This window comes from Lycium barbarum, chromosome 9 (genome assembly GCF_019175385.1).
Source record: "Lycium barbarum isolate Lr01 chromosome 9, ASM1917538v2, whole genome shotgun sequence".
NCBI classification, from domain to species: Eukaryota; Viridiplantae; Streptophyta; class Magnoliopsida; order Solanales; family Solanaceae; genus Lycium; species Lycium barbarum.
The window spans coordinates 103,800,261-103,872,349 of NC_083345.1; the positions used below are offsets into that span (position 1 = coordinate 103,800,261).

At 37.4% G+C, this 72,089-nt stretch overlaps 4 protein-coding genes across 4 annotated transcripts in view; 3 read left to right on the top strand and 1 right to left on the bottom strand.

Annotated features, from left to right (window-relative positions):
- Window positions 1–3,594: 3,594 nt before the first annotated feature.
- Window positions 3,595–4,773, bottom strand: LOC132611332 (uncharacterized). The gene is made up of 2 exons (XM_060325765.1): window positions 4,567–4,773; window positions 3,595–4,148 (listed from the first exon to the last, which is right to left on the bottom strand). Exons 1-2 carry the CDS (start codon window positions 4,676–4,678, stop codon window positions 3,838–3,840), a joined length of 423 nt encoding a protein of 140 aa, XP_060181748.1. The 5' UTR covers window positions 4,679–4,773; the 3' UTR covers window positions 3,595–3,837.
- A 43,638-nt stretch (window positions 4,774–48,411) lies between these two features.
- Window positions 48,412–49,176, top strand: LOC132612098 (uncharacterized). Its single transcript, XM_060326439.1, has one exon. The coding sequence runs from the start codon at window positions 48,412–48,414 to the stop codon at window positions 49,174–49,176; it is 765 nt and encodes a 254-aa protein (XP_060182422.1).
- A 9,662-nt stretch (window positions 49,177–58,838) lies between these two features.
- Window positions 58,839–59,533, top strand: LOC132612099 (uncharacterized). The gene is made up of 3 exons (XM_060326440.1): window positions 58,839–58,847; window positions 59,033–59,369; window positions 59,412–59,533. Exons 1-3 carry the CDS (start codon window positions 58,839–58,841, stop codon window positions 59,531–59,533), a joined length of 468 nt encoding a protein of 155 aa, XP_060182423.1.
- Window positions 59,534–70,529: 10,996 nt separating this feature from the next.
- Window positions 70,530–72,089, top strand: part of LOC132609222 (proteasome subunit alpha type-5-like) — an 11,776-nt gene continuing 10,216 nt past the window's right edge. Inside the window, exons 1-3 of the mRNA XM_060323098.1 lie at window positions 70,530–70,727; window positions 70,826–70,907; window positions 71,236–71,316. Coding sequence (XP_060179081.1) covers window positions 70,714–70,727; window positions 70,826–70,907; window positions 71,236–71,316 — 177 coding nt within the window. The 5' untranslated portion in view covers window positions 70,530–70,713. The remainder of the gene's footprint in view (window positions 70,728–70,825; window positions 70,908–71,235; window positions 71,317–72,089) is intronic.

The following is a 72,089-nucleotide window of genomic DNA, read 5'->3' on the forward strand; positions in this document are numbered from 1 at the left end:
ATATCACGGCTCTTCCGCTTAATTATGTATCCCGAAACATCTTTCATTGAGAATTAATAAAAGTTGGTGATCGCCGTGGTTTTCTTCCCCTTTAGGGTTTCCACGTAATATTGTGTGTTCTTCTTTTTCGTTATTATAGATTTAATCCTTGTTGTCTCATAACACCGAATTCAGTAATTTTTATTCAAATAATGTATTTGTGTTAAGAAATTCATTAAATATGTATAAATATTATATTTAGAACCTCATTATTTATCACTTAAAGTCGTCATTTTGAAATTCAGAAGTCATAAAGCTGAAATTTTGGCTCCGCCTCTACAAATGGAGCTGACGTGCATGACAATTGGTCAGAAAATGGTAAATTTGGTGGATGGTGTTCATCCCCGTTGAGGTATTCATATGTACAATATATTAAGGCACAGGATATCATTACAACTTTCATTTGTTATTTCCAGAGGCAGACCCAGGATTTGAGCGCAACGGGGGCACCATTATCTTTAGTACGCCAATTACTAGCGACAATGTTAGGCGTGCAACTCTTAAAAAACTTATTGATTGCAATAGCAAAGAACAAAAAAAAATTGGGGGGAAAGAATTTAATGAAAAAGTAAAATGGGAGGGGACTAAAAAATAAAAAGATTAAAAAAAAAACCTGCATTAAAACTGCACAAATTTAAAAATAAAAATTTGTGTTGGAGTCGAGATTCAATCTTGGGTGGCGACTAGTGAGTACTTAGGGGCACTCCTACCAACTAAACTACTTTTACAATTATGTTTGAGGGGTTCTTTTAAAATATATCATAAATTTTCAAGGTTACGGGGGGCACGTGTCCCCCAACCTTCACGTTGGGTCCGCCCCTGGTTATTTCAGTACATCACCTCATCAAGTAACATAAGTGAGATTTTCTCAGTGCTTGTTCATTTTGCTAGAAATGCTCATGTTGAACCAACACTTCTGGCGTAAAGTTGATATGCAACTGCTATTAAGGTGAATTCAGAATTTAAACACTATGGTTCAATCTTAAATTTTTAGCATTGATCCCGTTATGTTTTTTAAGTTGTAAAATTTGCTTGGCATAACTTACATTATTACCTATTTATGGAACATAACTAAACTTTACAATAATTATATTTAGTAGCTAAAATATAACATATTTACATCCTATAGCTATCACTTTTTTACCACTCATCTAGTAACTTCCCACACCCCTAAATTTAAGCCAAAAAAAAAGGTCCCTCTCTCCTATCCCCCTAAATACACGTCATTATGCCCAATATCCCTTAATTTCCTCCAATTTCAAATCAGTTTATAATAGCTCAACTTCCTTGTTTATCTCTAATTAACTACTCATTAATTTCACTCATAATTCAAATCTAATTCCCAAAAAAGGTAAGATTCTATACTGATTTTTACGTTTCACCGTGTATTTAACCTATATTTTCAATTTTTTTTCGTTACTTCCTGAATTTTCTATTCCTAATGTTTTGGATTGATATTTTAATAGTTGTTTTTCATATATATTTTTTGGCTATATTTTAATTGTATTTTGATTATTATGTTCAATATTACTTATTCTGGTTTCTGTTGACTATATTTCAGATATATTTTTCATATATTTAGAAAAATTTCAGAAAAATCAAAAAAATAAAAAAGTTGCAGTGAAAACGTTGCTACCTCAATTATGAACTCAATTATGACTATATTTTGGCTATATTTTAATTGTATTTTGATTATTATGTTCAATATTACTTATTCTGGTTTCTGTTGACTATATTTCAGATATATTTTTCATATATTTTGACTATATTTTTCAAAATTTCAGAAAAATAAAAAAAATAAAAAAGTTGCAGTGAAAACGTTGTTACCTCAATTATGAACTCAACTTTAATTCGATATTTCAATAGATGAATTCAAATATATATTCGTCGTTGAAAACGAGCTCTGTTCACTGGTTTGATATTGTTATTTTTCAATGTTTTTTGATGAACTAGTTTTTGAACTTTTTTTTTTTTGGTTAAAAATATGAATGTACTTTTTGAATTTTTTTTTTTTAATTTGTTAGCTGTTTGAATGAGATATGAGATCAGATATGGAATGGGAGGATATTTGCGTGAATCAGGGAACATTAAAAACTGATTTTAATTTAAATTGGAATAGATTTTGTTTCCATAAATATAACACTTTCAGTTTTCTCAGCGTGTGTATTTCTGTTATATTTATCCTATATTTAAGTCGATGCGTCTACTAGCTAAATATAGGTCCTCTAACTACGAATTGTAAATGTAGAACATATAGTTATAGGTTGTTAGAAGGAGCTAAAAGGTAGCTGTTTGTGAAAATTTTACTTTTAAATTATGGGTTCATATTTACTATTTATTATAATTTTAATAACTTTTTACACATAAATTTATATTTCGCATCGAATTGAACTCCTACCTATAATACCGGATACGCCTCAAGACTGCTATATACAAGTAATAATGAAACTTACTCTTTTTTATTTTATTTTATGAAGCATAATCTCTTTGCCCCTGTTATGGGCTCCAAAACCATAATTAAGACTACACATGTAAGCAAATCTAAATGCTCATTGCTTGGCAAAAGAGCCTAAAAATTATGCTAGTCCTTTCTATTTGAAGCATGCTCCTAATTTTATTGTAAGCTTATGGGATTGGTTGCTGATTCAGTTTAATGAAACCTTCTATTTGAGAGTTCAGAAAAGAAAAAAGAAAAAGAAAAAAAAGGGGGGACCACATGTAAAATAGACTAGTTAGGCATGGAAAGGGGTGTCAATGGTATGATTTGATTGTATCAATTTTTTAGCTATTCTATTTGTAAAACCTTTAGCTACTATATGTAAAACATGGCGACTTCAAAATCAAGTATTTGTGCACTTCGCCCTGTATTTTTCTTCACTATCTTTTTGTTTCCCAATTGTTTGTCTCTGACTCCACATTTCTTGTGGTTAAACAAATTTTTCCTATCGAGGATTTGCTCAGACACAAAAATATTAAGGTGTTGTTCGATTGACAAGAATATCAAATATTGAGTTTGCAAAAAAAGAAATTTTAACTTTTGCAGACTCAGTTTTTTTTAGACCTTTTTTGCCAAACCATTTGTAAGATTTTCCGTAATTCCAAAAAATAAAAAAGAACAAACTTTTTCGAATTTTCTAGTGTCAAAACCAGCTTGTATGTACTCTGGGCTTTCGCAACGTGTAGTAAACTCATGCGACCACAGATGTCAAATAATGTTAAAACACTATTTGCATCCAATGTTTATATTAAACCAGTATAATTTAACATGATTAAGTGATTTATTTAATAAGGAAAATATACATGTCAATTAATCATAATTAAGTAACTCTTTATATTCAAAATGGCAGGCATATATTGGTTTGATACAGTCATATGGCATATAGTGCGAGTTAATTTTTTCCATTGAGTAAGTTGGTCTCACTTGTCGCTCATAAGTTTATTTTTCACAAACCTTGTGCAAGTATCCAGACAAAATCGTTGCAATCACTGGACACACTACTGTTGTGAAAAAACAAAACAACCCTTCTCTATGAAACCAAAAAAAGAGTTAACACAAAGGCAAAAAGAGAGTTTTTTTCCCATACTTTTCTGGAATAAAACTAGTACATGAATTTTGCACAACTTCTTCCACCAAAAGAGGAGATAAAATAGCTTCACTTTCACATTTCTTTTCCGTTACAGAAGTTTAAAAAGAAAAGGACATTATTAAACAAAACAAAACAACAACAAAAACGTATTTAAATTATTAATACTCCCCCAAGATACCACAACCAATAGTTTCCCTTTCACTACTTCTTCTCACTCCTCAAACGCAGACACCGGGAAAGCCTTAGAAATTCCAGTAGATGTAGCAAAAGTAATTTTCTGAAATTCGGGGTCCTGAATAGAAATATCAGAAATAGTAATCCAGATCAAAAGCTCTTTACTTTTTACCCCAGTAAGTTTCTTCATCTTTCTATCTTCAAGAAACGCCGTGACTTCATTATCATACCATACAAGCTTTCCTATTTTCTTGAACCGGTGTTCTTTTGCCTTCTTTTGTTTAAGCCAAACAAACCCCGTTTGTTTATTGTGGCCCACTTCGATGAGATCATCCAATGGGAGAAGACCTGTTGGTGAAAATACCACAAATTACGGTCAGAAAAATTAAATGAAACAATAAACAAACAAATAAATACTTCGGTAAGTGAGGTAGAACGTGAGAATGTGGTTACAAGATTTAAGTCTTAGTAGGGTAATTAGTAAGATGAGTTACACAACCACTTTCTTGTCAATATTTGACTTTAACCCAATCATCGCTGAAAAATTATAACGTGTAGACATATCCATTATTACATATCACAAATATATATAACATATTGAACATCCTTAATATATATATATATATATATATAATATATTACTTCTTCAAAATTTGAAGACTCTTGAAAACAATTCTGACTCTGCAACTCCATTAACATAACAAGACATAATGCATTGTTAATACTGTAATTTTAATATTTGAAATGCAATAAACACCAACAAGACCTTTTGGCATGTTGATTTGCTCGAGAAGTTGAAGAGATTTTTGCTTGCAGATTGTTGGGTCAGTGAAAACCTCTGCGTTTTCACGGTGATCTTGGGTTACTTGAGATGACATTTTCGTGAAAATGGGAAAGGGAATTGGATTGCTTTGGTTATGTGTGGAAGAGTGGAAATGAGTATAACGAAGGGAGTTGTTTTAGTGAGAGGATTATGGGGATTGATGCGTTTTTACAGGAGAAGTGAGGTGATCTTACGAAAATGCCCTTTTGAAAATAAGGTGTCTAGTGTAAGTTTAGCTAAATTATGAATGTTCATGATTTAGTTAAAAATCGAATAAAACTAATTATAAATCGATATATTTTTGGGGTTGAGTTAGATTAAATTTGATTTTAAATTTTTTAAAAATTAAAAATATTTGATTTTATTAAGAAAAAGTTGAAGAAATTAAATTAAACCGATAAATTCTATACACATTTTTAGAATTATGTGTGTGTGTATGTGTGTGTGTGGATTACTATAAATAAATTTTAAAATATGTCATATATATTTTCATCAAAAAATAATTATAAATTAGAATTCAACAATATTTAAGTGTAAAAATAACAAAAAGACTTATTTGCACTAATAGTTATTCTAATTTTCTTGAACCAATGCAAGTTTCATTTGCAAGTTTATTATGGGCTCTCACTTATCTATAGGTCTTAAAGTAGATTGAAATTTCTATGAAATGAACGAAGTTTAATTACTCCTATCTTTTTCTTTCTTAAGAATTGGCCATTTTTTTTGTGCCATAAGAAAGACAAAGATTCAGAATCTTTAACTTTAAAGATTCTAGTCTACGCTGAATATATCATAATTCGGAGTATTCACATTGAAAGCCTCCAATTCTAATTGAGCCACTGCATAGTTACAGGTATTTAACTTCCTCTGAGTGTATCTTAACGAAATGATATTATATTTACCTAATAAAAAATTTGTCACTTTACCTGTTTGTTTAGCGTCAAAATAATAGTAGATAAAGAAAGAAAGAGTATATATTTAACGTATGTCAACAACCGAACATTCAAATCAAACCGAACAAAAATCGATAATAACCAAACGGATAAATGTGCATTATATTTGATTTGATTTGGTTCAATAATGAAAAAATTAATTATATTGATTTGACTTTGGTTTTAACCAAAAATCAATCCAAATCAAATCGTGAACACCCCTAAATTTACGAGGACTTCTATCTGACGTACGGTATTCGTATTGAGGCGCTATTAACTTCGAATCCGCGCTGGAAAGTCCAACATTGAGGGTAAAGCCAGCCAGTGGATGAATCAGAAATTTTGTCAAGAATGTTCGGATTTTGAAGAAGTAATATATATTATATATATGTTAAGGTTGTTCAATATCTACGTAATACGTAATTAATTGATATGTCTACAAGGTATAATTTTTCGACGAAGGGTGTTCAATAGAACACCCTTGTTGGGTTGTGGCTCCGCCACTGGATAAATCACTTCCTGATAAAGGCGACTCCAGTATAAACTTTAGTCAATTACTCCAAAACCAATTTCAAAAACCAATTAAGTGATTCAACAATTAAACATTCACGACTTTGTTTTGGTTCTTAAAGTTCCTTTGAGGTATGTGTATATATATATATATATATATATATATATATATATATAAGAGAGGAAAGATATAGACATTCCCAACCTAGTTGTCATCTTTATAATCTAATTATTTACTAAGTGGTTTTATTGGGTACACCTTATGCATGGTCATTGATCAAATTTTAACCAAGTTATAAATAACAATGACGACGACATTTTTTAATTAGGTTTATGAACTTTGAGAAGTAACTTCCATTAAACTTCTCAATCAATATCAACAAAACATCTTGAATGCGCTCGCCCAAAGTATTTAAAGAAAATAAAGCTATTGATCAAAGTCGGCACTCCTTCGGGTTTGACCTTTTGTTCCATGAACATCTCCTTTAATAAATGATTCACGTTTATATTAAGTTCTTACATTGTACATTTATTGTACAGTAACTTATTTATATCTCAGTCGGGGTCTATTACCCGTTTTTGACCCGACTAAGCTAGATTAGCACTGGAAAGTCTCATTTTAGGGGTAAATCTTTTCCTACTAAAGTGACTAGTATATGGGGTGAAAAGTGCACCCGAGGTTAGTTCGCAAGACGGGATACTCAATGGGCCCAGAGGGTCTGTCCAGCTGGTCGGCCTCCACTCCCACCAACTCGCGTTACATCCACAGGACTGGGCAGAGTGCCACAGCATGTGTGCACGTTGGGCTTGTAATAACGTCACATCACCTTTACTATAGGGTTTGAAAAGTTGGGGATTGGCTTATATAAACTTAGCTTACGGTAGAAGGAAAGCATCTTTTTCTTCTTGAAGCTCTTGTAAACACCATTTTCTCTCTCTATAGGCTATACACACGAGATTACATGAGATTATTACTTTCTTATTTTTAGCTTCTTGAAGGACTTTTCATTATCTTTGTTTCTTACTAAGCTTTATCGAAGATCAATACCACTCCGGATGGGCTCATAAAAGAGTTCTCAGGATTGGATAAGTCCCACTTACCTTCAAACCCTATAAAAACAAATCTCTAATTGGTTTTCTAATTAAATCCGTTTTCACCAGAAAATAGTTTGGCGCCGTCTTTGGGGATAGACAGTTGTGGTGTGTCGTCCTGATCCATAGAAGAAGATCTTAAAAGACTCGCTTGGGTCTGGAATTTTTCTGATAAAAAACACATTATCATGCCTGAAACAACTAGCAGCACAACAGGGACCAGTTCCAGTAGGAGTAAGAGACCTGCAAGGCTCGCGGTCGAGGAACCAACTGACCTCTAACAGGGAAATTAACCCAGAGTTATATGAACAGGTAGAGAGGGAGGAGATAGCACCACCTCATGAGGAGGTCCACGACAAGATCCTGACTGAGGAAGACCATCCTGACCATTTGGCAGAAAGTAGGGAAAGCCTTCCCCGATGACGATATTTTGGAAAAAGGAAAAAGCGCCCTCATTCTAAGGTGGAGGGAATGTACAAAGCGGAAAACCCCTCATTGGAAGTAACTCTAGCAGCGGACCTGGTGTCGAATAGCGCAATGATGCGCATGGAGAAGCTCATAAATTCCATGGTTGGGGAACACTGGTCAGTCTCCCTATGAATAACCCGGACGTTATTAAGGCACCTGGGTTTCCCGGGATGATTGTAGAGCACAGACTTAGCAAGGATCACCAATCTAGAAAAGGAGCTCCATGACCGAATGAGTCAAATAACCGGGTCTCCCCTATTTTGTTGGGGGCAAGAGAAACGAAGTACGGAAAGATTTCATACAAGCTAAGCACAACTCTCGCACCCATCCCAAAGAAGTTCAAGATGCCGGATATACCCAAATATGATGGAACCACGGACCCGGAGGAACACATAACGACCTTTGAAGTGGCTATCACTACGCACGACCTCAAGCAACATAAGATCGAATCAGTCATGCTGAAAAAATTCTCTTTTACCTGAAAATTCTATTGACACTTTTGTTGATCTTGCAAATATGTCTGTGAAAGCTCATCCCGGAGTTCAAAGATTCGAGACGCACAAGAAGGATGTCTTTACTATAAAACAGAGGAACGACAACTCGCTCCGCAGCTACGTGGAAAGGATCCAATGGGAGAGGATGTTGTTACCTGCCATACCTGAAGACTGGGCCGCTGTGGCATTTACGGATGGTTTGAACACCAATGGTTCGGAGGCATCAAGAATATTGAAGGAAAACTTAAGAGAGCTCCCGGCCAAGTCCTGGAACGAGGTGAATAATAGGTACACGACTAAGATGAGCATAGAGGATGATCTCAGAACTAATGCCCGGATTGAACTAAGATATATGTCACATGGGAGGCCTACAAATGTCCTCCTCGCTAGGCAAAGAAATCAGAGGGTAGCGCAGGAATCCAAAGACCGCAATATGATCAAGGCCAACCCAGGAAAGTTAAGGAGATACCACCTAGAAAGTCATCAAACAATTCAGGCCGCCCGAGTGTGGCGTCATATAATTTCAATATGGAAGCTGGGGAACTGGTTATGGCAATGAAAAGGATGAAGGAAGCAAGGTTTTCGGTAGCAACGCGGTTTAACCCCAATAGGCGCGACGTATAGTTGTGGTGCTAGTTTCACACCCTCCCAGGACACTCAATCGAGGACTGTAAGCACCTGTGCTACGAAGTAGAAGACTTATTATGGAAGGGACACTTGAAGGAATTCTTAAGCAACCGATCTAAGTTCACTCGAGAGAAAGGGGTCGGGATTTTGCACGAACAGCAGATACCCTCGGGCATGATCAACATGGTCTTCGGGCAATAGCCCAAGAGCCCCACGATAGGAAATCTTCCCCTTCCAAAAAAGGGGAAGGGGCCACCCAAAGGACCGTGTTACATTTGATGTTGTGGAGGATAAAAACATCAGTGGTCAACACTCCGACTCACAAGTAATATCCCTCTAAATTTCTAATTTTAATGTTAAGTGTGTACATGTCGATCCAGGTAGCACTGTGAATGTAGTGCAACTCCGAGTTCTCAAGGAGATGCAGCTAATAGAGCAAGTGATCCCGATGGTCAAGATCCTGACCGAATTTAACTTGTCGAAAGAAACCACACGAGGGCAGATCGAGCTGGTTACGCATATGAAGGGGGTTTCCTAAGGCCTTATTCGACGTCCTAGAGGGAGAGATGCCTTTCAATCTGGTGATAGGGAGACCATGGTTGAACACTATAAGGGCAGTCCCCTCTACTTTCCACTAAGTCATGAAGTTCCCAACCCCTTAGGGGACAGCTGAAGTTTGGGGAGACCTAGAGCCAAGCCAAAGAAATACTGCCCTAATGACTGCTAAAGATGACCAAGGGGATAACGACTGTTAGCAATTATAGAACGCCGACCTCGGAGCTTAGGCCGTTGCTGGACATAAAGAATAATGGGTAAAAGACTCACCGATGAGGGTATGCAGGAGAGGATACCAAGAGGATTTCTTGCACCGAAAGAAGCAGACGCGGGAAGTATCACAACAGAAGATCTTGAACTCACCTCTTGCTGTCCAGGCCTACCAAAAGAAAAGGTTTTGATGTTACAAGCGTCCCTCCGAAATTGGCCACCTATAAGCTGAGTGTGAATTCGTATTATCAACCGATTAAGTAGAAAAGGCATCCGGTTTCAGCAAAGCGCAGTTAATTCGTTAAGGAGGAAGTAGCTCGGCTCATCAAGTAGAGAGCGGTTAGATAGGTGAAATACCCCGATTCGCTGGCTAACGTAGTGGTACTCGCTAAAAAATCTGACGGTTTTCGAATGTATTTAGATTTGAAATATTTAAATAATGCATTCTTGAAGAACTTGTACGCTATGCCCCACCTAGATAAGGTGGTTGATTCGCTGGCCGGGCACGAGTTGCTCAGCTTCCTGGACATGTTCTCAGGGTTCAAACAAATTCGGTTCGACCCTGCGGACCAGGAAAAGACTTCGTTTATCACAGAGCACGGGACCTATTACAATAATGTTATGCCCTTTGGTTAGAAAAATACAAGGACCACCTTCCATCAACTGACCCATCAGATGTTTCAACATCAGATAGATCGGAGTGTGGGAATTTATTTGGATGATATAACTGTTAAATCCTTGTAAACAGAGAGGAACATATAAGACATTTGTAGGAAGCATTCGATATTCTTCACTCCCATAACCTAAAGTTGAATCCAGAAAATGCGTCTTCGGGGTGGCCTCCGGCAAATTCTTGGGGTTCATCGTGTCCAACAGAGGCATCGAGACCAACCCGGATCACATCCGGGCCATCGAACAAATATTAAACATTCGACAGTGCCAAAAAAAAAAGTGAAGCAGTTAATTGGGAAACTCCATAAAATTTTTGCAAAATTCTTTTAGAGTATCACTGTAGGGGTGAAGGGTAAACACTGGGTAGCCTGGGAGAAAATATGCTATCCAAAAAAATGAGGGAGGGATTGGCTTTAGATCTTTGTTTGATATATCTAAAGCTCTTTTTCCTAAACTATTGGAACCCGAGAACCCCACCTTCTTTGTGGGGTTCTTATATGATCAACAAGTATTGTAAGAAGCTTCATCCAGTAATAGCTCAAGCAAAAGGGGCATCAAATATATGGAAGAAAATGGTTAAGGTTAGACAAAAGGTAGAACACAATATTTGGTAGCAGATTAGAGCAGGAAATTCTTGTTTCTGGTTTGACAATTGGGCAAAACAAGGGGCTTTGTATTTTATTATCCAAGATACTAATGAGGAAGAAATAGAAGTCAAGAATTTTATTGTTAATGGTCAGTGAGATATCCAAAAACTTAGAAACATGGTTCCTGATGAAATGGTAGAGCATATCAAGGAAAATATCAAACCAACCATACTACAAGTTGATACAGATAAGGCATGGTGGATGGGCCATTAAACAGGAAAATTCACAGTGAAGAGTGCATGGGAGGAGTTGAGACAGAAGCAGCAAAGATTAATACAGTATGATTTTATTTGGACAAAGGGTCTTCCAATAAAGATTAGTTTTTTTCTCTGGAGACTATAGAAGTGCAGGATGTCCACTGATGATAATATTAAGAAATTGCACATCCCCATTGTTTCCAGATGTTGGTGTTGCACTGAGTATAAGGAGGAAACCATGAGTCATCTTTTTCTAACTTCTCTAACAGCTTTCAAGCTTTGGAGAATGTTTGCTTCTTGTGCAGGTTGGAGAATAGAAGGCATGCAATTACAGCAGGTGAATACATCATGGTGGGTAGCTGAAGTACCTCCTAAACTGAAGGCAATATATACAGCCATTCCAGCTATCATATTGTGGGAAATTTGGAAGAGAAGGAACTCAATCAAGCATGGAGGCAATACTACTTATAATAGAATTCTATATCAGGTGCAATTGACAATGTATCAGTTAATCAAGGTGAAATATCCTTGGTTAACAAACATACCACCTGATTGGGCTTCTGTTATACAGTATTTGAGCTCTTACAAGGCTACTTTGCATTATTTTTTGGTGAAAGGGAGTTTTCCACAAGCAGGAACTGTCAATTGCAACACAGATGGGGCAAGTCAAGGTAATCCAGATGCAAGCTCCTATGGTTTTTGTGTCAGGAATGAAAGGAGAGATATGGTTTTTGCCAAGGCTGAACCACTGGGGATAACTATAAATATGTTTGCTGAAACAAGAGCAGTACAGGAAGGAGTGAAGTGGTGTCACCAAAATCAGGTTCAAAATGCAATCATTGAGACAGATTCACTGGTCTTTAAAAAGATCTTACAAGATGTTTGGAAGATACCGTGGGAGATTGCTGATATAGTTGAAGAACTGAAGTAGTTAATACAATAACTACACATTAATGTTGTACATATCTATAGAGAGGGTAATAAGATAGCTGATTTCTTGGCAAATCTGGCAATCACATAAGATCAAACACTGGTTTACTATCACTTTCAAGACCTTCCTCCTGATGGGAGGAGGATTTTGAACATGGACAAGTTGCAGGTTCCAGAATTAAGGATCAAGACAAGAAGAATTCATCAATAAGACAGCAACAGTACAGTGCAGCTAGATCATCAAATACAAAAGCTAGGAAATAAAATTTTTTCTTAAGTTCAGTAGTCTTTTGCCAAATTGTAAAGTTGTGAATGTGACTTTCATCTCAATCACAACTATGGCAACACATAGAGTAGCTAGTCTTTTCTTTAACAACATTTTTTCCTTTTCTTGTTTGACTTTGTTTTGGCTTTCTTTCTTTTCCACTTGTCAATTAAAGCCCAAATTTTGTTTTTAAAATAGTGGCCTCACTAGGAAGGTTTATATCAAGGTCGTCCGAACGCTGCCAGAAGTTCTTTAGTGTGTTAAAAAGGACTTCGAATGGACCCCGCAATGTCAGCAGGCTTTGAGAGATTTGAAAAAATACTTGTCAAATCTGCGCCTGCTCACAAGACCAGAGGTAGGAGATCCCCTGCTGATCTATTTAGCTATATCAGAAATCGTCGTAAGTGTTGTACTCATCCGAGAGGAAAAAGGTATGCAATCCCCTATCTGTTATACCGGTAAGGCCTTATCCGAAGCTAAGCTACGTTACCCGCACCTTAAATAACTAGCCCTATCCCTAGTGGTCGTGGCCCAAAACCTGAGGTCATGCTTCAAGTATCACCCAATTTGTGTGGTAACAACAATCCCTTTAAGAAACAGATTGCACAAACCCAAACTTTTGGGCAGGTTAGCAAGTTGGTCAATTAAAGCATGCGCGTATGATATCACTTATCCCAGACAACTATCAAGTCACAAGCTTTAGCGGATTTTGTTGCTAACTACAGTCGGGGCATGATGCCCTATGCCTAAGAGGAAGCAATCTGGGAATCAAAGACCGCTTCTGGAGAATAGGTCCTATATACAGATGGGGCCGCTAACACGAAGGGCACGGGGTTGGGAATTGTCTTGACCGCTCCTTTAGAGGCTACAGTTAGGAAAACCATTAAATATTTACCTTTAACTAACAATTAGGCCGAGTATGAGGTCACGATTGCAGGATTGGAGTTAGCTCGAGGGCTAGGGGCTAAAAATGTGGAACTAAAAAGTGATTCTCAGCTGATCATAAACCAGATCCTCAGCAAATACGAGGCCAAAGATGAGAAGATGCGGGAGTATTTAAACAAAGTCTTGATACTGCTATCCCGCTTTCAATAATGGAAAGCAACTCAAATCCCTCGAGAAATGAACGGGCAAGCTAATTCCTTGGAAAACTTGGGGTCTTCGACTGAGAAAGCGGAGGCAGGGTCGGATTCCATAGTCCATCTACTGCACTCCGCCTGGACCTAGGTCTGCACGAGGTGAACACCACCAGCCTGACATGAGACTGGTGGAATGACATCGTGAACTTCCTGCAGAGTGGGACTCTCCCTGAAGATACCAATCGTACGACCATAAGAGTCAAAGCTGCATGATATTGCATGAATAAAGAGGATTTATACCGAAGGTCGTACTTCGACCTACTGGCTAAGTGGCTGGGACCGACGGAAGCAGAGTATGTGATAAGGGAAATACGCGGAGGTAGCCGTGGGAATCATTCAGGGTATGAGTCACTAGTTCAGAAGATAGTAAGGGTTGGATACTATTGGTCACGGATGGACGAAGACGCTAAAGTTTTGTTAAAAAATGCGACAAATGTCAGCGACACTCTCCAATGATCCACAGGCCTACAGAATTGCTCCACTCAGTAACAACTCTGTGGCCCTTCTTGAAATAGGGAATGGATATCGTAGGACCAATGCCGGGGGCTAAGGGTAACATCAGGTTCCTGCTGGTAATGACATATTATTTTTCAAAATGGGTGGAGGCGAAGCCGTATAAAAAGATCCGAGAAAAGGAGGTAATAGACTTCATTTGGGATCAGACCATATGTAGGTTCGGGGTGCCAAAGGAAATCACATGCGATAATGGCCCTTAGTTCATGGGGGCAACGAAACCAAGTTCCTGGAAGGGTTGAAGATCAAGCGAATAGCCTCCTCCCGTACCACCCATGCACGAGTGGTTAGGCAGAGACCACTAACAAAATCTTGGTTTAAAATATTAAAAAGAAATTAGAAGATTCCAAAGGGAGATGGCCGGAGGAATTGCTCGAAGTACTATGGGCATACATGACCACTGCTAAAACCAGCACCAGGAAAACTCCATTTTCCCTGGTGTACGGGGCAGAAGCCCAGATACCCGTAGAAATCGAAAAACCCAACATTAGATACACCCAGACCATATAGGAATCCAACGGAGAAGCACTGACGGTTGTTGGCATCCAATTTTGTCCCACCTTTCCTCCGAAATATCTATTTACGCTTCTAATATTTTTGGCAACTTAAGAAATAATTATTTATATTTTACTATAATTATTAACTTTTATTAATACCGGCGTTTCATTATCCTGTTGTAGTCACTACTGTTATTATCTTTTATTTTTATTATTGTTACTACTACTACTACTACTACTATTATCATTATTATTATTATTATTATTATTATTATTATTATTATTATTATTATTATTATTATCATTATTACCAGTATTGTTATAATTTGCATTATAATCATTCCAGCATTTTTTCCATCCTATGCACAGGCATCGCATCTATTTTCACGCAATTAAATAATAGCGTTTATTTACTGTTGATTTTCAAAATATTATTGCACGGCTATTACGACGTCATATAATTTTATCTGAGCACTAATAATTACATATTTTTATATTAGGTAATATTTTAGCACATGTTAATATATAATTAATTAAAATAGGTCTTTTATTTAAATTTAGAAGCCAAACTATTTCTTTCATTTAGCCCATATTTTAATTCATCAACCCAATCCCATAAAACCAACCCACAAATCTTTTATCCGACCAGCCCAATCCGTATGAGGCCATTTTAATACCCAGCCCAACATTTGAAATCGACCCACCATTCATTAAATTTGCCTACCCGACCAGCCCACTTTTTATTCCCCAACCCAGCCCATTACCCGGTGACCCGACCCCAGTCTTGCAACAAATGAACCACTAGGGTTACGCTCCCTCACTTCACTCAGCGCCACACCCTCCCCCTTCTCTCTCTTCCTCCTCCCTCTCTCTCTCTCTCTCTTTTTCAAACCCTGGCAAACCCTAGATTCTCCCCCTATAAATAATCGTTTCTAGGTTCGTTTAGGAATAAGTCTTTTAGCCGCAAAAATTCCCCAAAAATTAAACACGTTTTTCAGCCGCAAAATCCCCCTAAACAAGGCATAAGTTTGAGCCGCCTGAAAATTCCCTAAAAAAAAATATAAAAGTTCTTTTAGCCGTCCCAAAATTCCCCTACAGAATACGAGTTCTTTAGTCACCTAAATTCCCTAAAAATATTAGTTTATTTTAGCAGTCGTAGTATTGTTTGATATCGAGTCAAAAATCTAAATCATTTTTTTTTCTATTTTTGCCCTTGGTCTCTGTTTGGATTCGAGTGTATACAAATTCGGGGTTCGTGGTGTTCGAAGTAGATAGAAGATTCGAGGCCTCACTTCGCTGCACCCGAAGAAGGTAATTTCTTTCCCTTTTAATTTCTGTAGCTTTTTTATTATTTAAGGGTTAATTATATGCTTAGTTTGAGTAATCGGCATGTTTTTAAACTTTAGCTAAATATGTGGTTAGTTGTATACCAGTTTTGGCGTCATGGGTTTTAGCTAATATTGCTAGTTTTAGAACTTTGTTGCTGGTCCTTGTATGGTTAGCGTGCACCTAGTTTATATTCCTGCTTTAAATATATGATTTGTAATCCTGCTAATTAGTCATCTTTTTAGATCTTAGCCATGTAACTGATTGGTATAATGAGGCAGCTATTAATATAATCAAATGTGTTCATGTTAAAGGTTAGTCCTGTTTGGGTCAAATATGCTTATTGATGAGTTCAAACATGTTTAAGGAGCCCTCAGTCCCTTTTTTTATATTGTCAATTAAAACTCTTTGATTTAAAGTAATTGATCACATGTTTTGGAGTAAGTTTGCTCATTGACTTAGTTTCATTTGCGGTTAGTTGGGATTAAATCAGATCTGTGGCGACCCAGTGTGGTTCCAATATGTGCTCATATTTAATCTACATGTCATTAATGCGTAGTTATGTTTGCTTAAGGTTCATGATGTTGTTAGGTCATACTGTACGCGTCGCATCATTTGCTTACACTATTTTTAAGAATTTGAACATATCATAATGCATGACCATTTACCTCTAACCGTTGTTGTCTAAACTGTTGACCTTGACTGTTGTATGCATCTCCTACTGCGCTGCTTCTTTGATTCTGGTGTGATTTTTATTATACCTGATTATCTAGTGTATAACATGCCTACTATGAACCCTCTAGGACAGTTGGTTGACTGTTTTGCTGAGTATGATAACCTTCTTGTAGATTACTTTCTTGTACATCTGGGAATTATATCTTAAATAGGTTAAACAAGTTAAAATCCATGCACTGTTGAGTCTAAATATTTTGTTAAGTTCAGTCTGCTGAAAATAACTCTGTATATCGGTCCAGTCTTGATCATTCCTTAAGTGTCTTAGATAATGAAGTTACTAGTTAATGATTCATTTTAGTGTAATCACACTTCTTTAGTTTAGTGACCTATTCTCATTCTTGTTGAGTGTTTCTTCTTGTTCATGGCTTTATTTAGGGGCCTTTAGGTCATTTTTGTGCTCCAAATTGTGTGTTTGAATTCTGGAAAATACACGAGTATGAGTTTTAAGTTTACCCTATTCCTTTGAGCCCTTCTTGTCTTTTTTTTTTTTTGTTGTTGTCTCTATCGCCCTGCAAACCACCATAGTGCTATTTTTTGAGTCGACTGCTACTGCTGTGCTGCTTATCTGCTTGGCTGTTATATTTGTTGTTTGGAACCATGGTTATGATGAGAGTGTTGTTAAGCCTAACTGCTACTGTTTCGATGTATCTACAATTGAGTTGCTGTGTTTAGCATAGTTGATTGGTTGGAATACTTTCAATACACTTATAAGTGTTTTAATTTTGTTAAGGCAGTGAGGTTGTATACCTATGTATCTTTGAAGTATGTTCATGAAAATACATTAATAGGGAGGTTAGATTGGTCATTATGGATCAAGCTCGAACCCTCCCCGGTGTTAGCCATGCCTGGGATTCATGAAATCCCTTGGAACTTGTGCAACATCGGGAAGACAGGGGCAAAAGCTTTCCTATATTAACCTTCTATACATCCTTATGAGTGTGTATACATGAGGTATACTTAAAATATACACAGAATGTATACAATCTACTGATCTGTTTTGAATTTATATGTTACATGTTTAACTTTATTCATTGATTAGATACTAATTCCTTTTCCTTTCATTTTATGCATGACCATCGCATACGAGTCCGAGGGACTCGTTCTGCTTCCGCATTCGGTGTTGGGCTAAAAGCCCAACGCAATCTTCTCGGGTCATCCCCATCAGTTCTGTCCGCAGCATATATACAAAAGAAAGAAACAAAATTTTGGGCCAAAGCCCAATAGAATGAACAGTTCGCAGCAGTTGGGCCCTAAAAAATGGGCCAGATCCATTTAATTTTTTTCCCCTCTATCTTATTTTTATTGTTGTGTATTTTTTATTTGCTTTGTATGACTAACATCTTATCTTATTTTATTTTCTTAACTTAGATGAATTCTAGTAAATTAGTGGGTTAGCTTTAGCATAACGGGTAGTTTAATTTAAGAGAGAAACTCACGATTAGCCCCATAGATTTCATTCCCTTTTTATGTTATAATTATTTATGGCATCTATAATATTTTTTATATATTAGAATAATTGATTTTCAAAATAGTATGACTACATATTTTTAGCTAAAAGAATCATAATTTATTCTCACTATCTTAAAGAATTCAAACGTAATGGATAGGCCAATATGAACTCAAGTATATGTTTGTAAACAATTATTTTTAAGATTTATCCAAATCGTGCGTATTTTTTAGTTAAGCATAGTTAATAAGAAATAATAAAAAGGATAAAGAAAACTCAAATTAGCTATTTTCGTATTTTGTTTATACTCCTAAAAATGCAAAATCAATTAATACCTCGCCAGTTGAGTTGTCTCAAAATATTTATTAAAACGCTGTACAAACCCACATCTTCTTCTACTTATATATTTTATGCAAATCTTATTTTAAATAGCATTTTTATTTAAAGCCTTAGCAACATTTATAAGTTTATGGCATTCGAAGTTTCCTTTTATGCAAATTATCATATTTTCTACAAGTTTCATTCTAAATAGCATTTTAGCCTTAGCAACATTTATAAGTTTTATTTTAAATTGAAGTCTCCTTTTATGAAAATTATTATATTTTCTATAAGTCTTATTCTAAATAGCATTTTTCATTTAAAGCCTTAGCAATATTTATAAGTATTATTTTAAATAGCATTATTACATTTTCCTTTAAAACCTTAGCAATATTTACAAGTCATTTTCTTAAATTTTAAATATTATATTTGCGTCTTTAGCCCTAATTAATTAACCTAAGTTTGACCGGATAACCGTAGTTAACGGATTCTAAAGGATGCCTAACCCCTTCCCTTAAGGATAATCTAGAACTCTTACCTAGAATCACGCTGATTAAGCAGACCATTAATAGAGGTTTAGTTTGACTTTGCCTTAGTTAATGTTTAGGTGTCCTAATTCACTAATAAACTAATTAGGTGGCGACTCCTTAAAATAAAACAAATAGGAATCACCAATATGTTGTACTCGTACTTTAACCCGTTTAAATGGGGCATAACAGCTTGGCGACTCTGCTGGGGACTTTAGGTTCTTAACCACAACAACTTAGGTTAATAATTAATTAATTGGACGTTTTGGGTGTTTTCATTATTTTGCCCTTATTTTTTGCTTTTATTGTTTTCTTATGTGCTTTAAGTGGCTATTTTATTATGTGAAATTTCTATGTTACTGCTTTCCTTAAACTGGCATTCCGTTCATATTTCCTCTATTTTTGGAAAACTCACACTATCACACGTACACGCGAGGTGTGTTTTGCGCACCCGCAATTTTTTTTCAAAAATCCAAAATTTTAGGAAAGATGGCATATGCGCGGGGTGTCCGAATTCCGGTGACCGCATAACCTTCTCACTCGAGTAGTCCACTTGGGAACCTTGTGTCTAGTAATGCCAAATCTTAGCAAACTTAAGATAGAGCTTTTCCACCAATTTTATTAAGTCATGCATGCATAAACCTTAGGTGGGTCGGTCCTAGGTATCGACTCCACAATTAGGAAACCTACCAAATCGTCGACGGGTTTTTTCATGACCCAACGACCGGCAAGCATATTATGTGTAACGTGATAGTGATAGAAGGATCCAAGCCTAATCTTGACATGTCGAGTTTGGAAAATCACTTCTTTTCTTTTTGTGTAGGATGGTTTCGTCCCCCAAATTCCCGAGATGTGGGCTCAAATGGCAAATATAAGGGAATGCGGGAGCAGGGCCTAGGCATTATCTTCAGTTCAGCCGCTAGCATGATAAAAAAAATAAAAAATTAGGCCAAGTTTTAGGATTGTCTTTACATTATACCATCTTTGATGTATTTTGGTTTATTGTCTCATTAATGCACTCGTTTTTATTTATTTCAATGAAATTTTGCCTTTTTATTTCCAAACTCAAGTGTCTCAAATTAAATGGCTTGGATCACTCTATCATAATCTCGAATATTTGGCGTCAGGCTTACCTCTGGCACAAGAGAGGTCCTGTGCATAATAGGTCGCGCTATGTTTGCTATGTTTCTCTTTTACTATGTGATTTCTTTGCTATGCAATATGTGCTTCTTTCAACGTTATTTTCCCAATGTTCACATTATTTTATTTTAAGCAGCAAGCATTCGCACTATACTGACGCAGTTTTCTTCATTTTTGAAGGTTTTATTTTATTTTGATTATCCCCCCAAAGGTTGATTCGTGTTGACTGCGAACTGGCAGACCACCCGTACTTCACAAGATCAAAAGCACGAGCATCCAACGATATGAATGATTCAGGGGCATCCAAACAGACTGCGAAATCTCACCAACCTATCCCTTACCCTCAACACTCCTCACCACGAACAAAGAACAAATGTGACAATTCCACCATCCTTTTCACCTGTCGACTCGCCCGCTCCTCAGCCCTCTCCCTCAAACCCTCCGCTTTACACTACCAATTCACCCCCCGTCCCACAACAAACTAGCCAGCAACAAACCATCTCACAACAAACCATTCCACCACCGATCCACCCGCAACAAACCACCCCGCAACAAACCAACATACAACAAACCATCCCGCAATAAAATGACCCGCAACAAGCCAACCCCCAGCAAATTAACTTCCAACAAGCCAACCCGCCACCTTTCCCCACTCCCTATATTCCTCAGCCTCCAGTTATCCAAACTACCCCACTTACCCAAAACTACCAAGCAACTCAACACATACCATTGGCACACACCACTAACCATAACATGTAGTATGTGCCACCGGCATATGTCGCAGAAGCTCAGCCTTTCACTACCCAGTTGCAGGCCGTGCAGCATCCAAAGGTTGACCCTTATAAACAAATGGAAAGGGAAGTCGGGGCGAGAGCAGACTAGAATGTAGCAAAAGAGCTTCGCTGTCTGAGAGAAGCAGTTAGAAACATCCAAACTAACAAAGGATGTGAAGGACTAGAGTACGAGGATCTGTGTATTCATCCTGACACCGAGTTGCCAGCTGGATATAAGGTACCCAAATTTGATATGTTTGATGGAAAAGGAAATCCTTGGGCTCACTTAAGATCGTACTACGATAAGCTTGTCGGAGTGGAAAAAGATGAGGCCATTTGAATGAAACTGTTTATAAGGAGTCTGACAGGAGAGGCGCTCGATTGGTACACATGCCAAGATCCGCAGAAATGGCACAGTTGGGGAGAAATGGCCCAAGAGTTCATGGATAGATTCGGTTCAACATTGAGACTGTCCCAAACCAATTCTACTTGATGAAATTAGAAAGGAAGCCGACAGAAACTTTCCAAGAGTACGCTATACGCTGGAGAGCAGAAGCCGCGAAAGTCCAGCCCCCAATGGCGGAGAGTGAGATGACGATGCTCTTTGTACAATCTTTAAAAGATGCCACATACTATGAAAGACTGTTAAGCGTCATCGGATAAAAGTTTTCTGAAGTCATCAGAATGGGAGACTTCATAGAAGAAGGAATCAAGACAGGAAGAGTTACAAATCTTGCAGCCTTGCAAGCAACAAGTAAGGCGATTCAATCATATTCAGCCAAGAAAAAGAGAGACGGAGTGTCCGCAGTCATAACCATCCAGGAACGAAGACCGAACCAAATGCTAACCTACCAATACCCTTCATCCCAGCCTTCATACTACAGCCAAGCCCCTCAGCCTTATTACCAACCACCACCCACTCCCCATCCTGTTTACCATACCCAACCAGCATATCACTCACCTCGAGCACCCGTCCATCAAAGCCCATCATAATACCAGCCAACCTACTCATCTCAACCCCAACACCAATCACCAAACCGTCCACAAAATACAGCCCGACCTCGCCCAAACTTAGAAAGAAAGCCAAACAAAACCTACACACCGTTAGCCGAACCCTTAGCCCAGTTGTATGAAAGATTAAGAACCGCAGAGATACTCCAACCAATTCAGTGAAGAGTTCTTAATCCCCTTCCTGGATGGTATGACGGGACTAAACGTTACGCGTATCACTCAGGAGTTACTGGACATGATACCGAAAATTTCTTTACTCTCAAGGACAAAATCGAAGCATTGATCAAAGAAGGGGCCATCCAGCTCAAAGGAGCTCCCCCGAATATAAACAACAATCCGCTGCCTAATCATGGCGATGCGAATGTTCACATGATTACCATTTGACGAGGATTGTAATTTGGAAGGGACTATCGTGCCGGTTATGAAAGAGGAGAAGGTTGAATCATCAGCTTGTGTTGCTCCAGTGATCACGGTCCAAATGAGGGCCCCATTTGAAGTGGAAGTGCTCACTCCAAGGCCTAGAATCTCGGCCTTAGTTTCTCAAGCACCTTCTTGCAACACCAAAGCAGTTCCCTGGAATTATCAGTCCGACGAAAGGGATAAAGCAAAGGGAAGATTGGTTGTGGAAACTGTTGCGGCCGGAATAACTAGATCTGGGCGGTGTTATGCCCCCGAGGAGGCAGCACGAGGATCACCAAGCAAAGAAAATGTCCAAAAGAAAGTTGTGACTGAGGCTGAGGTTCAAGAATTTTGGAGAAAAATGTCAACCAAAGAATATTCTGTTGTAGAACAACTAAAGAAAACACCTGCCCAGATTTCTTTATTGGCATTATTGATGAGTTCTGAAGCTCATAGGAACGCTTTAGGAAAGGTGCTGAGTGAAGCTTATGTTCCGGCTGAGACTTCCAGCGAGAAGTTTTCAGCCATGGTTGGAGAAGTCGTTGAAGCCCACAGAGTTTCGTTTCATAACAAGGCATTGAACATCATCGTCAAATGCAGAGACAAGTTTATATCTAAAGTATTGATTGATGGAGGTTCAGCTATGAACATATGACCTGTCACTACCCTCCGAGCCTTAGGCATTGATATCAGGAAACTTCGCGACAGCCAAGTGAAAGTCAAAGGTTTTGATGGAGCCCAAAGAGGTGTCGTGGGAGAGATTGACTTAGCCTTGGAGATCGGGCCCGTGGAGTTTACGGTGGAATTCCAAGTAATAGATATATCCGCTAGCTACAATCTGCTGATAGGAAGGCCATGGATTCACATGGCTGGTGCAGTCCCCTCTGCCCTGCATCAAAGTTTGAAATTTGTCTGGAACCAGCAAGAAGTTGTAATCCATGGAGAAGGCAGCAATTCAATCTATCCCGAAAGCTCAATTCCGGTTATCGAAAGTGTAGAAAGGCTGGATGGATCTGTCTTCCATATCAAAGAAACTATGTGTGCTGCTCAAACGGAAAGAATAAAATTGCCACAGATGCTTATGATGGTGGCGTGGGAAATGTTGAAAAATGGTTTCCAACCTGGTCGAGGTCTCGGGTTGAACTTGGATGGCATCGTGGAACCGATTCAGTTACCCGGGCAGAAGGATACTTTCGGTCTTGGATACGAGCCCACTCCTGAAGAGATTGCACTGGCTGGTCTCAAAAGAAGAAGTGACATTCCCTTGCCAAAGCCTGTTCCTCTCCTGAATCAGTCATTTCTCAAAGCATCCGCCACACAAGCATTAGAAGAAGAACCTGAAGACAGCCTTATGGAAGGTTTTAAAAATTTATTCATTGCCGAGGATGAAGCTAAATGCAACGTGGTTTTGGATGAATGCTCTGAAGGCCCGACTATCTGGGATGCTGAGCCTGGATACATTTTAAACAATTGGACTTGTACCCCGCCCCCGGTTCTCCGGGAGTCTTGGTAGACATTTTGTACTAAGTATTTGATGAAACAACACGGTTCAAAACTGAGGCCTGAATCGTGTTTATGATTTTGCTGTTTTGCCTCCAAACTTTTGAAAGCTCAAATGCCGAATTCAAGATATGCTTTTATTTATTATTCCATCTTTATTTAATTAATTTTTCTTTTATTTTTCAGCAATCAATTTAATAAATCTGCCGATACTGTGAATGTGACACGTAATGAAACAAGCGAACCCATAGTAAATGCCGAACAAGACTCTGAAGAATATGAAGAGGATATGCAACCTGAAGAGTTAACTAAGGATTTTGAACACTTTGAGAATAAGCCGAAATCGAATTTGGATGAAACAGAAACCATAAATTTGGGAGATTCAGAAACCGTAAAGGAAACAAGAATTAGCGTCTATTTAACCCCGTCACAAAGGGAAGAGTTGATCAACCTGTTGAGACAGTATATAGACATGTTCGCATGGTCCTATGATGATATGCCGGGTCTAAGCACAGACATTGTGTCGCATAAATTTCCTATTGATCCTTCTTGCCCTCCGGTAAAACAAAAGAAGAGAAACATTAAACCGGATTTTGAGTTTAAAGATTAAGGAAGAAGTTTCCAGGCAATTTGATGCAAAGGTCATTCGAGCCACAAGGTACCCCACTTGGCTAGCCAACATCGTGCCTGTACCAAAGAAGGATGGAAAAGTCAAGGTGTGCGTAGATTATCGGGATCTCAACAGGGCTCGTCCGAAAGATGACTTTCCCCTCCCGAATATCCACATACTCATTGATAACTGTGCGAAGCATGAGTTGCAGTCATTCGTCGATTGCTACGCAAGATATCACCAAATTCTAATGGATGAAGAAGATGCTGAGAAAACGGCATTCATCACACCTTGGGGAGTATACTATTATCGGGTGATGACTTTTGGGCTCAAGAACGCAGGCGCCAGCCATGACTACAATTTTTCATGATATGATCCACAAGGAGATCGAAGTCTATGTGGATGATATCATCATCAAGTCACGGAAAAGTTCAGATCACCTGACAGACTTGAAGAAATTCTTCGACAGGTTGAGACGCTACAACTTGAAGTTAAATCCCGCAAAATATGCATTCGGTGTTCCTGTTGGGAAGCTGTTGGGTTTTATTGTGAGCATAAGGGGTATAGAATTGGATCCGTCGAAGATAAAGGCCATTTAAGAATTGCCTGCCCCAAAGAGTCGAAAGGACGTGATGAGTTTCCTCAGTCGCCTCAACTACATCAGTCGGTTCATAGCACAATCGACGGTGATATGTGAGCCAATAATCAAGTTGTTGAGGAAAGATGTTGCTACCAAATGGACAGAAGATTGCCAAAAAGTTTTCGATAGAATCAAAGAGTAGTTGTCTAATCCGCCTATTTTGGTCCCTCCAAAAGCTGGAAGACCTTTGTTATTGTATTTGTCCGTGTCGGCGAATGCGTTTGGATGTGTGTTGGGACAACATGATGAAACGGGGAAGAAGGAGCAAGCAATATACTATTTGAGCAAGACGTTCACGCCTTACGAGGCGCGATATACTTTATTGGAGCACACCTGTTGTGCCTTGACTTGGGTTGCACAAAAGTTGAGACATTATCTATCTGCATATACTACTTATCTCATTTCAAGGATGGATCCACTCAAGTATATCTTCCAGAAGCCTATGCCTACTGGGAAGCTAGCCAAATGGCAAATTTTGCTAAGTGAGTTTGATATTGTATATGTTACCCAAAAGGCTGTCAAAGGGCAGGAAATAGCCGATCATCTTGCTGAAAATCCTGTAGATGAAGAATACATGCCCCTTAGGACTTATTTCCCTTATGATGAGGTGTTGTTTGTCGGAGAAGATATCGCAGAAGAATATCCAGGGTGGAGAATGTTTTTTGATAGGGCAGCAAATTCCAAAGGAGTCGGCATTGGAGCAGTCTTAATTTCAGAGTCAGGCCAGCATTATCCAATTTCAGCAAAGCTCAGGTTTTCGTGCACCAATAATATAGCAGAATATGAAGCTTGTATTCTTGGGCTCAGAATGGCCGTTGATATGAACATACAAGAACGTTTGGTTATAGGTGATTCTGACTTATTGGTTCATCCAGTGCAAGGCGAATGGACCACTAAGAATGTGAAGATACTTTCGTACCTGCATTGCGTGAAAGATCTGTGTAAGAGATTTATCAAGGTGGAATTCAAACATGTTCCAAGGACTCAAAATGAGTTCGCTGATTCTTTGGCAACCTTGTCCTCTATGATTCAGCACCCGGACAATCCTATCAAGGTGGATGTGCACGATCAGCAGGCGTACTGCTTCTATGTAGATGAAGAGCCTGATGGAGAACCTTGGTATTATGATATTAAGAAGTATCTCAAAACAGGAGACTATCTAGAAGGCATAACCAGTGTTCAGAAGAAAACACTTCGAAGGTTGGCAAACCATTTATTCCTAAGTGGAGAAATCCTTTATAGGAGGACTCCGGATTTGGGGCTGCTAAGGTGTGTTGATGCCAAAGAAGTGGTCAAGTTGATTGAAGAAGTGCATGGTGGTACATGTGGGCCCCACATGAATGGTTTTACTCTGGCTAAGAAAATTCTACGAGCAGGCTATTTCTGGATGACTATGGAGTCAGATTGCATTCATTTTGTGCAAAAGTGTCATCGATGTCAGATTCATGGCGATTTGATTCGAGTCCCACCTAATGAATTAAATGTGACAAGTTCTCCGTGGCCCTTCGCATCTTGGGGCATGGATGTCATTGGCCCTATCGAGCCAGCCGCATCAAATGGGCACAGGTTCATTTTGGTAGCCATCGACTACTTCACAAAGTGGGTAGAAGCATCTTCGCACAAGTAAGTGACAAAGAAAGTGGTGGCAGATTTTGTTCGCAACAACATCATTTGTCGATTCGGAATCCCGGAGTCGATTATAACAGATAATGGAGCTAATCTTAACAGTGATCTGATACGAGAGATTTGCGAAACGTTTAAGATTACCCACCGCAATTCCACTCCTTATCGACCTCAGATGAATGGAGCAGTTGAAGCAACCAACAAAAACATCAAGAGAATATTGCGGAAGATGATTGACAATTACAAACATTGGCACAAAAAATTGACGTTGGCCCTTCTCGGTTATCGCACCACTGTAAGGACTTCAACTAGGGAAACGCCTTATCTTTTGGTCTATGGGACAGAGGAGATGTTACCTGCAGAGGTAGAGATACCATCTTTGAGAATTATCCAAGAATATGAGTTGAGTGATGCTAAGTGGATACAAAACCGATATGAACAATTGATGCTCATTGATGAAAAGAGAATGAATGCAGTTTTTCATGGGCAACTTTATCAGAATAGAATGGCCAAAGCTTTCAATAAGAAGGTGAGGCCGAGGCAGTTCAAACCGGGGCAATTGGTATTAAAGCGCATAGTCCCATGCCAAGATGAAGCTAAGGGAAAATTTGCACCTAACTGGCAAGGGCCATACATGGTTCATCAAGTACTGACTGGAGGAGCATTAATTCTAGCAGAAGTGGATGGCGAAGTTTGGCCGAAAGCTATCAACGCAGTTGCTGTCAAGAGATACTACGTTTAGGAGCTTTTTATTTATCTTGTATGCAATATCTTGTAATGCCTTTCAATGTAATGAAGCTACGTTCCCTCGGCGGGATACGTAAGAAACCTATATCAGGTTTGGTCTTTTGAGATAAAAAATTCCAAAATTTCCATTTACTTGTAACATGAACTACGCCTGACCTGATTCCCGCGGTGGGATACGTAGGCAGCCTACATGGGCCTCGGTCACACTATTAGAAAATCTCAATTTACTTTGCTTGTGATTTGAACTACGCTTGACCTGATTCCCTTAGTGGGATACGTAGGCAGCCTCTATAAGGCTCGGTCTCGTCATTTGCAAAAGCTCAACATCCTCCTATACCAGAAACTGGGATAATTTTTAAGGGGCATCATCGCAAAACAATATCCTCCTATGCCAGTAACTGGGACAATTTTTAAGGGCATCATCGCAAGCGACATCGAGAAACATGAAAGAGCATATGGCCAACAGAGTCATCAGGCAAAAGGAAGACTTTGGAGAAAGGACGCTCGCTTTGTTTCACAATGTGTCACAGTTCCAAGTTCGGCAGAAATTGTTTATCACTATATACATATTTCACTATGAATATTTTCTTTTGAAATAATATGATTTTTCTTAATTAGATAATTTTATTAGTTGACCAAGACTTAGAAATAGGCGGAGGTTACAAGTCCAGACAAAGTTGGAAGCATGAAGCGTCAAGAGCCGGATCTTCAAAGTCAACGCGAATCAACCCCCCCCCCCCCCCCCCCCCCCAAAAAAAAAAAAACTTACAAATTTTCTTTGGATGCAGATTTCCAAGTTGCGGAAGCTAAAATATGTAATGTTTACAGCCTTGCAAGGATTGCGCGTCGAACGGTTTGAGCTTTCTTATAACAATTATGACTCTCAAATATCAATAATTTTCGAGATTTGCAATAAATTGATGCTTGAGTCTTGCAAAATGATTTTTCAAATGTATCCACGCACAAGTATTTTTTTTTATTACTTTCAAATGCCCTGCGAATGCTCGCAGGCGCACCGCACATGCATTGCTTTATTTTCAAATGCCTTCCGAATGCTCGCAAGTGCACCGCAATGCATTGCTTTATTACTTTCAAATGCTCACAGGCGCACCGCACATGCATTGCTTTATCTTCAAATGCCTTGCGAATGCTCGCAAATGCACCGCACATGCATTGCTTTATTACTTTCAAATGCCCTGCGAATGCTCGCAGGCGCACCGCACATGCACTGCTTTATTACTTTTAAATGCCTTGCGAATGCTCGCAAATGCACCGCACATGCATTGCATTCAAGTGCCCTGCAAAGGCACTGCATCATTGCTCGCAAACGCACCGCACATGCATTGCTTTATTACTTTCAAATGCCTTGTGAATGCTCGCAGACGCACCGCACATGCATCGCTTTATTACTTTCAAATGCCTTGCGAATGCTCACAAACGCACTGCACATGCATTGCATTCAAGTGACCTGCAAAGGCACTGCATCATTGCTCGCAAACGCACCGCACATGCATTGCATTTAAGTGCCCTACAAAGGTACTGCATCACTGCTCGCAAACGCACCGCACATGCATTGCATTATTACTTTCAAATGCCTTGCGAATGCTCGCAAGCGCACTGCACATGCACTGCTTTATTACTTTCAAATGGCTTGCGAATGCACTGCACATGCATTGCATTCAAGTGCCCTGCAAAGGCACTGCATCATTGCTCGCAAACGCACCGCATATGCATTGCATTCAAGGTCCCTGCAAAGGCACTGCATCATTGCTCGCAAACACACCGCACATGCATTGCTTTATTACTTTCAAATGCCCTGCGAATGCTCGCAGACGCACAACACATGCATCGCTTTATTACTTTCAAATGACTTGCGAATGCTCGCAAATGCACCGCACATGCATTGCATTCAAGTGCCCTGCAAAGGCACTGCATCATTACTCGCAAACACACCACACATACATTGCATTCAAATGCCCTGCAAAGGCACTGCATTATTGCTCGTAAACGCACCGCACATGCATTGCATTATTACTTTCAATGCCCTGCAAAGGCACTGCATCATTGCTCGCAAACGCACCGCACATACATTGCATTATTACTTTCAGATGCCCTGTAAGCGCACTGCATCAATGCTTGCAAACGCACTGCACATCTATTGCATTATTACTTTCAAATGCCCTGCAAACGCATCGCATCATACCGACTTAGAAAGCCTCATTTATCATAAATCATTCGGCTTAAATAGCCCATCCGGTTTGAGGCCTCATTTTCATTGATCATCGCCAAAAGGCATCATTCTCATGAATCATCGGCCCAGAACCTCATTGCATTAGCCTCAGCAAAGGCTATCATTTATTTAAATCATTGCAGCTTTTATGGGCTTGTTTTACATCGCTTTACTTTCGATATCTATTTTCACTGACTATTTTACCTAGCTTAAGTTTCGCAGGAGCTTTAGCGCAACGTGGAACTATTTCTTCGGCAGCGAACTGGGCAATTTGTGGGGAAGAATAATCAGACTTCCCGACAAGGGTCAAAGATCTACCTCGAACACTCATCTCCAACCCTAAATATTCCGCTTGCATTCCAGCACACTTAATTTTTAGAATTCTTGAGTTCTACCATAATACCCAGTGTCATCATAATTCGACACTGGGACAATATTTTTCAAAGATTCGCACCAATCAGGATACGTTATTCATAGGTGTCGTAGTTATCCCAGAACTACACAAGGCCTGATTCTCGTGCAGCCCGAGATATGTAGGCAACTCGGAGACCGGAGTTCGGCAATAATCCTCTCAAAATTTCTTTACCCTTAGTCCTTCAAAATCCTTTAGCCGGGATAAAATAGGCGACTGAGTCAACGTCTTTGCCCAAAAATTCTTTCATTATTACCGGTCAAAGAGGGACAAGTTGTTGACATCCAATTTTGTCCCACCTTTCCTCCGAAATATCTATTTACGCTTCTAATATTTTTGGCAACTTAAGAAATAATTATTTATATTTTACTATAAATATTAACTTTTATTAATACCGGCGTTTCATTATCCTGTTGTAGTCACTACTGTTATTATCTTTTATTTTTATTACCGTTACCACTACTACTACTACTATTATCATTATTATTATTATTATTATTATTATTATTATTATTATTATTATCATTATTTTATTATCATTATTACCAGTATTGTTAAAATTTGCATTATAATCATTCCAGCATTTTTGTCATCCTATGCACGCACATCTATTTTCGCGCAATTAAATAATAGCGTTTATTTACTGTTGATTTTCAAAATATAGTTGCACGGCTATTACGACGTCATATAATTTTATCTGAGCACTAATACTTACATATTTTTATATTAGGTAATATTTTAGCACACGTTAATATATAATTAATTAAAATAGGTCTTTTATTTAAATTTAGAAGCCAAACTATTTCTTTCATTTAGCCCATATTTTAATTCATCAACCCAATCCCATAAAACCAACCCACAAATCTTTTATCCGACCAGCCCAATCCGTATGAGGCCATTTTAATACCCAGCCCAACATTTTAAATCGACCCACCATTCATTAAATTTGCCTACCCGATCAGCCCACCTTTTATTCACCAGCCCAGCCCATTACCCAGTGACCCGACCCGAGTCTTGCAACAAATGAACCACTAGGGTTACGCTCCCTCACTTCACTCAGCGCCACACCCTCCCCCTTCTCTCTCTTCCTCCTCCCTCTCTCTCTCTCTCTCTCTCTCTCTCTCTTCTTCAACAAAAATAGCAAAAGAACTGTCGCCTTTCGTCTCTCCCAGGTCGTGCATGGCCATATCGGGAAGGGAAATTAATGCTTGTCCCTTTCCCCGTCAGTTTTCAGTCGTTGACGATGGTAATTTTTTTGTTTTCTCCTTCTTTCTCTTCTGCTTGCATCTGAAATCATTTTAGTGGACTTCGTCCGTTTGTGAAGTAAAAAAAACTTTTCCCATTAGTTTTTCTGATTTTTGGGTACCAATTTTTAATGGTTTTTGCCTAGTTCCTTTCTTTTTCTGATCGAATAGGTTAGAATACGCATAAAAAATCCTAACGTTGAACCGAAATCCCGCCCAATTTTTAGTTTTCAAACCCTGGCAAACCCTAGATTCTCCCCCTATAAATAATCGTTTCTAGGTTCGTTTAGGAATAAGTCTTTTAGCCGCAGAAATTCCCTAAAAATTAAACAAGTTTTTCAGCCGCAAAATCCCCCTAAACAAAGCATAAGTTTGAGCCGCCTGAAAATTCCCTCAAAAAAATATAAAAGTTCTTTTAGCCGTCCCAAAATTCCCCTACAGAATACGAGTTCTTTAGTCACCTAAATTCTCTAAAAATATTAGTTTATTTTAGCAGTCGTAGTATTGTTTGATATCGAGTCAAAAATCTAAATCATTTTTTTTTCTGTTTTTGCCCTTGGTCTCTGTTTGGATTCGAGTGTATACAAATTCGAGGTTCGTGGTGTTCGAAGTAGATAGAAGATTCGAGGCCTCACTTCGCTGCACCCGAAGAAGGTAATTTCTTTCCCTTTTAATTTCTGTAGCTTTTTTATTATTTAAGGGTTAATTATATGCTTAGTTTGAGTAATCGGCATGTTTTTAAACTTTAGCTAAATATGTGGTTAGTTGTATACCAGTTTTGGCGTCATGGATTTTAGCTAATATTGCTAGTTTTAGAACTTTTTTGCTGGTCCTTATATGGTTAGCGTGCACCTAGTTTATATTCCTGCTTTAAATATATGATTTGTAGTCCTGCTAATTAGTCGTCTCTTTAGATCTTAGCCATGTAACTGATTGGTTTAATGAGGCAGCTATTAATATAATCAAATGTGTTCATGTTAAAGGTTAGTCCTGTTTGGGTCAAATATGCTTATTGATGAGTTCAAACATGTTTAAGGAGCCCTCAGTCCCTTTTTTTATATTGTCAATTAAAACTCTTTGATTTAAAGTAATTGATCACATGTTTTGGAGTAAGTTTGCTCATTGACTTAGTTTCATTTGCGGTTAGTTGGGATTAAATCAGATCTGTGGGGACCCAGTGTGGTTCCAATATGTGCTCATATTTAATCTACATGTCATTAATGCGTAGTTATGTTTACTTAAGGTTCATGATGTTGTTAGGTCATACTGTACGCGTCACATCATTTGCTTACACTAATTTTAAGAATTTGAACATATCATAATGCATGATCATTTACCTCTAACCGTTGTTGTCTAAACTGGTGACCTTGACTGTTGTATGCATCTCCTACTGCGTTGCTTCTTTGATTCTGGTTTGATTTTTATTATTCCTGATTATCTAGTGTATAACATGCCTAATATGAACCCTCTAGGACAGTTGGTTGACGGTTTTGCTGAGTATGATAACCTTCTTGTAGATTACTTTCTTGTACATCTGGGAATTATATCTTAAATATGTTAAACAAGTTAAAATCCATGCACTGTTGAGTCTAAATATTTTGTTAAGTTCAGTCTGCTGAAAATAACTCTGTATATCGGTCTAGTCTTGATCATTCCTTAAGTGTCTTAGATAATGAAGTTACTAGTTAATGATTCATTTTAGTGTAATCACACTTCTTTAGTTTAGTGACCTCTTCTCATTCTTGTTGAGTGTTTCTTCTTGTTTATGGCTTTATTTAGGTGCCTTTAGGTCATTTTTGTGCTCCAAATTGTGTGTTTGAATTCTAGAAAATACACGAGTATGAGTTTTAAGTTTACCCTATTCCTTTGAGCCCTTCTTGTCTTTTTTTTTTTTGGGCTCTATCGCCCTGCAAACTTCCATAGTGCTATTTTTTGAGTCGACTGCTACTAATGTGCTGCTTATCTGCTTGGCTGTTATATTTGTTGTTTGGAACCATGGTTATGATGAGAGTATGTTGTTAAGCCTAACTGCTACTATTTCGATGTATCTACAAATGAGTTGTTGTGTTTAGCATAGTTGATTGGTTGGAATACTTTCAATACACTTATAAGTGTTTTAATTTTGTTAAGGCAGTGAGGTTGTAGACCTATGTATCTTTGAAGTATGTTCATGAAAATACATTAATAGGGAGGTTAGATTGGTCATTATGGATCAAGCTCGAACCCTCCCCGGTGTTAGCCATGTCTGGGATTCATGAAATTCCTTGGAACTTGTGCAACATCGGGAAGACGTAGGCAAAAGCTTTCCGATATTAACCTTCTATACATCCTTATGAGTGTGTATACATGAGGTATACTTAACATATACACAGAATGTATACAATCTACTGATCTGTTTTGAATTTATATGTTACATGTTTAACTTTATTCATTGATTATATACTAATTCTTTTTCCTTTCATTTTATGCATGACCATCGCATACGAGTCCGAGGGACTCATTCTTCTTCCGCATTCGGTGTTGGGCTAAAAGCCCAACGCAATCTTCTCGGGTCATCCCCATCAGTTCAGTCCGCAGCATATATACAAAAGAAAGAAACGAAATTTTGGGCCAAAGCCCAATAGCATGAACAGTTCGCAGCAGTTGGACCCTAAAAATTGGGCTAGATCCATTTAATTTTTTTTCCCTCTACCTTATTTTTATTGTTGTGTATTTTTTATTTGCTTTGTATGACTAACATCTTATCTTATTTTATTTTCTTAACTTAGATGAATTCTAGTAAATTAGTGGGTTAGCTTTAGCATAATAGGTAGTTTAATTTAAGAGAGAAACTCACAATTAGCCCCATAGATTTCATTCCCTTTTTATGTTATAATTATTTATGGCATCTATAATATTTTTTATATATTAGAATAATTTATTTTCAAAATAGTATGACTACATATTTTTAGCTAAAGGAATCATAATTTATTCTCACAATCTTAAAGAATTCAAACGTAATGGATAGGCCAATATGAACTCACGTATATGTTTGTAAACAATTTTTTTTAAGATTTATCCAAATCGTGCGTATTTTTTAGTTAAGCATAGTTAATAAGAAATAATAAAAAGGATAAAGAAAACTTACATTAGCTATTTTCGTATTTTGTTTATACTCCTAAAAATGCAAAATCAATTAATACCTCGCCACTTGAGTTGTCTCAAAATATTTATTAAAACGTTGTACAAACCCACATCTTCTTCTACTTATATATTTTATGCAAATCTTATTTTAAATAGCATTTTTATTTAAAGCCTTAGCAACATTTATAAGTTTATGGCATTCGAAGTTTCCTTTTATGCAAATTATCATATTTTCTACAAGTTTCATTCTAAATAGCATTTTAGCCTTAGCAACATTTATAAGTTTTATTTTAAATTGAAGTCTCCTTTTATGCAAATTATTATATTTTCTATAAGTCTTATTCTAAATAGCATTTTTCATTTAAAGCCTTAGCAATATTTATAAGTATTATTTTAAATAGCATTATTACATTTTCCTTTAAAACCTTAGCAATATTTACAAGTCATTTTCTTAAATTTTAAATATTATATTTGCGTCTTTAGCCCTAATTAATTAACCTAAGTTTGACCGGATAACTGTAGTTAAACGGATTCTAAAAGATGCCTAACCCCTTCCCTTTAGGATTTTCTAGAACCCTTACCTAGAATCACGCTGATTAAGCAGACCATTAATAGAGGTTTAGTTTGACTTTGTCTTAGTTAATGTTTAGGTGTCCTAATTCACCAATAAACTAATTAGGTGGCGACTCCTTAAAATAAAACAAATAGGAATCGCCAATATGTTATACTCCTACTTTAACCAGTTTAAATGGGGTATAACAACGGTTAGTTTAGACCTATTAGAGGAGTGCAGGGAGATGGCACTTATACGGACGGTGGCACAAAAACATAGAGTCGAGAGGTATTTCAATAGAAATACAAACTTGAGAGACTTCAAGGTTGGGGATTGCGTCCTTTGAAAAGTCACGCTCTCAATGCGTGATGTCAACGCAGGTAAATTGGGGCCTAACTGGGAAGGCCCGTACCAGATAGTGGGGGTTGCAGGCGAAGGATCCTATCGAATCAAGGATGTACACAAAAAGGAATTAAAAATAGCTAGAATGTCAGCCACCTCAAGAGGCTTTATCTCTAAATGAGACACCAGGTATGTTCTCCGATATCTATCTTGCATTAACTTACTTCTTGTCCTTGACAGGGGCTACCCCTAGAAGGACATGTCTTGATCAAGTCGAGGATGCGTTTTACACTCTTTTCCTTGACCGTGATTTTGTCCCAAATGGGTTTTACCGGGAAGGCTTTTAACGAGGCAACTGTCCAGAATCGTATCACACTCAGCTGATGATAGGATTCTTAGGAAGTTGGTCAAATATGGGGGACCCAATACTTGAATCCTCAGTGTAGTGCATTCAAGTATTGGGTGGAGATAAGGGAACACCGGATGAACGAAACACAGATTTTCTCGAAGGCACATGCATATGGGTTGGGATTGCCGACGAGTAGCAGATCTGCCCACCTTCTTTCTTTTGTATGTCTTACGGAAATTTTGTAAAAGTCCCTAAAAAGGCTCATGTATCAATAGGATGGCCAGCTCATCCCAAATTCAGGAATGGAATAACGATCCCCACTTATTTCTTAGTTATTGTCATCAAAGACATCTTAAAAAAAACGTTCGGGACAAAACCAAACTCGTAAGCCTCACGGCTCCGCAAAATCGCTTCGAACACACCACACGACCTTAAATCCTCAGAGCATGCAGGTTCCATGAACCTTTGTGCCATTAAATGAGGTCGGCACGTCCTCCTCATCAACACCGAAATCAAATGGCCCTCCTTTATTGCGAATCGGATAATTAATTACCAGTCGCAAAAAGTGTTTCCGGAGGTAACATTCTCGGATTGAGCTAAGAATGTTGACCTCAAACACTAAATGCAAAAATAAAAGGCATGCACAAAATTGAAAACATCCCAATCCACTCCTCAAAGAGAAAGTGTACACAGTCGTCGCAATATAATACCCAACTATGAGTCGGGATCGATCCCACAGGGAACAATATGCTAGGTGATTTAAACAAGTAAGGAATTATCACTTTCTACGCTAAGCCAAACACTTTTTCAATATTGATTTTTTGGTTTAACAACTAACAAAGATAAACTAATCTAGAAAGCAAGTAAAATTATCAACGGCCACAAGTATGGATACAAAGGAAATTACGCTCAAGTAACGATCCAATGTATTTCAAGATTTTATAACTAAGAGCGGGTTTATCTTAATAAATAATGATTTCTAATATCTCATCAAAAGTCTCTCGACCAAATCAATGAATTTTACTCTAAGCTTTCTCAAGTCTTAGAGTGTGATATTAAGCACAATCAATATAATCTCAAGTAACTTTCCTATCTCTAGCTCAAGTTATTAGATGGGTTTTAAAGCCCCAAATTCTTGTTAATTAATATTTCCCAACCTCAATCTTCCTCTCTCAAGCTCAAATCGAAGTAAATGGGCGGGTCTTAGGGTTAGATAATACCTTAAGAAACATTAAAGAACAAGATTAATTAAAACAACAATGACCCACTTCAATAGAAATAAAAATCGTTCAATACATAAGCATAACAAGAGATTTAATCCAACTTTGCAAATAAATATTTCCACAAACAAGATTAAAGTGATGGAATAATAATTTACACACTTAGATATACAATACAAAGCAAGGAATTGAAGAAAGGGTTAAGAAATTTCTCATTAAGGTGCTTAATCTTCTCCTCCAATGGTGTGGTTGATGATGAACCCTAGCTTCCAAGCTTGAAATGTGGCCAAAGATGATAAATGTTTTCCCTATGTCTTGATTTTGTAGTTCCCAACTTTTCCAAGTCCAAAAATAACAAAATAATCCCCAAGTTTTCGGATTTGCAAAACTGCCCCTTTTTGCACTGGACAGGGAGAGTTTTGCAACAAAACTGTCCAGTTTGGCCTCTTTTTGACTTTATTTTCACTTGGTTTCTTTCGACGCTCTTCTCAATCATATAAACCTATAAAATGGAAGTAAATGACATTAAATGCACTATTTTCTCAATCAAAACATAGCAACAATCTAAGATTAAAGAAGAAATAAGTTGGTAAAATACTAACTTATCAACCGGTCAACATTTCCTAACTTAAACACCAACACTCGAATATGAACATAGTTCTGGTAGACGGACATAGCGGTCACGTCTCGATGGTTAAGTGTTAAAAATAAAAAGCCAACAAGTCATTCATGACCACGATTGTTGCAAGAAAAACGCATGTCAAAGAGTAAAAGCAAAAATAAGATTGATAAACAAACGAGCGGCATTCATTCATCGGAGAGCATGAAACAAAATGAGCTCAAAAGCCCAAAACAAAATCATTCAAGGAGGGCACAAGGGTCCAATATCCGGCAGAAACAATAAGACATGGTCAAATCGGCACTCAGGTCGTAACATCCGATAAAGGCACAGAGGCCTACAAAACATGTGCATGGGTTAAGCAAAAGCATCCTCGCTGTCAGAAGAACTGGCAGAGGTATCTGAAGATGAGGGCAGGTCATCCAACGCAGTCTTAGCGGCCGCCACATCCACCTCTGCATCTAGCAGGGCTGAAGAAGTGTCTCCAATACCACCCTCGTTGATCTCGTGAAGAACATCAGCTCGGGTCTTCAAAATAGCGAAGTCCTTAGTAAGGTTAGCAACTTTCTTATCAGCAACCCGATGGAGCTGTAGCCGGTTGAGACATCCCCGAAAACGCGCCCGGGAAGCTCTTAATATCTACACTCGATCCTGGGCGGCAACCCCCTCTAATTTGGTCTACGCCATCCTACCTTGAAGCTCCTAATGAGCAGCGGTGAGACTCTGAAGAACATCATTACGATCAACCAAAGCCTTCCTGGCTTCCCGCCACTCTATTGTGATAGTGGTCTAGCGAGATGCGAACCCCGACAGCTCCACTCGCAGATGCAAGTTCTCAAACTTCAGCCTCTCCAGTTCTCCAAGTAGAGAAGGGGGCATACCTTTGACCACTCAAGGGTGGAAGCAATGCTAGCATGACCCTGTTCTAGAAAAAGAAAGGATAACGTATATACACTAACGACACACAATAAGAACCTCATATAAGAGTAATCAAAGACACACCTGAAGAAAAAAATTCAGCTAGATGAGAGAGGGACGCTTCCAAGCTTGGGCGAAGCCCATCAATAGATGGTGGCGGGGCCGAGGGGTAGGCATCCTGATCACCGAGGGCGCTCTCAGAATGTCTAGATGTGAAATTCTCCGAGCGGGTCGCCTCGCCAGCAGCGGACGATTCCCCTATGCTTTCTTCAGTCACCTTCCCCGCTTCACCATAGCTTCGTGCCAGTATTGGACAAGCCTACGGCGTGTCCTCACTGGAGAACCTAGACCCCCTAAGTTAGAAGCACCAGGATCATCAGAATGCCCGCATTTACGAGAACTTGTGGCTGCAGCTAGCACAATGTTGACCCGGGCTTCCTCCCGAGAAGCGGCTCTCCGACATGACGATAAAAGGAAAACTCATCAGAAGATATAAAGAGTAAAAAAAAAGAATGAAAGTTACTTTTAGTCTACCATGGTTTTCGCCCCTCCAGCAGTTAGCAGAGATGCTCCTCCAAGTCCTCTCGACCCCAGGGGATGCGTGCAAAATAGCCATCACCCATCCAAAGAGGTCGAGCAGGTAGTCTTATTCTATTGGGGACACTACAAAAGCACAAGGTAAGGATTAAATACGAGACTTGCCAAAACAGGTCAAAGAAAGAAATGAAATAACTATCGAGAAGGGACGTGTACGGGCAGGGTTCTAGCGTTTTGAAAATGGGTCTGAATAAGCACGATGAAAAAGATCAGTGCGCATCATCAAGAACCTGTAATACCAACCACAGTCAAAGTCGTCTTCAGCACTGGTGATAAGGCCTCGAGAACCTCGGGAGGCTAAATGGATCATTCCCTCTGGAACATGCGAGGGAAATACAAGTGGAGCAGGTGGTTCAAAGTAAAAGGGAGTTCGTCTAGATCTGCCAGGTGTTGGATACACATAACTATCCTCCAAACTTGGGGAGCCAGTTGCGCAATGGAGACTTGGTAACGGCGGTAAAATGCCTCAATCACTTCATGAACCGGCAGCGAGAAGCCAATGGTGAAAGGATATGTATAGATCATCGACATACCGGGGCATGATGGGCAATATTGGCATTCTCAGGGGCCGCCAAAATCTCAACTTTTGGACCTCACTGGCAGTCAAGGCAGACCTAGTAGAGAGTAGCATCGGAGATCAAAGAGCACATCTACATGACCGACCCTAATTGTTGACTAGAGCGAAAGCCCTTCAAGAAATTAAGAACTGGGGATAATATCGGCGGTGGTAGACTCGAAATTGACTTCTTAGGTGTCAGCGGAGGAGGCGATACTAGTCCCTTGGTTGGAAGCGGTATCGAAGGCCTCATCCAAATGCTCCTCAAGCGTAGTGAGGGCTAATCGGTGGGAAGAAGATGACGAGGAAGACATAGTTTTTCGTTAAAGATTTAAATGGAGAGAGAGTAAAATAGAGAAAGATGGAATCAAATGGCAGAGATATGGAGTAAGAGTGCTGTCAAACGAAATTATGAGAAGACTCAGCGGGCAAATGGATAGCTTAAATAAGGGAAATTGTAATCATTAGCCTCGATTTCTGAAAAGGCGTGTCTGCTCTTGTAACCGCCAATCACTGTCTCTGAAGCGATGCCGCCGAATGGGTGAATGAGTGCATTCAATGCTGCCCTGACAACATGTCTAATCATAGGAAGAGTTGTGACGTTTCACTAGTCTCCCGCGCAGTAGTTGAAAAAGCGAACAGACTCTTCCACTTCCCGGTTTCATGTTATAAAGGGCCCGAAAATTGAGGGACTATCTGTATGGGGTGAAAAGTGAACCCGGGGTTAGTTCGCAAGACCGAATACTCAATGGGGCCGGAGGGTCTCTCCAGCTAGCCTCCACTCCCACCAATTTGCGTCACATCCACAGGCTTGGGGCAGAGTGTCGTAGCATGTGTGCACGTTGGGCTTGCAGTAACGTCACATCACGCGTTCTATAGGATTTGAAAAGTTGGGGATTGGCTTATATAAACTTAGCTTAGGGTAGAAGGAAGGCATCTTTTCTTTTTGAAGCTCTATTAAACACCATTGTTTCTCCCAATAGGAAATACACACGAGATTATTACTTTCTTATTTTCAGCTTCTTGAAGGACTTTTCATTATCTTTTTTTCTTACTAAGCTTTATCCAAGATCAATACCACTCCGGACAGGGCTCATAAAAGAGTGCTCGGGATTGGATACGTCCCACTTGTCTTCAAAACCTATAAAAACATATCTCTAACTGGTTTTCTGATTAAATCTGTTTTCACCAGAAAACAACTAGCTCCATCCTAAAACTCGAACCTGAGACTTCTAGTTAAAGATGAAGGAGTATTTACCACTCTATCACAACCTTTAATTGTCAAATTTAATGTAACATACACTTATGAATGGTTTAACTGTATGAAGGATCAAATCCTACAATAAGAAACTGTGAGTTTACCCTCCATCTTTTTTAGTGATGATAATTCAAATCCTTAAGATCAAACAGAAAATGAGACAGAATATACAGAAATCAAAGTGGACGATACTAGATTATTGCATCCATATTTTGTTAACTCATCTGCTTCATATACGAATGTTTAATGGTTAATTAGGCAACTCAGCTCAACTCAATCAATTAAGGCAAAATACATCAAAACACCCCTAAACTATACCCAAAATGTCGATATCACACTTAAACTATACAGACGATCCATTACACACCTAATATATTTTAAAGTGCTAGTTATTACCCCTTAGAAGCTGATGTGGAAAAAATAAAAATTATAATTCAAAAATAGGCAAGTGAAGTCAAAACTAAAATAAAAATGATTTTTAAATAATTCCTTCACCACCACTACCCCCAACCCCACGCACCCCACCCCCTTCTCTTCTCCTCTACGCCCCCCGACCCCCCTCTTTCTCATCTTCATCTTCTTTCATTCCCACCCTCACTACCTCCCCCCCCCCCGGTCACTGCTTCCCCCCGCCCCCCTCTTCCTCATCTTCCCCTTTTCCTCCACACCCCCCGTCACTGCTCCCTTCCACGTTACCCCACTCCCTCTTCTCCTCCACCTTCACGCCACCCCCGCCCCGACGCCCACCACCACCCCCACCGGAAAAACTGAATTAAGGAACAAATCATCCAATTCCTCGACAAATTCGTCCCTCTTACACTCCAATTCGTCCAAGTTTAAGAAACAATACGTAACTACAATGAAGAAATTGCACAAATTGCCCTTCAAATGGACTTTTAATAACAATGAAGAAATTGCACGAACTGCCCTTCAAATGGATTGGATAATTTTTCTTCATTGTTGTTAAACAATGAAGAAATTGCACGAACAGTCCTTCAAATGGACTGGATAATTCTTCTTCATTGTTGTTAAACAATGAAGAAATTGCACGAACTGCCCTTTAAATGGACTGGAGAAATTTTCTTCATTGTTATTAAACAATGAAGAAATTGCACAAACTGCCCTTCAAATGGACTGGAGAAATTGAAATTGCACGAACTGCCCTTCAAATGGACGTTTAAAAGAGATTTGGGTGATGTTAGTGATGGGGTAGTGGTTGAGGGGTTAGTGATGGAGAAGATGAAGAAGAAGAAGAAGGGTGGCGGGGGGGGGGGGTGAGGGGTTATTTATATTTTACAATAAAGGAAAAATAAATTAACTAAAAGAAAAGAAAAATAATTTAAAATTTAAAAGAAATCTGATTTGGCGCTGACGTGGTAGGCGAGTGTATTACACTTTCCATTGTGCAAGTGGTCATCAGTTTGGAGGGGGTAAATAATTTCATTTTTTAGATGTCCAGGCGTGTAATAGGTCGCCCATATAGTTTAGGTGTGATATCGATATTTTTGGTATAGTTTAAGGGTGATTTGATGTATTTTGCCATCAATTAATTATCAATGATACGTGAGAATGTTATCATTTTCAATTCTAATCATGTCAATAATTGCTTGTAAATCAGTATTGATCTTCTCTACGGCTGAGTTCTTGAGTAATTGTTAAAATTTATGTCGCAAAATGAAGTCCCTTAAATATTCTCATTATCCATTCCCCTTTTTGTAATTCGAATTAATCTTCTGATGCCTTTTTAGCTTCTATATTTATCTTGCGGTAGCCTGCTAAAAGTTAGGCACCAACCCATACCTGGTTTAGGGGTTGAAGAAATTATATATATAAGTGAATTAAAAAAACAAAAATTAAAGACGTCATAATTGGAAACTATTCAACCACTATGCTAAAAATATTTACCCTTTTCCAGTTGAATCCGATTTCCTCTACTTAGTTTAGCCAGTACATTAATAACCTTTTTAAAAAAAAAAAAAAAAAAAAAAAAAAGGTCATTTGATTCTATCTAAGTACCCCGAAAGGACAAGTGAGGATGGCTCAGTGGTTAAGCACCTCCACCTACGACCGATAGGTCCTGGGTTCGAGTCACACTGGAGGGGAAGTGTGGAAACACTATAAATCCTCCTAAATGGGTGGGGAAAAAATAAAATAAAAAATAAGTACCCCGAAAGTCACTACACTATAATCAGCAAATAAAAATCATTTAACTTTATATAAAAAAAATTAAAAAAAAAAAAAAAAAAAAAAGGAAAAGAGAGTATGAGGGTTGTAGAAGACGTGGTCATTTGTGGAACGCACCCCAAATTATTTGTTAGTATAAATGAATTTGTTAAGTTTGTAGTTTCCTCAACAACTTTCACTCGGAACACCTATTTTGCCTTCGTCACATGTTAAAGTGTTAACTGTTTTTAGCTATTTCCAAAGACATAAGAAGTTGAAATATGCAAGGGTAAAAGGGTATTTCTGTGATATATTATGCTTAAAGAGGTTATATACAAATAGCCTAGCTAACGACTGTTAAAGGAAGCGGAATAAAGAACTAAATATAAAACAAGATTATTTAATCTTTAAATAAAATTAAACTGTAATTGTTGAAGATTATCGAATGTTAAAATTACTCTTTTACCTTTTTTTCAATATTATTGCTAACCCTAACAAGTAAATTACGCGACTTAAATGACCCAAAAAGTGACTGTAAGGATCAAAATAACCCATTAAAAAAAAGTTACTAAATTAGGGCGCAAAAGGGGCTTATATCATTTTCCCAACACTAGTGAAATTTCAAAACTTTGAAATTTCATGTTTTTTTCATACTTTGACCAAAGATTAGTCATGTTTCAAAATACCGAAATATTAATATTTTATATAGAATCTGATATCTTTTTCTGCGAATAATAATGTAGGCTCAATACATCAAGTATACGTAAACTTTTGGATCGTCTTTTTAGGGGTTGTAAAGTGCCCCGAAGTAAGTTTTGTTTGTTTAGAAACTTGTTATCTTTAGGTTTAAGTGTTTAATTTTATAAATTTTTTATTTAAGTGTTTTATTATTTAGTCAAGGCATTACATTATTAAGGATATGTCGAGATTTTTTTCGAGTTTTTTTTTTTTTTTTTTTTTTTTTGTGATTCATAATTCAAGACAATTATACATCAAGAAGAATTAAAATACATTGATAATTCAAGGCAATTCCAATACACCAAGAAGGATTAAAATACATTCACAATTCAAGACAATCTTCAACCACGAGAGGTTCTTCCACTACGAGAGGTTCTTCCACCACCAGAGGTATTTGCACCACCACGGCCCCGTAGGTGACACAAACGCTTATCATGGCCAAACGCTTTACACGTCGAGCATCTTCGAGAGTATGTCCTATCCGGAACATCCATTTGATTGGGAATCCGAGTTCGTGCATTAACATGAATTTTACGGATATACTCTTTGTTATTGAAAATGGCTCGTTTGGCCAATAAGATTGACCACCAAGTGGGTAGAAACCTCCGGCATATGCTTTAAGATAATTTTCGACGTTATATTCAGATGCCGTTTTGGCATGAGAATACGGCATATGGTATGATTGCCACTTACCACAACTACACGTTCTCATTCTCTCATAAACGGTACGAAGGTTTCCTCCCGGACCTTGGTAATAACCTGTCCGGACTTCATACACACGTTCGACATAGTTATACTCCACCATTTGGTGTAGCTCACATTTTTTCCTATAATGCTCGAACATTTGTGTAGGTTTTGGTATCAATCTCCCACCATCTGCTAATATGGATTTGGCATGTCTTGTTCTAGTGGAAAACCGCTCCACAACTTGTTTGAAAGTCATTCTCACCATTTCAATAACGGGCGATCCCCGAGCAGATTTTAGCAAACCATTGAATGACTCCGAGTTGTTTGTTGTTAGCATCCCCCATCTCCTGCCACCATCCGCATGTTTTGTCAATTTCTCAGCCTCGATATTCTTCAACCAATTATATGCTAGTAGATTCACTGTCTTGATCATCTCCATCCGTATAAGAAACTTTTTTTTGTTGATGCTCCATTGCAACCGCCCACATCAATTTGTTTAGTGTGTTGTTTCCAAAATTTGTTTGGAAATTTGCTTTTATGTGCCTTAAACAAAAGCGATGGTAAGCAAAGGGAGGCTGCCACCTCGGCAACGTTGACATACTGTGTAATATGGCTTGATGTCGATTAGATAGCACGCATATGCCCATACGATCCTTAATAACATATCGTCTCAAAACCATCCCCCATGTGTCGTTGTTTTCGTTAGCGGCAATGACAAAAGCAAAAGGGAATATCGACTCATTGGCATCCATCCCTAATGCAATCAGTAGCTTGATGTCGTATACCCCTACACATGTGTGTCATCTATGGATATGACTGGCCGGCAATGAGCAAAACCATCAATGCATGGTTTGAATGTCCAAAACACAATTGAAAATATTACCGGCAACAAGCTTCCACTCTACAACAGTACCAAGATTGAATTTTGTAGAGCTGCCATATACCTCGGCAACTGCTGGGAAGAGCCCTCCCATGTACCATAAATCATCTCAAAAGCCCGCCTACGTTCGAGATATCCCTTTCTCCTGCTTATCATTTTACGATATTTTTCCTTAATGTTTCTAATCCAATATTTGATGGGATATCTGGAGAAGTTTAAACAAACAACATTTAGAAATGATAGGATAATTTAATTGATGCCAAAATTATAATGAAACTTAGTCGAATAGCTTACCTTGGGGTTTTGGCAACGTGAACAAGTAACACATGAGCAATCATATTTGTATCTAAACTGAAATGGTCTACTTGATTCTCTCCAATATCACAAGTATGACGTAAGTAGAATTTTGTGAAAATCCACATGCTATCATGCTTAACAATACACGAAGCATCTATTGACAACCTTGATACTGTCGTCTGCAAACCAATCTCAAGATCTTTCGAGTTGAATCATCAACCTTAAACTCCCTCATTCCCTGGTAGCTATAAATTTTGACAGCGCTTTGCAATGCCTTTTTGGATTCGAACATCATGCCTTTTGCAAGGTCAACTTTATCCCTTACAAGATCGACCAGTTCTCTCCACAATTTATGGCGAATTGGATCATCTTCTCTAGTGTAGACGTGAATCACGTCAGAATGCCACTGCATTAGGCTTTCGGCCATCGGTTCTTGCTGGTGAATTAGGCTTTCGGCCATCGGTTCTTGCTGGTTTGGCCGACTTTGCATCATTTCTAGTAATTGTAGTTCCTGCATACGATGATTAACATCAACCTCATCATCATCATCATCGGACTCCTCTGCATTCGATATTTCATCGTTACCACTCAATGATGTTTCTATATAATTAGGATAGTCATCACCATCTAGTAAAGGGCTCTTCCTACACGAAAAATAGGCAGCATATTTTAAATACCAACATCAAAATATATATAGATTATTTAATATCAAGGTGATGAACCTACCGATAGTGATCAATATTGTTAGGGTTTGAAGAAGGAACAACTGCACCGAAATCAACATTTGATGCCACTGGCGAGTTTTGTGTGTAATTTTCACTAACAAGATAGTTCAAGTATTGTAAATACTAAACATCAGAACACTTATATTATTTAATTAATAAAAAGTATACCTACCGATAATAATCAGTTGCACCGAACTGAGGGGATTGTCCAATATTACTCATATCATGTATATTACCCCTAAAAAGAGACAAAAAAACATTAATATTACCATATGTATAATAATATAAACATGTGCTACTATTACCGTATGTATAATAAAATAAACCTGTGCTACTGGCGAGCATGGTGTTATCACATCAAGTATGTGAAAACTCAATATTCTGCGCATATAAATGTTACACAATATAAGTGTGTCATATAAAGCATTTGAAATTAAGCATCGTGTTGTCACATCAAGTACGTAGTATATAACATGATTGACGAACAACTAGATTCACATTAAAATAAGTTTTTATGGCATTTTGGAACCAATTTTCTGATGTTGCTTCTATTACATCTTTTATCCCAGCAAACATATTCGAAGCAATGGGTAGGACATGGGAACTAGATGAACATGATTTTATTACTCAAATAACCCGAACAACATATACAACCAAGAATACAATAATACAATGAGAGATGAGTGGAATTGGCGTGTTAGGGGGGTTGAAATGCTAGAACAAAACTTGAGGGCACTGGGACTCAAACGTCCAAAAAGTCGTGCTACGTCAATGCTTCGTAATACACCACAAGAGTTCACTTTTTCTCTTAATCATTTTCGTGAAGAGAACAATCAGATGAAAATGCGTTGCCTCAGGATAGAATATTGTCAACAAGGTTACGTCAGATTCAGGTCCAAGTGGGATTCGGACTGTGAGATGTCCAATGAAAATGAATCCCCATGATCCTATTAATATTTTTTATAATAAAGTAAGTAGGTAGGGTCATAAGGAGGACCCCAATGGTACTTAGGGTTTTGCAACTATATAAGTAGCCTTTTATTTGTTATTAAACTACAACATATTCAATGTCGAGTAGTAGAAATGTAGATTGGTCGATATTCCTTCCAATTGATTCAAATAGCAGTGGTATGAAAGCTTAAATCATAGCAGCTACTCCGATGAACCGAGCTTTCTTGATAACAATGAATTCGTGCTAGACGATTTGAAGCCCCACCTTTTAATAGAGCGTAATGACGATTTTTTCAACGTGAAATATTCAGATCCACGAGAATATATTGCGGGTTATGTCGAGAATGGGCATATCGGCATGCCGAATCAGAAAGTCTTGTTCGTGACTTGAAAAATCTCAACGCTTAATACAATGTCATGGAATATCAGGGGCATTGGCTCTCAAGGTGCAGCTAAAAGACTCAGAATTATGAAACAACAATATAACTTTCCCTTTGTTTGTCTTCAAGAACCAAAGGTGGACTCAAAAAAGATTGATAGTTACAGAAGAAAAATAGAACTTTCCCTTTGTTTGTCTTCAAGAACCAAAGGTGGACTCAAAAAAGATTGATAGTTACAGAAGAAACAGTTTCTTCTGTAACTATCAATCTTTTTTGAGTCCACCTTTGTTTCTTGAAGACAAACAAAGGGAAAGTTATATTGTTGTTTCATAATTCTGAGTCTTTCAGCTGCACCTTGAGAGCCAATGCCCCTGATATTCCATGACATTGTATTAATCATAGATAACTAGCTTTAGGGGATGAACAACAATACAAGTTGAGCACGTATCGTCTCCGAGTCTTTCTTCTCTCTCCTAACTTTTCTTTCCCAACGACTATCTTCACTCACCGATAATAGTAGATTGGGCTCTGCTCCGGCAGACCACCATGGTCTTATCAGTAGAGCTACCAGCTCTACCACTACCACCAGACCCACCCTATCCACCTCTCACACAAGCGGCTTTCCCCAATCTCCCATCAAAAGGAGAGCACCCAACTCCATACCCTCCAACTGCTAACATTAACCCAGTATAATTTCCACCTCAATGTCCAAAACCCAACAACCCTAACTCGCCTACCGAAGACCCAGCTCAAAATTCGTATGCTACTGCTCAAGTGTCGAAAGATAAAGGAAGTGTCCGGCTCCAATCGAGAGGATTTGAACTTATCAACGGCAAACCTACTGTGATTTTTACAGAAGAGGAGAACAAATTACTTCCCCAAACTTGCAAATGGACAATAATAGGTAAGTTTACCTGCATCCGCCCTTCTATTGATGTTATTCTCAATGAATTCTCCAAAATTATCCCTCCAAGAGGCACAATTAAAATTGGGGCCTTTGATATGAGGCATGTGTTTCTAGATTTTGACAACAAAGAGGACCACTTAGAGGTTTCTTCTAGAAATTTTGTGACTTTTGAAGGGGATCATGTCATGAAAATTCTCACTTGGAGTACAAAGTTTAAACCTGAGATGAAAACTACTCATACCCCGGTCTGGATTACTCTCCTAGGACTCATATGGCACTACTATGAATGGGATGCTTTGTGTAGAATCCTTGCCCCAGTTGGAATTCCTCTTACTATGGATAAAGCCACAACGACAAAAACGAGGCCTACTACTACAAAAGTACGGGTGGAAATTGACTTGATGAAAAGTTTAGTTCACGAAATCAACATCCACATCTTAAATAGTAATGGCAACTTCGATATCATCACCCAAAGAGTGGAATATGAAAGTGTTCCACCTTTTTGTTTTCACTGTAAGGTGCAAGGGCACCAAGATAACATCTGTAGAATTGTGCACCCTGAGCTAAAAAATGCCCCCAAAAGGAATGAAGTTCAGCATATACCTAACAACAATCATCCTCAAGGTCCTAATGGAGGGGAAAAAAGAGAACAAGATAAACCTCAACAATCTCCCCCTCAAACCAAATATGTTCCTACATCTGTCCCAAACAATAATACCAACCACTTGGCAAACCTGAGAATATCAGAGAATAAGCGGGACGCTATAGAAGTTACTACTCAAGATGAAGAATGGAAAACTGTTAGTAAGAGAAAGGGAAAAGACGGTAACATCAACAACAATGTTAAGCCTTCAAAATAACAAGGGATTGAAAAATCCATAACTCCCAAAAGTTTCTTGAGGGGACAGAATAGCTTTTAGAGTTTGACTAGCAATGATGAAACGAATACGTCTGTAGCTCCTTCAGTCAATACATGGGTACATTTTACCATGGATACTACTCCAGTGGTTTGTCCAGCAGTTACTAATCCCAATGGTATCAAAATATATGGAAGAAGGATGAGGGCTGCAGCTAAGAAGAACCAGAACAAGATGGCTAGCATAAAGAAAGTTGTAGGCAAATACAAAAAGGATACAGAAGCTTGTTATCCTGACATTAATGATCACCAGACTGTGTTGAATAAGAAGTTAATCACTTTTCGAAATGAGGAAGATATCAATGTTAACTCTAGGCCCAGTAAGAAGAATTTCCCAGACAAGGTAGTTATACACATGGAGATGGCTGAAGTCATGGATTGTAATTCTAAGATATGATCAAGTGGATGACACAGCTTATAAAGATATGGAGATGGAATCTGCTGTTGTGAGAATAGGAGGTTCTCTATCTGATTGTGAAGACATGTTAGATCATGAAGAAGGGACTCACAAGACTTTGTAGATAATACTCCTACACAGGTTCAACAAACTTTGATTAGTGCTAACAAATTATCTCCAAGAAGACTAAGGAACTCTTCCCCTGGTAATATCTCAGATTCCTCTCTGAAAGAGAACACAGTTGAGAGTAATATCTCAGATTCCTCTGGAATCAAACTTCCAACCCCTAAAGCTAGTTATCCATGATTAATACAATGCCATGGAATATCAGGGGCATTGGCTCTCAAGGTGCAGCTGAAAGACTCAGAATTATGAAACAACAATATAACTTTCCTTTTGTTTATCTTCAAGAACCAAAGGTGGACTCAAAAAAGATTGATAGTTACAGAAGAAAGCTAGATTTCCAGCATTCCTTTTTCAACTGTAATAACAAGATTTGGCTTTTTTGGTCGGATGAGTGTACCATTGTGATCAAAGAGGACAGGGAACAACAAGTACTTGCTCATATTTCTCATGGTAACATTTCTTTCCACTTGACAATTGTTTATGCTAAGTGTGAAGAACTCCATAGGGAACTTCTTTAGGATGACCTCAGAAATACTGCCATCAATATGAATGGGCCCTGGGGTGTTATGTGAGACTTCAATGTTAGCCTTGCTGCTAATGAAAAAATTGGAGGCAGACCTTATGATCCTCAAGAAGGGTTTAATTTTATTTCTTGCATGGCTGATTGTAACCTTCAGGATAGTGGTTATGTTGGGGCTAATTTTACTTGGACTGACAACAGAGATCCTCCTAACACTATATGGAAGAGTTTGGACAGACTAATTTATAACTCTGAATGGTTTTATTTGTTTGTTGGCACTTCCGTCACTCATCTGTCCAGGACATGCTCTAATCATGCACCTCTTCTTATAAGCTGTGAAATTAATGCTCATAATTTTGTAAGGTACATCAAATTTCTTAATTTATGGGTGGAACATGAAGAATATATTCAAATCATTCAAGAAGCTTGGTCAGAGGAGACAGTGGGCAACCCTTTCTTCATTCTTCAACAAAAACTCAAGAGAACTTGCAAAGCACTTAGTGCTTGGTCCAGAAGAGCTTATAGGGATATTTTTGAAGAGCCAAAAAGGATTGAGCTTCTCATTAGGGATCTTGAAGAGGCTTCTATTTCTGTAAATAACCAAAAAAACAGATCTAATCTATCAAAGGCCAGGCCTGATTATTCCAACTAATTATGTCTTCCAGAAAAGATTCTAAGACAAAAAGCCAGAGTGAGATAGAGGGAGATGCCAACACAGCTTTCTTTCATGTTTCCATCAAAGACAGAAGAAAAAAGCTCAACATATAAAAAATCAAAGACATGAATGGTAACAGGGCTGAAGGGACAAATGATATTTCCCAAGCTGCTGTGGAGTTTTTTGAGGACATGTTTACTGCTGAAAATGTCACTGAAGATAGTAGAGTGCTCAATGTAGTTGAGAGGGTGATCTCTGTTGAAGATAAATGATATGCTTAATGCCCTCCCAACCTTACAAGAAATCACAGAATCTGTTTTCTCTATTGACCCAGATAGTGCCTCTGGACCTGATGGTCTAAGTGGCAAGTTCTACCAATTTGCTTGGCATATCATAGCCCAGGACATTCATTGTGCTATATTAGCTTTATTTCAGGGTGCTGAGATGCCCAAATTTTTCTCTCACACTTACCTTATTATGTTACCTAAGATTGATTCTCCTCAATATTTTACTGACATCAGACCAATCAGTCTGTGTAATGTTTTCAGTAAGATCCTTGCCAAACTGAATAATACTAGGCTGAGTGCCATCCTTCCTAGAATTATCAGCCAAAGCCAAAGTGGTTTTGTAAAGGGAAGAACCATTTCTGAAAATATTCTGCTCGCCCAAGAACTGATCAATGATATCAAGAAGCCTAATAGAGGTGGTAATGTGGTTATCAAATTAGACATGGCCAAAGCATATGATAGAGTGTGCTAGCCCTTCATGTGCTTTATGTTGAGGCAGCTTTTCTTTGATGAACCTTGGATTGACCTTATTTACAGGTTCATATCCAATAATTGGTATTTAATCCTAGTCAATGGCAACAGACATGGTTTTTTCAAGTCCAAGAGGGGTTTGAGACAGGGCGATCCCTTATCTCCTTCCCTCTTTATATTATCTGCTGAGCTTCTATTATATCTGCTCAATAATCTTCATCAGCACCCCAGATATACGAGATACACTATGAGTAATTTTGGCCCTCAAATCAATCACCTTGCTTTTGCAGATAATACTATTATCTTCTGTAATGGAGGGAATGTGACTCTGAAGCTTATCCTCAAGACTCTTTCCTCTTATGAAAAAGTATCTGGACAACTCATTAATATGAATAAGAGTTGTTTCACAATGGCAAAAAAGACTCATACGTATGTCATTAGAAAGATTGGCAGAACTTTAGGTATGAAATTTGATCACCTTCCTATGAAGTATCTAGGATGCCCTTTATACAATGGAAGAAAGCTTCTTTGCATTTTCAATGACATGGTCACTAAGATCATTAACAAGATCAAAGGGTGGCATTTGAAATTTCTTTCTACTGGTGGAAGATCCATTCTTATTAGAAATGTGCTCTTAGCTCTTAATACTCACATCCTTGCTGCTGTTCACCCTCCTAAAGGGACAATCACCATGATTAAAAAATATGTGGCCAGATTTTTTTGGTCAGGGCTTGAAAATGGTGGTAAACATCATTGGGTTTCTTGGTTCAACATGTGTTTCCCCTAAGAAGGAACAAATTTCAGAATTCTTGAGGATACTTGCTTGGCCTTTACTACAAAGCAATGGTGGAATTTTAGAACTACTAATTCTCTATGGGCTAACTTTATGAGAGATAAATATTTCCTAGGTTTTCATACTTCTACCATTCAGTGGAAAACCGGGTAAAGTCACTCTTGGCAATCTATGTGTAATCTTAAAGACAAAGTTGAGCAGAATATTCTTTGGAAATGTGGGATAGGTAATATGGATTTCTGGTATGATAATTGGTCCTATCTTGGACCCCTTCATTTGAGGAGAGATGAAGAGGATAAGCCTGGGAATCCATTAAAATTAGATATGTTTTTGTTAATGGACTGTGGAACTGGAACTTCTTCCAAGCGCAACTTAGTGACATCATTAAACAACTAGTGAATCTGATTCATATCTCTTTGAATCCTGTTAATGCAGACTCTCCTATATGGACCTGTTCTTCTACAGGTAAATTCTCTACTGCTACAGCTTGGAAGAGTCTTAGACAGAGGAGAAATTATGCTCCTTTGGACTCTAAACTTTGGAATTCCACTGTCCCGTTCAAGGTTTCTTTTTTATCCTGGAAAGTTATTCATAATAGAGTTGCCACAGATGATAAGATTGCAAAATGTGGCTTTAATTTGGCTTCCATTTGTAGCTGCTGTTCTGGGACTGGTATGATCCCCAAAGCAGAAACCAATGACCATCTCTTTAATAATGGTTCTTAGGCTAGCCAAATTTGGTACTCTTTGACCTATCCCCTTGGTATACAAAACAGTCAAGTTTCTTCTAGAGCCCATTTCATCAATTTCTAGAACAAAAAGACCAAGAACTCCATAGCTTCCTTTGTCTTGAAAATCATGCCTTTATATATTGTATGGGAGTTATGGAGGTCAAGATGCAACTCCAGGTTTGAACATGAATCCCCTTCAGTGACCAGGTCGAGGACCTTTATTATTGCTAATATATTCCAACAGCTCAAGACCAGATTCATAAATGCTGAGTTTATTGAGACTTGGGATGGTTTAATTTCAATTTTTGATCCCCAAACTCAATGAATTCTCTTCTACTCTGGTAAGATGGATAAAACCTCCTTGTAGCTATATCAAAATCAACAGTGATCGTTCATGTCTCAATGGTCTATGTGGTGGAGGAGGTATAGTAAGGAGCTCAACAGGTCAGTTCATCATGGCATACTCCATCCCGTAAGGTCAAGGAACCAGTAATTGGGCTGAAGCTAAAGCTCTTTTGTTTGGTATAAACTGGTGTTTGTCGAATGGTTTCAATCTTATTCGAGAGTCTGATTCACTTTTGCTGGTCAATTGCATTAAAAATCTTTGAACCTCTCCTTGGATCATTGCAGATATTGTAAAGGAACTGCACACGATGACCACTAACAAAAGTATAGTAATTAACCACTGCTTCAGGAAAGCCAATAAAGTCGCTGACAAACTGGCAGCCCTGAGTTACACTTTTGAAGATGTACAAATTTACTGGTCAGCACACTGCCTACTCAAGTTAGAGGGCTCTTCAACATAGATAGATTTAATATGCCCTCATTCCGAGTCAAGAAGAGAAGACCAAGACATATTGTGTTTGAACCACCTTAGGTCAATCTCAGCTTTATTGCCACCATGATTTTTTTTTTGAGAGCTCATATTTTTGCAGTTGTAACTATTTTTCGTAGTTACTTCCTGTTTCACTACCCTCTGTACTGAGAAGGCAAGTTCTAGTCCTCCTTCTCTTGTACCATTTCTGGTGGCTATAAAATCGTGACTTGGTAAAAAAAAAAAAAAAAAAAAAACAAACATGGTGGATTTAATTCCAAGATAAAAAAAAAAAAAAAAAAAAAAAAAAAAAAAAAGTTAGCCTTGAAAAAACTTTGTTTTTCTATGGATTCTTTTAGCAAGACGTCCAAAAGGTCAATTTTTTCTTGAGCTTCCATAAGCTTAAATTGCAAGTCAAACTTCACGCAATCTCTAACGATACGTGAAGTCGCGGTATCTCTATCAACAAGAGGCTTTTTAAACTTCACCGCCACCGTTTTATCCACGGAATGCTATCTTCCCATCGAAAATGTTTGCAACCATTCATATCCTATAAACATTGCAAGAAAATCAGCTTTTGAAAGTAAAATATGTGGATAATGTGAAAAAAGTCTAAACACTACAAACTTGTAAAAACACTTACTTCGGGCACTTTACAATGCCAAAACGACGACCCGAATTATCTTGGGTCCTTGATGTTCTTAGCTTACAATAATAACCGCATTCACAAATATTGGGTTGTATAACAAAGTTTAACGTTTTGGAGTTTTGAGACATGATTTTGTTTGGCGGGTGGGGGGGGGGGGGGGGGAGGGGGTGAAGTATGTTGAAAGAGTGAAAATGGAGGAGGTGAAGAGTGACTAGAAAATGGTCAACTGATGGGTTTGATATAAGTCCCTTTTGTGCACTAATTTAGTGCGCAATAGGACTTCATTGTAAAGTTACAGTTTAGTCCTATTCCACACTAAATTAGTGCGCGGAAGGTACTGTGGTCACTTTTTTTTTATTGCGTTATTTTGGTCCCTATAGCCACTATTTGGATCATTTAAGTTGCGAACTCAAATTAGAATCCAAAAAATGAAAGACATAAAGGAGGAAATATAAAATCTTACCTTCCAAAGAATTATACCCCTATTGAAATTGTACGTATACAATTCCTCGTCTCTCATCAAGGACCAAAACACATCAAGTCCATGGTCAAAATGTGCATGGTTACAAAATATGAGAGTGTTGCTCTCATATATGCTACGAAGATAGCAAACTTTAAAATCTGATTGTTATATACAAATAATGTTCTCAAATAATGTTCTTATAGCGCAGTGGCGGAGCCAGGAATCTAGCTAAGGGTATTCAAAATTATACAGTAAATATTTTTTAATGAGTGGGTGAGCCAAAAAAATTTAAATCAAACTACATCATAATTAGCTTTGTGGTTTTGCATTGTAGTTTGTCTTCAAAGCATAATCCATCAGTAAATTCAAAACGAATTTTGGTTTTTCGACGGAATTTTTAGTTGAGCAAAGAACATCACAAGCCACAAGTAAAATAAAAAAAAGTTGGAAGGTATCAAAAGAGAATAAAAAAAGAAACAGAGAGGAACGACACAAGAAGGTATCAAAAGAGAATAAAAAAAGAAACAGAGAGGAACGACACAGGAACCATCTTCAATAGCGTTTAATAGGTGGAGACGGTGAGATTTTAAACAAACCTTTTGAAGCAAATAAAACAGACTTATTTTAAATAAAATTTATAAAACTATTAGCCCTTCGCGTGAGGCAAAAAACATTAATAAATTTAGAAATATTTTTTTTATAAATTTAGTTGAGATATTTTCAGGTATACACATAAAACTTAATAGTAATTAATATATTAATGAAATCATGAAGATAACCATCTTTATTATAATTATAGCCTGCACTAAACTAAATCACAAATATAAACTTACCTTTGTTATTATATTTTAATATATTAGAAAATACTTAATAGAAAATGAAGTAAAGAAGGTATTGGCCATATATATTTGCTTACTTGGATCCTATTTGACGAAATCCAATAGGGGCTCCATCACCTTAACGGTGCTTCATCCCCCATACATCGTACTAGTATACTTATCACCAGCGTGTTTTAAATTCAAAATGTGAACAAAAATGCTTTAACAGTGGATCGAACCCGCGAGACGAGATCAAATTTGAACACTCTTTGCCATTGATCTGCGCCGTTTGGTTGTGCAAAGGGTGTTCAATGTATAATATATATCCACAAAATATAGTATATGACCTACACACCCGATATAATTTTTTGGCGAAGGGTGTTCATCTGACCACCCTTGCTATAGGGTGGCTCCACCCCTGTATAGCGCTTGAATTTAAAATTAGGATAATAACTCTTATGCATCTTCTGGTCAAAATGGACATGGTTACAAAATATGAGAGTGTTAAAGACAGCAAACTTTAAAATCTGAATGATATACACATCTAATGTTCTTATAGCGCTTGAATTTAAAATTAGGATAATAAATCTTAGAGTCCAGAACCTAAATGACCCAATAAAACCCAAATGAACCAAAATATCCCAAGAAAAAGAGTTTTACCAAATTACCTGTAACACACTTTTTTGTGTGTTATATAAAAATGAGTTAACATTCCCCGTTAACAATCGTTATCCAAGTTTTAAAAAAAAAATTATTGTTCCATAACGCAGCTTTTTTCTGCATTATTGAACTACCAAAAGTTGTTTTGCAATTTCTCAAGTTTCTTTCCATCATATATGCAACTCCAACGGAAGTCATTTAATTATAATATTTTACTTATTTCCAAGGGTTATTTTAATATTTTATTTAATTAGCCTTTTTCTCATTTTTAGTTTGTATCCACTTTTTAATTACATATAAAGTAAATCTCAAGATGTTATTTAACTATTAACTTATAATATTTAAATTCACCGTTTTACTGTCATAAATATTATAAAAATTCCACACTTATACTCTCTATGGGATATCTGTAACTAAATATATTAAAATATAATTATTAAAAGATAAATTAAAATTATAAATAAAGCAAATTACTTAATAAAATATGCCAACTATTATTATTAGCTTTCTCGCATATTAAGCAAGCACATCATGTCAGTTTTATTAAATTATAAATTTTACTATACAAAAATTTCTCATGTTTAATTTGTTTATTTATTCTTCTTCTTTAAAATTTACTTATTTAAGATAAAGTGTTATTTGCATATTAATTTTTTTGTTACGGATATCCCCCATAGAGAGTATAAATGCAGGATTTTTATAATATTTATGACAGTAAAAAGGTGAAATTAAATATAATAAGTTATTAATTAAATAATTATAAAAAATATTATAAATAACGCAAATTACTTAATAAAATATGCCAAATATTATTATTAGCTTGTTTATACATTAAGAAAGCACGTTATTTTTAGTTTTATTTAATTATAAGATTTTATCATACAAACATTTTCTCATTTTTAATTTGCTTATTTATTCTTCAACTTTAAAATTATTTTCAATTTACTTATTCTGATAAAATGTCATTTGTGTAGGATTTCTTAATAAGTCATTTAATTAAATAATATTGTATCAAATAAGAATTTCTCATTATAATATTTAATAAGGTTTTCTTAAGAAGTCAATCAATTATAAGAATTTCTCATTATAATTAAATTAATTCTTAAAAAATCCCACACAAATAACATTTTATCGAAATAAGTAAATTGAAAATAATTTTAAAGAAGAAGAATAAATAAACAAACTAAAAATGAGAATTTTTTTTATAGTAAGATTTTATAATTAAATAAAAATAAAATAACGTGCTTGCTTAATATGCAAGAAAAGATAATAATAACAGTTGACATATTTTATTAAGTAATTTGCGTTATTTATAATTTTAATTTTAATTTATTTTTTGATAATTATATTTTAATATGTTTAGTTGCGGATATCCCATAGAGAGCACAAGTGCGGGAGTTTTATAATATTTAACACAATAAAACAGTGAATTTAAATATTATAAGTTAATAGTTAAATAATATCTTGAGAACTACTTTATATGTAATTAAATTACATAATTACTATTTTATATATGTAACTAAAAAGTGGATAGAAACTAAAAATGAGAAAAAGCAATTAAATAAAATATTAAATAACCCTTGGAAATAAGTAAAATATTATAATTAAATGATTTCCCTTGGGAAGGAGTGGCATTTTTTAGAACTTCTCTCTCGGCGCACGTTAAGCAAGGCATGCTAACGTGCACCTCGTAGGGGGAAAACATGTCCGCACACCATCGTTGTTCTGGGAAAGCTTCTCCATCGGTGAAACTTGTCACACCGGAGGATGGGCGTAGTCGCAAACTGTCAGCTATAACCTTTGGGAGCTATCTCCCTCCACAATTTTGCTTTATCCCTGAGGAGGACGAAGGTGTGTTTTCAGATTCGATTTCGGAAGGTTCAATTAGACTCAAAGACTTTGGGGTTTCGGATGGGTCGTCGGCAACTCGTCGACTCCAATTCTCGGAGGTTGCTACCTTAGCTCAACCATCTCCGGTGGAGGTTAAGGATGATCGACAGAATCGTCTAGCACAAAAAGGTAAAAGGCTTACATATGTCCCTCCAAAGACCAGTCAGGGTCGAATTGTAGTGAATATTGTCAAAGAGGATGTAGAGTCTCAAGAATTGTATTGGAAAACTGCATTAATTGGATTTGTTGTGGGAGATACGCCATAGCTGAAATCGATGGAAACTTTCATATCGAACACGTGGAGGTTTGCCCAAAAACCCCAAATCCTTATCCATGAGTCAGGTTATTTCAAATTTCGCTTTCAAACACAAGCGGACTGTGATAGGGTATTAATGGGGGGACCTTACACATACCACAATAAGCCTTTCATAGTACAAAATTGAGAGATAGACTATGAATTTGACCCTGATCGCTTAACAATAATCCCTTTGTGGATTAATTTCCCTTCTTTGCCTGTTGGTTACTAGTCAACTGAAGCTTTAAGCAAGATTGCAAGTGTTGTGAGTAGACCTTTGTACACGGATAGGGTTACTGCTGATATGGAGAGAATTGCTTATGCTCGTGTATTAGTGGAAACTAATGTCTCACAGCCGCTCATAGATTCAATTGACATAGTTACACTGTCTGGATCCATACATAAGCAGTACATTGAATATGATTGGAAGCCTAGGTACTGTACAAGTTGCTTGAAATTTGGGCATTGGGTGGATGAGTGTAGAAACAAAATAGAGGAACCACAACAACATGAAGAGTTTCAAGAAGCTCCGAGGAGGGGAAGGAGAAATAGAAGACCTGCTAGACAAGGTTGGCTGCCAAAAGAGGGTGAATAACAGACAAATGCACCAGGGCTAACAGTGAAGGAAAGTGAAATTGATCCACCAATCCCAAATGCTGACCTAACTCATGTTGCTGGAAATGCAGTACCAGGTGATCTACAACCTAGGATGCAGGTAACAGTTCCTTCATAGAATCAGGAACTAAGGGTGCACACTGAGGTTCCTACTGCTAATACCTATGATGGTCTCCTACAATTGGCTCACACTGTGTCTAGCCGAGAGGAGGACCCTGGGATTGTACCCAACCCCCCATAAAGATAGCAACATGGAATATAAGGGGCCTAAACTAGCCCCTTAAGAAAAATGAGGTGAGAACCTTTTTGCATAAACATGGTGTGGAACTGTTTTGGTGTATTGAGACAAGAGTGAAGGAATAAAAAGCTCAAAATATACTTAGGAAGATTGCACAGGGGTGGACTACATGTTGTAATTATCCTATGGCCCCAAATGGAAGAATCTGGTTATTCTGGAAGCCCTATATACAAGTGCAAGTTATTCAGAAAAAGGATCAATTCATCCACTGTAAGGTTGAGAATACATCAACCTCTTTTGTTGCCTATATTACAGTTATTTATGCCCATAATGATGCTCAAGACAGAATCAGCTTGTGGAATGACCTAAGGCAGCTTAGTGTAGGTCTGAATGCATGGCTTTTATGTGGTGATTTTAATAATGTTCTCTCTTCAGAGGATAGAATTGGATCCCCGGTAACACCTGCTGAGACTAAGGATTTTCAAAGTTGTATTGATGATCTCCAACTTACATCTTTAAAGTCCAAAGGCTGGCATTATACTTTTTGCAATAAGCAACAACAGGGTGCAAGAGTTTATTCAAAGATAGACTGGGCACTTGGAAATTTTCAATGGATACAGAACTATGGACATGTAGAAGCAGAGTTCCTCAATCCTGGGATCTCTGACCACTCTCCCATTTTCATTGAATATAAACTTCATGTGAGAACCCGTCCCAAACATTTTAAACTCTACACAACTGTGCTGAACCATCATGATTTTCCTGCAATTGTGAAAACTGTCTGGGCAAGAAAGCATAGAGGCACCAAGATATCTCAACTATGGCAAAAGCTGAAGGACCTGAAACTGGCTCTTAAGAAGCTCAACACATACACGGCTTTATATGCCCAGAGGCTGCAAACCACAAGACAGAAGCTGGATAGAGTGCAGAATCAGATCTCTTGCCAGCCTCTGAACCAGTTATTGGTAATAGAGGAGAAACAACTGTTGGAGGATTTAACAAAGTGGAGTCTAGTAGAGGAGCAGGCTCTTAGACAAAAGTCTAGAGCCATGTGGATAGAATGTGGCGATGCCAATACAAAGTACTTCCATGCCTAAATGAAGATACAGGCTAGCAGGAATCCAGTCACTTCTGTGTAATATGCCAGTGGTACTAAGCTAATAGATCCTGAGATGGTAGAACATGAATTTGTCACTTTTTTCTCGAACCTCATGGGATCCTCAACAGAGCTTCTACCGTTCCCCAATTCAGAAGTAATAAAAAAAAAGGGCCCCATGTCTATCCTACCAACAAAGATGCTCTCTTATTCATGATGTCACAAAAAAGGAAATAGTTAGTGCAATCAGATCCATGCCACATAACAAAGCCCCCGGAGTGGATGGGTATCCTGTAGAGTTTTTCACAAATCAATGGGAGGTTATCAAGACTTCAGTAATACAGGCAATCCAAGAGTTTTTTCATACAGGAAAAATATTGAAATCCTTCAGTTGTACTGTTGTGACCCTGATCCCAAAAACAAATAATCCTACCCTAGTGAAGGACTTTAGGCCTATAGCCTGTTGCACCACTATGTACAAAATTATTACAAAGATTCTCACCAACAGGTTGAAGGAAGTGATCAGCACTATTATCAGCCCTTCACAGTCTGCATTCATTGAAGGGAGAAGCATAATTGATGATATCCTGTTCTCACATGAAATTCTTAAATGGTACACTAGGAAAGGAATGTCTCCCAGATGTGTCATGAAAGTAGATTTGAGGAAGGCTTATGAATCTATCGAATGGTGTTATCTCAAGAGTATGCTAGTGGAGTTGGGGTTTCCTTTCAAGTTTATACAATGGGTGATGGAATGTATCTCTACTATGTCCTACTTTTTAACTTTAAATGGTGGACTTACAAAACCATTTCAAGGAAAGAGAGGGATAAGGCAGGGTGATCCCATGTCACCCTACCTCTTTGTAATTGCTATGGAATACCTCCAAAGAGAGCTCAACATGATGGCATCCAACAGACTGTTTTCGTTTCATCCGAGGTGTAAAAAGCTGGATGTTATGCATATTTGTTTTGCTGATAACCTCTTGATGTTCTGTAAAGCAGACATACAATCCATTAGGCTAATCCAAGAGGCCTTCCAAAAATTCTCAGAAGCTTCTAGCCTACAAGCTAACATTGATAAAAGCTCAATCTATATGTCTGGAGTGCAGCTACAGGTGAAACAGGAGATACTTAATGAACTGGGGTTTAGTGAAGGCTCTCTACCATTCAAATACTTAGGGGTTCCTATGTCATCAAAGAAACTCACTATCGCCCAATGTCTACCTCTTGTAGAAAAGATAACTGAAAGAATTAGGTGTTGGTCTGCTAAAATGCTCTCCTATGCAGGAAGGTTACAACTCATAAAATCAATGGTCTTTGGAATACAAACATACTGGGCCTAAATTTTCATCCTACCTAAGAAGATCCTAAAAATGATAGAGAGTGTATGCAGATCCTTCTTGTGGACAGGTAAAGGGGCTATTTCTAAAAAGGCCCTTGTTTCTTGGGAGAAAGTATGTCACCCCGAGTCTGGGGGGGGGGGGGGGGGCTAAATGTAATGCACTTATGCTACTGGAACAAAGTAGCCATTTTGAAACAACTATGGGCACTGGCTGAAGAAAAGAATTGCATGTGGATTAAATGGGTACACTGTTACTATTTAAAGCATGAACCACTAGAAACTTGTAACATACCTAAGAATGCTACATGAGTGGTGAGGAAAATTATAGAAGCGAGAAAATATGTGATGGAATTGACTTCGTTTCAAGGCATCTTGGAACACAGGTTACAATCAGTAGTGGTATGCAACAACTTCTCCATAAAGAAGATGTATGGCAACCTGTACCCACTCAAACCAAAAGTTCCTTGGAAGAACCTGCTGCTGCACCCAACTATCCATCCAAGACACAAATTTATTTTATGGCTGGGAGTGCTGAAAAGGTTAGCCACTATTGACAGACTACTGAAGGTTGATGTGCAAGTTCCCCCTTCATGTGTTTATTGCAAAGGCCCTGATGAGACTATGGAACACCTTTTCTTTGGCTGTCCTATTACATACACCTTTTGGAGGAGGGTACTAATATGGATAGGGGAATATAGAATAGTTGGGAGTTGGCAAGGGGAGTTAGATTGGATCAACAACTGGGCAAAAAAAAGATCTGGTAGAAGGGGAATTCTATGCTGTTTGTTTGCTATGGTGATCAACATTATATGGAGAGAAAGGAACATGATGAGGTTTCAAAATGGCATCTTTCAACCAGAAAAATTGTGCAAGGAGTTAGCAGTATTCATTCATATCAGAGGCAGAGAGATTAAACAATGGCAACCGTACCTACATCAACTGGTGCTATGGCCTTGAAGAAGAGCTAGTGCTTATATGCACCGATTATAGAGTCATTGTCTATTGTCTAGTAGCTATTGACTGTTGTGTTATTGCAGGCTCATGTAAGGCTGAATAGCCAGGATATCAGCACAGATAGCTTGTAGATGTGTTGGTTTTTGTGCAGTGTCCTTAGGTATAGATGTGCAGGCATTGAGTTGGCTCCAGGACTATTTGTTTCCTGGTGAAGCCTGTCTTCCTTTGGGTAGTTTAGTTCTGAGAAATAGGTGGTCAGCCCTGTTTGGTCTTGTAATGAATTCACTTGGTATTAATAAAATCCTTTATTTACCAAAAAAAAAAATGACTTCCCTTGGAGTTGCATATATGATGGAAAGAAACTTGTGAAATTATAAAACAGCTTTTTAGTTGCATAACGCAGAAAAAAGTTGTGTCGTGGATAACGAATGTTAATGGGGAACTTTGACTCCTTTTTATATAACGCACAAAAAAAGTGCGTTAAGAGTAGTTTGGTAACAGTTTTTTCTCTTGGGGTATTTTGGTTCATTTGGGTTTTTATTGTATCATTTAGGTTCCGGACTCTAAAACTTATCCATCTTCAAGGTTGCTCTCATGTACCTTAGCATATGATCAGTTCCAACTAACACAAGCACACGTACGTGATCGATAAGTAATATATGATAAGTAAGATATGGTTTCCTGAGGGTTTGTGATTTAGCTATCGTGTAGCCTAAACTATTATCAAGTTGCTTATTCGAGAATATCAACAAAAAGTGATTGTATACTACAACTATTGCAACGAAGTAAATTTTAAGTAAAGTAACTGCATTAAGAATTTAATAAGAAATAAGATTTCAGAATTGCAGGCGAATGTCATTCTTGTCGAGTATCCATTTAAAGTAATATTAGAAAATCTAATTTGTTAATCACAGGGTTGATATTACTCAGGAGTGTTATACCCTATTTTAACCGGGGTCAAAATAGTTTACAACATCCGGATAATTCCGGAGTTAATTAAAGTTAAGAGTCGCCACCTAATTATTTACGGTGAATTAGGACACCTAAAGTTAATTAAAGTAATTATCTAAAGTTGATTTTATTTTTAAAGTCTACGAAACTGAAAAATTCTAGGTACGAGTTCAACTAACCTAGAGGAAAGGTATTAGACATCCTCTAAATTCCATTAATAATGGTTAACCGACCAGACTCCAATTTAATTAGGCTAAGAATGTAGATGTAATATTTTATAATATTTAAGAAAAATATCTTTATAAGTATTTTTAAAGTTATGGATGGATGTATAAGAATTGACCTTTGATTTTAAAAAAAATATGTTACTCACAACTTACTTTAGAAGTATATAACGGAGGCGTTTTAAGAAGTAGTTGGCAGAAACATTATTTTTTGTCATGGCTTAAAACTAAATTCCAAAGGAAACTCTACTTGCTTTTTATTTGAAGAAGATGAGACTGTTTTTAAGGAAAAGAGTTCACAGCTTACGGTGTTCCTCTTGGTATAGGAAAAAACCATGTACATTTTAATAAATCCTTCATCCGATGTTATATTTCACACGATAGAGCCGGTGAGTAATTTGTGAATTAGGAGTGATAATCCTATGTGACCGAATGACTTAATTAATAACTAGATATTTCCTAATTGTCTGAATCAAAATCTTGACTCCGAAAAATGTTTCAAACTCCAAACCAATCACAAACAAAAAGAAACCAACAAATCAGTACCCATGTTAGCAACCAAAGGTTAGCAGGTATAATATTATGGATGGACAGCTAAAGGAAAAACGCAGTCAAATATTTATCGTTTCCCTGCTCAGATCGTCAATCTTGTTCGGACGAGTTTCGAGGAAGAGCGAGACATATAAAGGAAGATGTGGATGCACGTTTCAGGCCCTCGCGAGGTGACGTCGAGTCTTAAAGTGAGACTCTTCGACTCCGGTATGTCATGCAAAAGAAAAGAAGAGAAAAGAAAAGGATTAGCAACGGGAAATATAATTTCTCAACAAGCACGATAAATGCCAACAGACAATTAAAATGGAATGCACGTTTAGCCAAGTTCAGATATATATAGCGTACGGCCTTAATTAACAAATGTAGCAAAATTATTTAAGGGAATAGATCCCTGTGAACAAAGTATACAGGCAGGTTCTCTCTAGTCTAAATATCAGTCTTAGTAGAGATGAGACCAAATGTGAAGCTAACTGCCTTTCACATGTTTTATAGTCTCTAGCAACTTAACAGATTAGAGGATGAGGCATGGCAATGAAAACAATGAAAGCTTAAAGTCGCCTGATGGCAGTATGGTACTACGCTGAAAATCAGATGCAATCTACTCAGACACATTTTGTCTTTTAAAAAGAAAAGAATTCTTAGCTTAAAGAGGAATCTGAAACTTTCGGTTAGTATTACTGCATCTATACGTGAGTTTGTATGTGATTCAAATTACTACGACCTTAGATTATAAAATCTTCTCGATAAAATGAACATTGATGTTTACTTCTACCAAACAGCAACAGAACCCATATTTTCACCAAACCAAATTCTCAAAATACAACAATAACATGTGCAGGAAAGAGAGAAATAATGCACCAAACAGTTTTCGGGCAGAGGGGCAATATACCAGACAGTGTGGGTATACATAGCATGCAGCCTTGGCAGATCATTTGTGTGGATTTAAAGTGGTTAAAACTGAGTTTAAGTATAGAGAATCATTTCCAGAATACATGAAAGCAAATTCTCGACAAGTATTTCACGTGATATTTCAAAGAGAGGAAATACGTCTTTCATTCAGCAAAGTACAAACATGGAAGAAGCATTTTGACGACTGAACACGACTTTTAAAATTTAAACTTACATGCTGCCAAACATTCCAGAATTCATCGAAAATCTCAAGGGCATTATATTTCTACAATGAGCTGAATGATTTTAACCCAAGAGGTAAAACTAAATCAGCAGACATACAGTGTGTCGTGTGCGCATAACAGACATAGCAAATATGCTCTTTTTAGAGTAGAATAATATTATTCATGGAGCCAATTATTCTATCAAACAGGGCCATGTACAACTACTAACCAGCCATCTTGTTTTATTCAGATTGTCATCTATTGCTTCGGACAGAATTCAAAAGCCAATGCTAAACTCTAGAATCCAGTTTCAACCAAACATTCAAATTCAAAAAAGGATCAACTTCAGCAAATGTGCATAATACTCGACATATGCATTCATGTTCACAGAATTACATTAAGCCAAGGAAAGCGACGGAACTGCAAACGATACATTTTATATTACATGGAAACCCATCTTAACAGTAACGAACAACAAAAATAGACATAGGGATACTGATTTTACCTCTTGTGGGTGCAGTGAACTAAGGCGACGAGGTCTCGAATCTATTCTCTCGTATTGATAGATCCGAACTTCGAGCCAAATAAAGTCGATTGAAAGTATTGAGGGTTTTAAGGAACTAAAGTTTTGTCTTTCTTCTTAGATGAATCGAATGAAAAAAAAAAAAAAGCAGAACCGGGATTTTCTCTTCAGTCCCCCAATGGATGCTATAAGCTCCTCTTTTATAGCTGCGGACTAGGGTTTTCCGATTTTTAAATCCCCAAAACAGAAAATCAAGAGCCGTTTTAAGTCAACGATCAATCTCTGTAAAATCGATTTTTTCTCAGAAATTTGAAACCTATTTTGATTTTTGTGTTGACTCCATTAAAGAGGAGAGATGAGGGAACTGGTATATTACCCGAAAATGGAAAAAACCATTTCTGATTTTCGGAGATTGTCGCGTGTCTTGAAGCAAGAGTGTGCAAACACTCCCTTTCGATCGACAGAAACATGCAGGTAAGTAGAAGGAAAGACAAAATTCTAATACGAAAATGTAACAGACAGGACCGCTTACGGCTAAAGCGAGATAGGATTTTGCCAAAGAAAGAGAGGAGCGAAAAGAAGAGAGAGAGGGGAGAGAGATCATTGCACGAAAATGGGTCTGTTTTGATCTGCCATAGTTGAAAGGAAACATGGATTTTGTTTGGAAGAGGAAAGATGAAGGAGATGAGAGAGGAGGAGGCGTGAAGAGAGAGGAGCTGCTGCGTTTGTTGAAAGGGATTAGGGTTCGTTTAGGCGTCAACTGATGAGGGAGTTTAGAAGACAAGTGGGCCGGGTCGTGGGTGGTTATTTGGGCTGGATCGGATAATATTAGATAGTGGGCTGATTTGTTTCAATAAATAATGGGCTGGACGGGTAAGAAAACATGGTCATGTATTTTGGGCCATTAATTTGGCTGAAAAACATTGGTCTTTCCTCCTCTATAAAAATTTCATTGAGCTTCTAATTTAATAACTAGTACAATATATATTATGTGAAATTAATATGTGTAAATCAAAAGACTTGATAAAGTATAATTAATTTAACGAGCACAAAAATTCGAAAATAAAATGACGACGGACCATTTTGAAGGTTGTGATAAGGTAATGCTAATAACGTTGATTAATAATAGTGAAAATAAAGTGTTTAGCTCGTCAATAAATTTAGAAGCCCGTAGGAATAAAAAATAGAAATAAAGGAGGGACGAAATTGGATGTCAACAAGGAGTTCATCTCTAACCAACGCCTATTCATACTACTGAAATGTCTATGTCTCCACAATCGTCTCTAATAATAAAGAATGCATGTATAACTCCTTTATTTGAATAAGCAAGGCGTACTAAGTAAAGGTGTCTAACTAACCTGTTACTTGCTAATTATTAGTTAGTTAGAGTAGCTAATCAATGCCAGACGATATTCCTTTTTGAGCTTAAATCCTATTCTTTGGTAACCGCATTAGTACTTATACCCTCTTCAAAATGTTTAACACACTAACCCTTTTTATTCTAACCTCGTTTTGTAACTTGAAAGGCGTGCAAATTAGGCTAAAATGATTAGAAGCTAATGAATAGTAAGTTAAAAAGAAAAACAAAGAAAAAAAGAAGAAGAGACAAGGTGGGAAGAAGATTGAATAAGAAACAGAGCCAATGCAAAAAATAAGAAAAAGAATGAAAATTGAAACAAAAGAAAGCTAGGAAAGAAGTGGGGAATTGGGTGTGAAATTGGTGAAAGGAAGAACAAGGAGAAGGAAGTAAGGAATGCAATAAAAATGGGTCCGGAACTAAAATGCCCGAAAAAAAAAAACATTTTAAACTAAAATATCCCAATAAAAAAAAAAGTTACCAAAGTACTCATAGCGCAGTAAAATACTGCGCTATAGCACTAACGGAGACGGAGCCGTTAAGTGCTATAGCGTAGTATTTTACTGCGTTATAGAAAAAAATTATTTTTTTTTGGTACTTCTATAACGCAGTAAAATACTGCGTTATAGAAGTACCAAAAAAAAATTTCTTTCTATAACGCAGTAAAATACTGCATTATAGAAGTACCAAATTTTATTTTTTTTGTATAACGCAGTAAAATACTGCGTTAATAAACAGTACAAAAAAAAAATTGGCCAACTTTATTTTTTGCAACACGTGTTATTTTTCATACTTTGACCAATAATTAGTCGTGTGTCAAGATTCCAAAACGTCAATATTTTATATAGAACCTGATATTTTTTTCTGCGTACAATAATGTAGGCTCAATACATCAAGGATACGTAAACGTTCGGATTGTCATTTTAGGGGTTGAAAAGGTGCCCGAAGTAAGTTTTGTTTGAAAAAAACTTAGTGTTTTTTCCATACTTTGGCCAATGATTAGTCGTGTGTCAAGACTTCGAAACGTCAATATTTTATATAGAACCTGATATTTTTTTTCTGTGTACAATAATGTAGGCCCAATACATCAAGGATACGTAGACATTCGGATCGTCATTTTAGGGGTTGAAAAGGTGCCCGAAGTAAGTTTTGTTTGAAAAAACTTAGTGTTTGACTGTAAAGTTAGTTTAGTCAACTTTATGTGTCGAGAAAATTAGTCAGCTTTATTTTAAAAAATTGAAACTGTAGAAGTGAATTGAAATTTATTGCGTATCATCATCTTATAAGTAAATAAAACTGAAAATTTCACGCCAATTTGGGGGAAAATCGAAATTGAATGGGATAAAAGGAGTTTTTTTTAAAATCGGCTCGGCCAAACCGCCTTGTGGCAGTCTGTCCGCATAGATCTCGAAAAAATACGCAATTTAAAAAAAAACGCGTAAAACGGACGTCCGAGCGCAAAGTTATGACCATCTAAAGTTTGACGACTTTACAACTAGTTTTTGTCCCTATATTTTTTAGAATTATATTTATATTCAAAATAATGTTATGTCTTGATTAAAAAATAACACGCTTAAATCAAAATCTTAAAAAATAAAACACCATAAAGTTTTCAAACAAAACTTACTTCGGGCACCTTTTCAACCCCTAAAATGACGATCCGAACGTCTACGTATCCTTAATGTATTGGGCCTACATTATTGTACGCAGAAAAAAATATCAGGTTCTATATAAAATATTGACGTTTCAGAATTTTGACACACGAATAATTATTGGTCAAAGTATGGAAAATAACACTAAGTGTTGCAAAAAATAAAGTTGGCCAATTTTTTTTTGTACTGTTTATATAACGCAGTATTTTACTGCGTTATACAAAAACAAAAAAAATTGGTACTTCTATAACGCAGTATTTTACTGCGTTATAGAAAGAAATTTTTTTTTTGGTACTTCTATAACGCAGTAAAATACTGCGTTATAGAAGTACCAAAAAAAATATTTTTTTTCTATAACGCAGTAAAATACTGCGCTATAGCACTTAACGGCTCCGTCTCCGTTAGTGCTATAGTGCAGTATTTTACTGCGCTATGGGTATTTTGATAATTTTTTTTTTTGTTGGAGTATTTTGGTTCAAAATGTTTTTTTGGGGGCATTTTGGTTCCGGACTCAATAAAAATGAGGTGAAGTTTGCCGTGCTTAAGGAATGAGTAATCATTTGTATCCAAATGTGTATTTTACTCATTCTCAAGCCTACATTATAAGTCTAACATAAGTCTTATTTGATCCTTGACCATGAATGTTCACATCAATAGAGATTTACATGAAAGGGGTTATAGTACCCAAATGTTTATGTTACCTGTCAAGACTTGTGAACAATTTAACAAGATAGGTAGAATGAATATAGTACTAAATAAAACTCAATTGAAAGATACAGAAAACTCAATTGAAAAATACAGACTAATTTTGCTAATTCGTCAAAATTTTGTGACCAATTTAACATGATATGTAGGACGAAGATATGCGAAAATCTCCCTAGTACAATACTGGAAATTACACCCAATAATCTTAAAAAATGAGTGGTTTAAATTATTGATCTCGTTTTACTCCGTGAGCAGACTTTCAAGGTTAAAAAAAAAATAAAAAATTATTACACTCGACATTTTATCCATAGGACAATCGAGGTCAAAAATTCAAGACCACTCAATTCTACGGCTATTATGATAAATCAGCTACCCCAACTATGGGCCCAAATCTTTTTCCGTTTCTATGTTAAACGGGTTAAGAAAATCCGATCCGGAAAATACCGAAGCAAGCAACACTCCAAATACATCAGCTGTGCAAAAATGGCTTGTCACTCAAGTGAAAAATAAGTAGAACAAATCAAATTCTCAGTCCCAAAAGAAACACCAACACAACAGTCAGTTCTTAAATCCGTAACAAATCAGATCAAAGATGTTTCTCACCAGGTAAACTTGTATTTTTGCCCTTAATCTAGGGTTTGTAATTTTTTATTTTTTTTTAATAATTTTGAAGATCTTACTTTTTGGTTATTTGGGTGTTTTAGAACTGAGTATGATAGAGGTGTCAACACTTTCTCACCTGAAGGAAGGTTATTTCAAGTTGAATATGCTATTGAAGCTATTAAGGTAATTAATTACCTCCATTTATCATCTGCTTTTAAATGGATTTGTATGATTTAGAGGGAAAATTACGTTCTATGTCTACTGGGAGAATATATTTACGCCACGTAGCCTATATTTTGAGTTTGTTACCAGGTTTAACCCATATTTGTGTATAAACACCTTTTATACACTTTTATACACATACATTATGTATAATGCTTTCCTCCAGGTATAATGTTGTATAATATTGTATATTGGGCCTACGTGGCGTAATAATTTATGTTGGCTGTATATTTTTGAAAATTTCCCGTATTTAGATTAAGGTTATTGTTGTTTTTGTGGATTTTTAAAGTTGGGTTCGACGGCAATTGGGATAAAGACCAAGGAAGGCGTCGTTCTTGCTGTTGAGAAGCGGATTACCTCTCCACTTCTGGTTTGTACTCTTTGTTTTCTTTTTATATGAATTTATGGTTTTGTGGTTGTTAAGGTAATGGGGTTATATGCGTAGCAGATTTGATAGCATAACAAATTACTATTGTTTCACAGATAATGGCCAAAAACACACTGAAGTATCACTTTTTTGCGAGTTTCCTCTTGAACTATCTTCAATTATCTATGAAAACACACCTCGAAATTAATGAGTCAGCTGTCATGTGGATGAAATTTTATGGGTAAATTAAGCTGTCACACGCCCTTTGACGATTGTATTCAAACACTTGGTCTAGTCAGATTCGAGGTGTAATTTGATAAATAGTTCATTTTCAAAAGTCCAGGTAGGAGACGCAAACACCTGATAGTTCAGTTAGGAAACTCGCAAAAAAAGTGATACTTCGGGTGTGTTTTTGACCATTATCTCATTGTTTTATGAACTTTTTAGGCCTTAATGGACTATAGTGGGTTTCATGTGGGTTCTGGATTTTAATATTACGTCTTCAAGTGATAATAACTGTGTTCTAAATATAATATTTTTACATAATTAATGAATTTCTTCACACAAATACACTGTTTAAGCAATTATCTTGCTGTTGTTTTTGCTTTTTCCATCTTTTCTTGAGCCGAAGGTCTATCAAAAACAACCTCTCTACCTTCACAAGGTAGGGGCAAGGTCTGCGTACACACTACCCTCCCCAGACCCTACTTTTGGGATTACACTGGGTTTGTTGTTCTAATTACATTGTTTGAGCAAAAACTGTTGGGTTTGGCCGA

Excerpts from the sequence above, each read along its gene's own strand:
- LOC132611332 (XM_060325765.1), bottom strand. The coding sequence starts at position 4,678 with ATGTCATCTCAAGTAACCCAAGATCACCGTGAAAACGCAGAGGTTTTC. Across the intron at positions 4,149-4,566 it reads GCAAATCAACATGCCAAAAG|GTCTTCTCCCATTGGATGAT; the intron begins GTCTTGTTGGTG and ends TTTCACCAACAG.
- LOC132612098 (XM_060326439.1), top strand. The coding sequence starts at position 48,412 with ATGAGGCATGTGTTTCTAGATTTTGACAACAAAGAGGACCACTTAGAG.
- LOC132612099 (XM_060326440.1), top strand. Across the intron at positions 59,370-59,411 it reads TAGAAGACCTGCTAGACAAG|GGCTAACAGTGAAGGAAAGT; the intron begins GTTGGCTGCCAA and ends CAAATGCACCAG.